The sequence below is a fragment of the Vulpes vulpes genome, chromosome 4 (genome assembly GCF_048418805.1).
Source record: "Vulpes vulpes isolate BD-2025 chromosome 4, VulVul3, whole genome shotgun sequence".
Taxonomy (NCBI): Eukaryota; Metazoa; Chordata; class Mammalia; order Carnivora; family Canidae; genus Vulpes; species Vulpes vulpes.
The window spans coordinates 74,276,758-74,348,846 of record NC_132783.1 but is presented as its reverse complement, the minus strand read 5'-3'; the positions used below and the strand labels follow the sequence as shown (position 1 = coordinate 74,348,846).

At 43.2% G+C, this 72,089-nt stretch overlaps 2 protein-coding genes across 2 annotated transcripts; one reads left to right on the top strand and one right to left on the bottom strand.

The window, feature by feature from the left end:
* The first annotated feature begins 27,985 nt into the window (after nt 1–27,985).
* Nucleotides 27,986–34,618, top strand: EGR2 (early growth response 2). The gene is made up of 3 exons (XM_072756124.1): nt 27,986–28,261; nt 30,685–30,793; nt 32,156–34,618. Exons 1-3 carry the CDS (start codon nt 28,163–28,165, stop codon nt 33,403–33,405), a joined length of 1,458 nt encoding a protein of 485 aa, XP_072612225.1. The 5' UTR covers nt 27,986–28,162; the 3' UTR covers nt 33,406–34,618.
* Nucleotides 34,619–37,368: 2,750 nt separating this feature from the next.
* ADO (2-aminoethanethiol dioxygenase) lies at nt 37,369–42,183 on the bottom strand. The gene has a single exon (XM_026013520.2). It carries the CDS (start codon nt 41,408–41,410, stop codon nt 40,598–40,600), a length of 813 nt encoding a protein of 270 aa, XP_025869305.1. The 5' UTR covers nt 41,411–42,183; the 3' UTR covers nt 37,369–40,597.
* Between the last annotated feature and the right edge of the window lie 29,906 nt (nt 42,184–72,089).

The following is a 72,089-nucleotide window of genomic DNA, read 5'->3' as shown; positions in this document are numbered from 1 at the left end:
TAAGTGGCAGGGGAATGGGGAGAGGTAGGAAGTAGGAGAAAGAAGGTCACGGGGGTTTGGAAGGCTTTACTCTGAGTGATAATGGGAGCCATTGCAGGGTTTTGAACAAAGATGTGACAAAATTTTGCATATGTTTTAAAAGGATTACTTTGTTTTTATTTTCCATTATTTTATTTTACTTATTTTTAAAATTTAAATTCTGTTAGTGAACATACGGTGTAATATTGGTTTCTGGAATAGAATTCAGGGATTCATGGCTTATATACACCCAGTGCTCATCACAACAAGTGTCCTCTTCAACACCCATCACCAACCTGGCCCATCCCTCACCCACATCCCTCCATCAAACCTCAGTTTGTTCTCTATCGTTAAGAGTCACTTATGTCTTGTTTCCCTCTCTCCTTTTTTCTTTTCCCCCTTCCCATATGTTTATCTGTTTTCTCTCTTAAATTCCATATATGAGTGAGATCATATAGTATTTGTCTTTCTCTGATTGAATTATTTCACTTAGTATAGTACTTTTTAGCTATCTACATCATTGCAAATGGCAAGATTTCATTCTTTTTGATGGCTGAGTAATATTCTATCATATATATTTATAATGGCATGTTCCTGATCCATTAATCAGTCCATGGACGTTTGGGGTCTCCATAGTTTGGCTATTGTTGATAATGCTGCTATAAACATCAGGGTGCATATACTCCTTTGAATCTGTATTTCTGTATCCTTTGGGTAAATACCTAGTAGTGTAATTTCTAGATCATAGGGTAGCTCTATTTTTTTAAAAAAGATTTTTAAAATTTATTTATTCGTGATAGACAGAGAGACAAAGAGAGGCAGAGACACAGGCAGAGGGAGAAGCAGGCCCCATGCAGGGAGCCCGACGCGGGACTTTTTCCCAGGACTCCAGGATCGCGCCCTGGGCCAAAGGCAGGCGCCAAACTGCTAAGCCACCCAGGGATCCCCGTAGCTCTATTTTTAAAAAAGATTTTATTTATTTATTTATTTATTTATTTGAGAGAGAGTGAGCATGAGTGGGGGTAGGGACAGAGGGAGAGGGAGAAGCAGACTCCCCACTGAGCAGAGACGGCAGGTGGCAGGACGGGGGCTCGAACCCCAGGACCCTGAGATCATAACCTGAGCTGAAAGAAGATGCTGAACTGACTGAAACACCCAGACTCCCTAGGGTGGTACTATTTTTAGAGGAACTTCTATACTGTTCTCCAGAGTGGCTGCACCAGTTTGCATTCCTACCAACAGTGCAAGAGGGTTCCCTAAAGGGATTACTTTGATCTCAGTGTTGTGAATGGACAATGTTCCAGACAAACCTAGGCTTCATGGCAAATTCAGTCAGGTGAAACCTCATAATAGGACACTTCCCCAAGAAGATTCATAAGATACCACATTCAAAAAAAGCGTTTGGATTCTACTTCCAGAATGTCACTCTGGGAGTGCTGCTATGAGCTTGATTGACTAGCCGTTGTATCCACATTTGTAATAGACAAGACCTTTCCTCCAGGCTCTGTTAGAGTTCATGTTCTTTTTCATCCAGTATATTAAAATTTTAAAAGGTACCATCTTATGCAAAATCCTATGCTAGTCAGAAAGCATGAAAGTCAAGGATACAAAGGTGGACAAGATGTGGTCTCTGTCTTCTCTTCTAATTCCCAAAGAGAAAATTTAGATTCTTGATCTCAAGGTGTTATGTCTCTCTGAAATATGTCAGGTGCTTACTTCTTTTTTCTAAAATATTCTATTTATTTATTAGAGAATGAGAGAGAGGAGGAGGAGCAAAGGGAGAGGGACAAGCAGATTGTGTTCAGTGCGGAGCCGATGTGTGGACCCTGAGATCATGACCTGAACTGAAATCAAGAGTTGGAAATTTAACCAACTGAGCCACCCAGGTGCCCCAGATGCTTACTTGTTTTCTTGAAATAATCAATGGTTTTTTGTTGTTGTTGTTGTTGAGGATCTTTGCTAGGAATAATGTTCTGTTTTCCTGATCTCTGTGCGATGAGCCAATGAATTCTAGTTCTAAATTGTGCTGGATTTCTATAAAGTGCTGGATTCTCAAACCATCATTCTCTAAGAGAGCTGTGCGGCTGTAGGGGACAGGGTAAAAAATGGTGGTATCTAACTAGAAAATTTCAGTTTCTTAATTCATTATCTTTAGACCTTTAGGTCTAAGGTCTTTGAGCAAAGTCAAATCTGAGAGTGATATATAGTACTAGGAGCATTCAAAAGATGCAGCTGGGAATGTGGAGAGCTAAGAATTTTTGTGGGGTTGGTATAACCTACCTTAAAAGAAAGAGATACCTTAAAAGAAAGAGAAACAGATGGTGTATTAATTTGCTAGGCCTGCCATAACAAAGTACCAGAGATTGGGTGGTTAAAACAAGAGAAATGTATTTTCTCACAGTTCTGGAGCCTAGAAGTGCAAGATCAAGGTTGATGGGTTTCACTTCCACAGTTATCTTCTCCCTGTATCCTTCTGGCCTTTCTTCTATGCATACCAATGTCTCTCTGTGTCCAAATGTCCTCTTCTCAAAAGGACACGAGCTAGGTTGGATTGGGGCATACCCTAATGGCTTCTTTTTAACTTAATCACCTCTATCTCCAAATACAGCCACATTCTGAGGGACTGGAGGTGAGGACTTCAACATATGAATTTTGGGGGGGTGGGTTTAAAGACACAATTCAGCTCATAATAGGTGGGATAGTCTTGTTTTTCATGTCTAAGACTGATAATCTGGGGACAGTTAGGCCCTTCTGCAAGGGAAGTATATATGCTTTGGAGTTGACTTTCTTTGCAAAAATATGAAACCCACTATAGGCAGGACCCAGGTCTGAGTTAGGCTTCTAAGAGAAAGAGTGACATTGTGTACCATTTCATTCAAACCCTGTGGGTGCAGAGTGTGCCTATAGCATTCACTTCCATGGGAAACTGAACCAACTGGGGCCTTAGTGGGTTCTCTAATGAACAGACTCAACAAACAAAGGGAAGTAAGAAAACTGATTGAAGGACAGATGGTTCTCTAGTCAGCGTATGGTACATTCTGAAAAGGTCTCACTTGGTAAGCATTTAGTTCTTATTTTCTCATGATGATTCTGAGATGAACTCAGAAACCAGGCAAGAAAAAAAGACATTCCTGATTAGATGTCCTGTGGTTGCTGGTGTGTAGGAATCCTGATTTAGAGTTTGAATGTGGTCTGACAGACCAGGGCTGCGGGAGGGGCATGGATCTGTGCTTAGACTTCCACACTCCCACTCTTTTGTCATTAAGCTGGCTGGACATATTCTTGTGAATATGAGGTAAACACTCTGTCATTCTTTGACCTCAATTCACTCTGCAAGTTGTAAATATCTCTTAAGTCATAGAATCCTCAGTTTGGAGTTCCTTCCAGAGTCATCAGATTATTATATTAAACAGAGATGATGAGTAAGTTATCTGAAGAAGGCTGGTGGTCCAAATGTCTCTACATTACCTTGGTGGATCTGTCAGAGTCCAGGGTTTGGTCTCTAGACCTTAAGGTATCAAAGACACGTAATTTGTCATCATATTGAAAGACAGATGATTTGTTTTAGAGGAAACAATTGCCAATAATTGAATCAATGCAACTTGTGCATAGATCTAGCAAAAAAATACAACTATTAGGAGGACTAGACACTCCTGTCTTCTGAAAAGTCCATTTGGTTTCTGTAACCTCCATGGGAAACTATGTTATAATTGGAAGGTTGCTTGGTGAGTCAGAGACCTAAACAAAAGGAGTTACTTATATGATTCAAATGTTTAAATGCAGGGATGAAAGATAGATTTCATTTCATGAGCAACTCCTATTGATTGTTAAGGGCTGTCTGGAGTGTTGAGAATTATGAGGCCACTTTTAGACCTGGTGGGAAAGCAACAGTTGATTAGCGATGTCTGCCATGGACACAGGATCAGGAGTAAGTGACATGTATGCTCTACTGAGCCATCCCTAGGGTAAAGCCATCACAGATAGCCTTCTAAATTCATAGACACACAGACACATGCACACACACACACACACACACACACACACACATATCACTAGGACTAGGGGCTCAGGAACCTGCACAGTGCTTGGCTGGCAACCACCGACATCCATTTTCAGTGCTTCCATGAGTCATGGGTCTTTCTGACTAACCCATCCTTCCTGTGGATATGTTCAGTCAGGTCAGAGGTAAGTGCTTCAGGTCTGAAAGCAAGCCAGTGTCTTTGAGATGACTGCCTAATCATTTTAGGCTAACTTATCTTTTCACTCCCAGAGGATTATCTTATTGATCAGATTTGGACACCTCTCTACAGCCCCTCTATGAGGAGAAGAATAATCTTCTTTAGCAATTTTCATACTTTAGGTGAAGTCTTTTTTCCCCCCCAAACTAAATCTTATCTGTAACTGGGTTATATCCAACAAATAAGAGCAGCCGGGGACCCAAACCAAAGAATTGAAAGGTTACGTGATTTCCCAAATGCTATTCACCATTTGGGAAATCACGGGTGGGCCTCCAGAAGTCTCAATCGTCACTGTTTGGCAGATACCATTTTTCTGTGTGTAGAAGCCTGGAAACATGGAGTTTTATTTGAAAACCACTTATCTAGGTTAATTTCTTCAGTCCAGAGATGAGAGAATGAAGGCATTGGAAAGTAAAATGGCTTACTCAGGATCGTATACAACAGATGAGGCCATACTGCCCTGAGGATCTCCCATCTCCCATCTGGTGTTCTTTCCACAAGCCCAATACTTATGGGTCTAGGGAAGATTCTGTCAATATTCCAGTGGCCCAGCCTCCTCTGAATCGTATACCTTCAAGGTGAGGAGGTAGCAGGCCTACCTGAGGGGACAGGCTGAGGACCCCATAGAGAAATATGTCTGCTTTGTCTCTCTTCCATTTCACAAGTGAAACCTGACAGCATAGATTAGAAAAATAATAAAAGGCCATCTCATCTGTGTTCCTTATTTATTACACATTATCCAGGTATCTGGTTGCAAAACCTGCACTCCTACTCCTCTCTCATTGTTAACAACGTTTGAAGCAGAACACACTGACCTGCTTCATCAGATAACATCGGCATTTCAGTGAGTGCTCCCTTTCCAGGTGACTTCCACCCTCCCTCTTGGTTGTCCTCTCCTCACTCCCCCCAAAAATTCAGTAGGGAGGAGGGCACTTCAATTAACAGCAAAGCATGCCTTCTTTACTTGATAAGTCTGCTTCCATATGGAGTCAGAGAAAAAAATAAAGGAAAAGTTGCACCCCTTTAAAAGAAAATAGATAGACTACCCAGTAGGGTCAGACAATGGAGTCTGGAGGAATGTGACCCAGTTAACCAAGGGGGTGGATACCTCAGTCCTCCTTCTCTGGTCCTGCTCACTGTCCCCTCCCCAGCCTGTGGAGGACACTATGCTTAGATGAGAAAGCAACTCTTCTTTAGTCTTTGTCAGAGAGAAAGGGACAGCGAGAGAGGAGGAATGTAAGAAGGAAAGGGCTAAGGAGAAGAGAAGAGAAGGGACAGGAAAAGAAGAAGCTGAGGGGGAGAGAACAGGAAGAGGGATGGAGATGAGTGTCAGAAAAAAAGGGGAAGAGCCAGAAAGTGAAACAAGAAGGAGAAAAGGAGAAAAAGATGGAAGAGGAGGAGAGGGAGCTTTGGTTTTATAGTATAGACAGTAAAAACCAAGTCAAGTGGTCCCAGCCTGCGCCACCTCTTGGAGACTCAAGACTGGACACCAGAGGAGAGAGGCGAACCTCCCCACCTACTCTGAATCACCCTGAGCAAGCCTCCTCTCTCCTCTCTGAGCCTCAGTTTCCTCAACATGCAGTGAAAAGGGTCCTTGCAAGGCCCTGAGCGTCTCTACATCCATCTCCACCAACCGCAACCATTGCCCTGGGGCAGTGTTGGGTCTGTGCTGAGGAGACACCAAGAGAACAGAGCCCTTTGTGGCCAGCCGGGGACCGACAACTTGAAAGGCAATGGGGGCAGAAGAATTGAAGCATTTTTGTTGTGGAGGAAAGCGTGGGCTGCAGGCAGGGAGCCAGAAACCACTGACATCACCATAATACTTGGAACAGGGCCTCTGAGAGGTGGGTGGGAGCCTCAGGGAGTGGGCAGAGTTACCTGGTGAAGGGATGGAGGGCCTGAGTCTGGCCCAAGAGCAGCAAGGACACTGGAGAGAAGCCTGGGGGCTCTCAAGGTTTCCGGAGACCGGTGACCGTGAATCCAAAGATAGGAGGAAGGTGAATAGCATTTGGGAAATCACGTAACCTTTCAGTTCTTTGGTTTGGGTCTTGGACCAGAAGGTGGAAGGGGAAGATGAGCATGATCACCTCAAGGCAAAAATCCATTCATCTTTATTTCTGGGCCTTAAGTTGGAAACTCTCGATGCAGCAATGTTGATGTTCACTTTCTCTCTTGGGCCCCCAGAGCCTGCCCAACAGGGAATGGAACTGGAGGCCACCTCTGTGATAGGGCATAGGGGTGCCAGGACTTCCTTTTTTGCTCTCAGCTGCTAAAATGCCACCATGCTTATACTCTCCACTATTATCAAGCCCCTTTTGGATTAAGCATTGCCCTCTTCCCACAGACCTCTTATAAAAGTATTTCCTTCCTCCTCAGGGATTTGCAAGTAGTGACACCTTAGTACAAGCTTATCAACTCTACGGTTCATGCCCCCACCATTCCTTACCAGGGTTAGAATGTTAGGAGAGAGTTGTTCAGGGTACTAGTGAGTGAGGTGCTGGAATAAAGGGAAGGCAGACCAGGAGCTCATTCCTTTGCCCTGAGGAAGCTGTTTATGGGATACCAGGAGATGCCTTACTCTTCAGGATAGCCTTTGCAAAGTCCTTAAAAGTCCACACCCCTCTTCTGCAACCTCCTTGGTGATGGGAACCTCATTACCTCATGAGACAGCTCATTTCATTGTTGAATGACCTAAGTGGTTAGAAAGTGGTCAGCTCACACTAGGTTGAAATCTCTCTGCTTGACAAGTCCACCCATTAGTGCTGGTTCACAGAGCATGTCTGCTTCCTCTTCCCCTGTGTCAGCCTTTCAAGTTGTTTAAGATGGCTATCATGCGTTCCTGGGTTTTCTCTTCTCTAAGCTAAATATATCAGTTTTTGACTCTGCCTCATGTGACAAGGCATTAGAGCCTTCATCATTTTGAGTAACCCCCAGGTTGTCAGTGACTGTTTTATGACCAGTGCTCCAGAGTGAAAAATATATAGTCTGACTTGCACAAGCCTATGGGATAGATACTTATTGAATTGAGTTCATTATTTGATCCTGTGATCTGGAAATTATCCTTCTATTTATGGAACCAAAGACTTGGTTTTTCAAAGATGCTGCTTCACTTTGCCTTGTGTTAAGCTCGTAGTCAGCTCAGACCCTTAGACTGCCTGTACATAAGTTACTACCCATCCCATATTCAACTGATAGGACTTTGTAAAACTGGTTACCACTGTTGCTAAACAGGAATGAGCATTGACTATCCCATTCTGTATGTGGTTCTGTGCCAGGCACAGGACAAGACAGATAAGATATTTGGGGAATTATATTTGAAATTTATTTATTCAACACTTACCTATTGTTAGTACTGACTTTATAGTGGACAATTTGTCAGCATCAAAATTTTACATGTTCTTAGCATTTGTCCAACATTCTATCCTTATTTTCCAGACCAGATTGTTCATATAATGAACATAAAGATATTTACAGAAGGATGTTAATTGCAGCATTTTAGTTATAAAAAAACAAGCAAATTAATTTCAAAGAGAAATGATAAATATAGTATAGTACCTGCAGAAATGGGATATCATGAATCCATTAAAGTGAATGAGTTAGATCTGTCTGTAACAACACAGGAAGATCTTCAAGATATATTGTAGAGTGAAAAATGCAAGTCATAGTAGAGTGGATACACTGTAATCTATGTTTTAACAAACTAAAGTATATTTAGAAAGTATATATATATATATTAAATATAATTAAGAGTGAAATATATACAGTTAACTATTAATGCAAGTTTCTTATTAGCAGGAGTTAGAAAGAGGAGGATAGGCATAGGTGGTATTTGGATTTTTGCAAGCATGTATTCATTTATGACTTGTGTGATTTTTTTTTTAAGTTTTCTAGAAGACAGAGGAAATATATTTCCCAAGCAGATATTAGGGAAGACAAAGAATTCAAAACTGGAGGTGTTATCTCCTTCCCTCAAAACAAGATAAAATCCAGTAGGAGGGATAAGGCAATATACGGATAGTGACAGGATGATGCCATTGAAGGTGTTGAGGAATCCAGATGAAGGAGAGATTCCCTCTGCCTGGAGAGAGGAGAAAAGGTGGAGCCCAGTGGATGGCAGGATTGTGATAGGGGATAGCACTGAGGGACTTTTGTAGGAAGGTAAGAAAGGCTGTACCATCTTTGGATAGGATGTTCAGTCTAGTGTGTTGGAAGTGTAGGGTTTGTTTGAGTCACAGTCAGCAAAAAGTCTAGAAGGGTAAGTTGGGTTAGAGCTCCAATAGCCTTTGATGTGCTTCCTTTGGTAACCTATGGGAAATACCCCTGGGTGATGCCTTAAGTAGATTAATGCAACTATGATAAGGTCAGAAGATTGAAGGACAATGAGACCGGAGGCCCTGGAGAGACCATTTAGGGGAATGAGACCAATAGAGGAAACTATTGCTAGATATCAACATTTTTCCATGCTCTATTCAAAGTTATTAGTGTTTCCCTCATCTACCTCCCTAAATAAGTTTAGTGGCTAAGCAATCTTGGAAAATTTGCCCATTAAATCTTTTCTTGAAGGTCTGCAATACCCTTAACATATTATAGGTCCTGAAAAGTCCTGCAATAAAAATTTATTTAATTTTTATTAACCCAAAATTTCTCAAATTTATTTGATCTCAGATTTGGTTTGTAGCCTGTATTTTTCACAATGGCATTCTGAACAGCAGCAAGCTCTTTGGAAATCTTCTTACAGCAAAATTATAAAAGTCCAAATGGGGGTGGCAGCAGAACAATGGGGAAAACAGGAAGGCTGCAACCATCCTGGAGAAGGAAGTTTTGAAAGGGTTTGCCATGTTGTTTGGATATCGAGAGAGAGAGAAGAGAGAAAGAGAGAGAGAGAGATGTGTCAAAGGCTAAGACTTCCTTACTTTTGCTATATGTCTTCATACCAAAAATTGCAAGCATCAGATCTAATCCTCTGAGTAGTTGGTCACACACACTGAGGCCATTCCTTTTTAGTGGCCCGGCATCAATTGCTAGCCTGAGAAAAAAACTCAGTTCCCCCCCCATGCCACACTCCTCATGAAAATATTCAACTTAAAATGGGATGTAACATAACCGACAGAGTGAAAAGACAACCGATAAAGTGGGAGAACATTATTGCAAATAATATATCTGACAAGCAATTAATACCTAGAATATACAACGAATGCCTACAATTCAACATACACACACAAAAAAAATGAATAAAGGACTAAAATATATTTTTTTCTGAAGGAGAAATGTGACCAATGACCAATAAGCACATGAAAAGATGCTCAACATCATTAATCATTAGGGAAATGTAAATGAAAATCACAGGAGATAAACCTCACACCCATCATGATGACTATTATCAAGAAACCAAAAATAAAAAGTGTTGGTGAATATGTGAAGAAATTAGAAGCCTTGTGCACTGTTGATGGGAATGTAAAAAGGGACAGCCACTCTGGAAAATGGTATGGAAGTTCCTCAAAAAATTAAACATGGAACTACCATATATATATATATATATGATCCAATAACTCTACTTTTGGACACATACCCCAAAGAATTGAAAGTGGGGATTCAGATATTTGAACATCAATGTTCATAACAACATGATTCACAATATCCAAGAGGTAGACACAAACACTTGGGTTATAAATGGATAAACGATGTGGTATACACATACAATGGAATATTATTCAGCCTTAAAAAGGAAGGAAATTCTGACACAGGCTACAACATGGGTAAAGACATCAGAAGACATTGGGCTAAGTGAAATAAGCCAGTCATAAAAAGACAAATAGTATATGAGGTGCCACTTACATGAGGTCCCTACAGTAGTCAAATTCATTGAGACAGGAAGTAGAATGGTGGTTGCCAGGGGTTGGAGGAAAGGGAACAGGGAGTTATTGTTTAATGGATTCAGAGTTTAAAGAAGTTGCAAAAAAATAAAAAGTCTGGAGTTGGCTGGTGGTGCTGGTTGCACAACAATGTCAATTTACTCAATATCACTAAATTGTAGTGATACAATGGTTATCACTACAATGGTTATGATGGTTAATTTATATTATGTATTTATTTTACCACAATTAGAAAACCCCAGCAGGATACAGCATTTTAGTTCCTATAGTCAGAAAGATGCTAAATCTCTTCAACTGACAGTTTTTTCTACAGGTTACTGTCATTGTACAAGCGGTCTGGAGCTTTAAAACCTGCATATACAAAACATTATCACCTGTAGAAAATTTAGAAACTACAAATGCAACACATTATCCACTGTAGAACATACGGAAAATACAAAAGTAAAAAAAGAAAATAACATCACCCACCTCCTATCTGGAGATAACTAATCAAGTTATCTGGAGTAGCATTTTGGTGGATTTCCTTTAAGTCTTTTTTTTTTTTTTTCCCTGGAGTATCTCTGCAAGTTCTCAACCCACCCTCTCTCTCTCTTGCTCTTGCTCAGAGAACTAGGGGCATGACAACCATTGCATAAGATAGCTACTTTTAGCAGGTCTTAGTCCAATCTGTGGCCAAGGTAGCTGGTTATGTCAGCATCGAATAAGAGATTGCTTCTTTCATGAGGTGGATATATGGAGCCCTTACTGATCATCTGAACAGTGCCCTGGCCAGTCTAATATATAAACATAATGGGATTTAGAAGGGATTTGTCATACCAGGAATTAATTAGACTACTGGTTCCCAAGGCACTCTGGAACTTCCTATCTTAGTGCTCGTTAAACTTTATTGTAATGAGTGGTTTGATGTCTATTTCCCACTAGAATATAATGTAGGATCTTTGTTCCCTGTTGTAGCCTATTGTTGACAAGTATCTGGATCATAGAAGTGCTCAATAAATATTGGTTGAATGAATGAATTAATGGATGCTCATAATGACATTCACTTTTGTAGAAAAATAAAGGGGAAGCTGCATAGAGTATTATTCAAGAGCATTGCTTCTGAATTCAGATGACTCACATTTGAATCCAACGCATGTGATGTTGAGCAGATTGCTTAAAGTCTGGAAGCTTTTTCTCATCTGTAAAATGGGGATAAAATTGTACAGTTACTGTGAGAATTGATTGATATAATCCATTATAAATCATTTAGAATAAAACTGCAACATAGTAACCACTGAATAAATATCACTTACCATCACATTTAACTTTCAGTTTGATAGTTTCAAGAGCATTTCCTATGTTATTAAATATTGCTAAATATATGCTAAAAACATGTTTTTAGTGGGTATGTACTATTCTATATTGGAAATTTACCATAATTTATGGACATTTACATCATTTAGATTCTGTTTTAAATAATTCTTGGGTGAGCATTCTTGTAATTGAGTAGTCAGGAGCAGACTTAGTACCAGAGTGCTTGGGTTCATATACTGACTCCTCTCTTACAAGCTCTGTGATCTTGGATAACTAATATCTCTGTGCCTTAGTTTCTTCTTGGTGAGGTGGGGACAATAAAAATTCATGGGAAATTTGGGAGAGATTAAGTAAGCTAATATATGTAGGCTGCGTATAATGTCGGGTAAAATTAAATGCTTTATAGATGTTTGCTATTATATTTTTTTGCTCATCTTTTTTTTTTTTTTTTTTTGAGAGAGAGAGAGGGAGGAGAGAGACGGGGGTAGGGGCAGAGGGAGAGAGAGAAAGAGAATCTCGAGCAGACCCCATGCTGAATGCAGAACCTGATGCAGGGCTCGAACTCACCACTCTGAGATCATGACTTAAGCCAAAATCAAGAGTTGGATGCATAACAGATTGAGCCATCCAACGTGCCTCATTTATTGCTCATTTTTAACTTTCTTAAGTCTTTAGACAACTGAAAACTTGTTGAATTTGCTAGGGAAAACAGCATCTTTTTACTTTTGTTCAACAGGATGAACACTTACTATATTCTAGATAGGAACCACTAACCTAAGTATATCATTTTGTGTTGGAGAAGACAGAGCATCATTAACTGTTAGAGCTTGCGTTAACTGGTGACCCTTCAATAGTTTATTAACTGCATTCAATTGAATATTTTAAAAATGCTTTTAGATCCCTGATTGTTTATAGTTTGAAAAGAGTAGCTAATATTAATTCCTAAATATGATCCTCCATTTCTATTTATCGTCTTATATCTTATACAGTAATTTCTTGGTTGGGGGCAGCACCTGAGTGGTTTAGTGGTTGTGCATCTGCCTTTGGCTCAGGTCGTGATCCTGGGGTCCTGGGATGAAATCCCACATCAGGATCCCCACAGGGAGCCTGCTTCTCCCTCTGCCTATGTCTCTGCCTCTCTCTCTGTGTCTCTCCTGAATAAATCAATAAAATCTTTAAAAAAAAAAATCCCAAAACCAAAAAACACCAAAAATCTCCTGCTTGGATTCCTAAACAATGACTACTTGTTATGTAAATTTATATTTAATTTACTATGAATGCCACCCTAAAGCTATATTTTGCCTTGGATATTAGTAATGATGATTGTACATTTGTGTGATTTATAAGTCAATGACATTTATTTGTAAGGATGACTTACACATTTCTAAATAATAGGAATACTTGATTAAAAAAAAAAAAAAGACTGAAGAGCCCTGATCTAGGTTAAAGCTTAGATCCTTTAGGATGGTGTGAAAGGCCTGACCAGTCCTGCTTTAATTCTCATTTTACTTCATCATCAAGCCCCCACCCTTCACCCTCAGCACCGCCACCATCCCAAACCACCTGCAACCTGTCAGCTGGTGGCTTGGTTAAAGACCTTGTCTTAAGGCTGTTCAATCTTCACACATTTCTTTCTGTTTTTTTTTTTCTCACACATTTCTTTAAGCCATAACCTCAGTCAACAATTTTTTTTAATGCACATGATATAAAATGGTAGTGAAAGGCTTGCCTCTGCCCTTGTTCTGAAGCGCTGAGCCTGTTCCCGTTCCCCAGATTTAATCCTGCTTATTTCCAGCAGCCATTTCACTGTGTTGGCCAGAAAGCCCAATATATTTAGTCTTATGATTTATTTTTATTTCTGCAAAATGATACAAGTTCCTGTTTTGCAGTAGTAATATAAAGTTCTCTTTTAAAATATATCTATTTGTGAAAATAAATCAAATAAAAGTACAAAATGAATAATAGTGCAGAATGCAATAGAAATGGCTGAGATTTGAGAGATCCAACACTGTAGCATGCTGAGATTCCATAACTGAAATGTTACTGGCAAAATGGGGACTAGAAGCTGGATCTTCTAATGGTCCAGGTCCTTATACTGGGCTTTTTCTGGCAGATAGATTTTCCTGTGTAGCTAATGAATGTCTGTCATTGTTTGGCAGCAGGACATAGGTGTCCAGTGATGACATGTCCAGTGATCACGTGTCCAGTAATGCTGAAGTAGAGAACATGGAAGCAGTTGGTTTGAGGGACACGAAAATTAGAGACCTTCCCTGAGGCCTGCTTGCAGTCTCCACCGCAGCTCACACTAGGTGAGGACAGCCACCCCACGTGGTGAGGGGGTCATGGTACTGATGCTTGGTGTTAAGGATGGGGAATCCTGGATCCCCTTCCTGGCACAACGTCTGAGTCTGAGGTTTGGGGATAAATGACTTGACTACTCCAGAGGTGACTCACTGCAATTTGGAAATTCTCAGCTGCAGTCCTCACTTTAAGAAAAATTATTATTATCATCTCTGACTAATAACTAGCAAAGTCAAAGTGAAAAATAACTCATTGGGGATGCAGAGAAAGTTCTTTTTTTAAATCTTTGTATTGAGCTGCCATGTATAATAAGGCAAATGCAGAGAAATGTAGATAACAAATCTTAAAATATTAACTGGGTAATTATGCCAATTAACATTTAATTTTATCTATCTGATCACATTTTATCTGTAATAGCATCATAGGTAACATTTATTGCTGTAGACTTTTGAAAGTTAATTAAAACCACTGAGACAGAACCAACAAAAGACCATTCTTTTTTTTTTTAATTCACTGAAGTTTAAACAATCAATTTTCCATTTTGAAAATTTATTCCAAATGGAAACTGAGAACCAGGGCCAGAGACAGGTGTCTTTCCTTCCTGTCAACTGCCTTAGAATGAGACTCCTGTTGCCAAACTCCCCCTGGCTCTCACTGAGGTGAAGTCTACATAAAAGGCAGTGACTGAGTAGGGACTCGGTTCTTGAGTCCCCCACCTTCCTGGTTTCTGGCCCCTTGGCCTAATGCAAAGGGTCACCTTCTCCCCTGGAAAGAATGGGCTTTCCCCTGGCTCTCCATATTCAGCGGCTGCAGCTCAAGTGAGTTCTCAGTTCCTACTCCGTCCAGGAGCCCTGCAGAAGAACAAGCAGTGGCCGCACGCTAAAATGTGCCATCATGTCCCTCCTGGTTCATTTCTAGCAGGGTCTTTGGATCCCAGGGGAGCTGTCTGCACAGTGCGTGCTGACCAGAGCTGATCAACCGATAGGGTTTGCAACTGTGGAGAGTCCAGGGACCAGGGCATGGGAGAGAGTGGGGGAAAATCTGTCTTTAGGGGACTGCCATGTCCTGGGGGAGGTCCTCGGGACTGCCAGTCCTTTGCACGAGGCTAAAGTTTTGTTTTTTTTTTCTCTCTATTATTCTATTATAAAACCAAGCCTGCAAAATTTGGGGCCCACCTTCTCCCCACACAGAGCCTCATTAACCACTTTTTGTGCACAGGTGTCCGTGCAGTAATTCTCAGAGCGTTCTGATGGGAAAAGAATGTGTAGCTGCTGCTAAATGCAGCCTCCTTAATTTTTGAGTGGGCTGCATGAAAACATATTTTTCCTTTCTTGACTGGGTTCAAGAATCTTTGCCCAGAAAACTAAAGATGATAAATACGTACCTAACTTATGTTTATGAGTCTGCAAATACGGTAGCCAAGCTTTTTATCAATCTTCAAGTTAAGTCCACAGGATCCATTAATTCTACCAATTGGCTGCTACAGCATATGTTTGGAATATGTTTCCTTTGTCTTTTATTATTTATTTATGATTATTTTTTAAATGTTTCAAGTTTTTATTTAAATTCTAGTTAGTTAACATATAGTGTAATATTAGTTTCAGGAGTAGTACTTAGTGATTCATCACTTACATGTAACAAACACCCAGTGCTCATCACAGCAGGTGCACTCTTTAATCCTCATCACCAATCTAGCCCATCCCCCCACCCACCTCCTTTCTAGAAACGCTGTTTGTTCTCTGTAATTAAGGGTCTCTCTTATGGTTTGCAATTGATACATCTGATAAAGGGTTAGTATCCAAAATTTATAAAGAACTTATAAAACTCAATACCAGAAAACAAATAATCCAGCTAAGAAATGGGCAGAAGACATGAATAGACATTTTTCCAAAGAAGACATCCAGATGGCTAACAGACATATGAAACAATGCTCAACGTCACTCATTGTCAGGGAAATGCAAATTGAAACCACAATGAAATACCACCTCACACCTATTAGAATGGCTAAAATTAACAACACAGGAAGCAACAGACGTTGGTGAGGATGCAGAGAAAGGGGAACCCTCTTGCACTGTTGATGGGAATGCAAACTGGTGCAGCCACTGTGGAAAATAGTATCAAAGTTCCTCAGAAAGTTAAAAATAGAACTACCCTACAATCTGGCAATTGTACCACTAGGTATTTACCTAAAGGGTACAAAAATCCTGATTCAAAGGGGCACAGGCACCCTGACATTTACAGCAGAATTTTATATATATATATATATATATATATATATATATATATATGGAATATTATTCATTATTCATATATACTATATATATGCAATGGAATATTATTCAGCCATCAAGAAGAATGAAATCTTGCCATTTGCAATGATGTGGATGGAGCTAGAGTATATTGTGCTAAGTGAAGTCAGTCAGAGAAAAACAAATACCATATGGTTTTACTCACATGTGGAATTTAAAAACAAAACTGATGAACATATGGGAAAGCAAAAAAGGAGAAAGAGAAGCAAACCATAAGAAAGACTCCTTTATCATTTATTAAGAATCAATCAATCAATTAATTTATTTACCAGTATTTATTGCTCATCTGTCACAGTCATGCCACTGTATTAGATGGAGGATAGAGAAGTGTACTGAGTTACGAAGGATATGGTTCTACGTAAACCTGAAAAAAAATGAGTGACCTTCCTGTGTTTTGCTTTATCCAATCGCCACTACCACACCTGTGATTGTCTTCCCCTTCTTGGGACCCTGTACCAATATTTTTGAACATGTTTGATAATACTTACCATGTTCTTCATACATTCAATTTATTTGTGCTTCTTTCCTGGACTACAAGTTCCAAGAGACAGGGACTCTGTCTAATTCCTCTTTTATTCTCTGTAACCTCTGGCACAGGACTTAACATTCCCCAGGTCTCAAAACACTTAGAAGATGATTTCATCAGCAGTGTCCTCTTTCCTCAATTTTGACAGATGACATTTGTTTAACTGTTAAGTATAATTTACACCTGACATTCTTGATTCTTTTGGAACATGATAATGAAAAAATCAACTTCTTTCTTTGAACGTCCATTTTCTCTTTACATCATTTATTGGTGATTTTTGTGTGTGTATTTTAAATAACTATGTCCCAATGAAGCCAACTTATTCTTGATTTTTAAAAAAATTATATAAACTGTAATTTCATTTCTATAGCCCAAATTAAAATACATCACTGAAATTAAAGTAAGCCCACGGGAGTGCCATTAGCGTATTCAAAACCAAATGTTAATAATAATGGTATTTACTAACTGAAATTTAACAGTATTCAATCAAAAAATAACATGCAGCCCTCACTGCTTACACCAAAGAATATGAGTTACTTTAAGTTTCTGTACTCTGATTAGATAGAAAAATCATTTTTCTTCCTCCTGTCTCCTTTTCATTATATCTATATAATTTGAAGCAAAACATCCATTTGAAAGAATTAATGGAATCCTGGGGTCTTACCTGAAGTTTGAAAAAGAATAAATCACCTTTATTTATAAAAGTGAAAAGAGATGCCAGGTATTTACAGACTCAGTCTACCTTCTAAGCATAATCCAAGTATACATCTGAAAATTGATTTGCTTCATCCACTTGCAAATGCCTTGGCACAAGCAAGGCAACAGGATTCAATCAAAACAATTTCACAAAGAACATTTTATATAAGAATTATCTGATCTCTTCATAGGGAAAAACAGACTCTAGTTTTTCCTTTGTAGAGGAAGGGAGGCCTCTTTTACAGACCCAATATGGTTTGCTTTATCATGACTTGAAATGCTGCCTTATGTAGAAAAGCACAACCCAGTTTAGGATGATGTTGAGCCTGAAGCCCTAGCATTCCTCCTAGATCCTCAGGGTCGGTAATAGTAGACTGCCAAAACTGCATGGGGCCTTGGATACTATGCAGACTAATACTTCTAGGTAGCTGGGACCCATGGGGGGAAAGGGACCATACTAAGGCAGTGGATCCCAAACCTGGCTGATCATTAGTCTTTCATTTCATTCATTCAGCAAATGCTTACTTCACACTCTCTGCTAGCACTGCTCTTGGTGTTGAGCATACAGTGGTGGTTGTGACAGCTATGGCTCTTACCATTGTATCTGCCCAGCACCAAGAACACCGCACAGTGATGGACAGGAGATGAGTGACCAGGGAAGAGTGGGGAGGTCTGGGAAGGAAAGGCTTGTGCTGAGATGTGAAGGAAATATCCATTGAGGTTGTTGAAACAGAATACCATAAACTGGGTAGTTGAAAAACAAAAACAAAAGTAATTTATTTCTCACAGTTCTGGAGCCTGGGAAGTCCATGATCAAGGTACCAGCAGATTTTTGTGTCTGGTAAGAATCCACTTTCTAGTTCACAGTTAACTATCTTTTCACTGTAGGACCCGGGAACTCTCTGGAACTCTTATAAGGGCACTAATCTCAATCATGAGGGGCCTACCCTCATAACCTAATCACCCCAAAGGCCCCACCTCTAAATCTCTAAATACCATCACACTGGTGAATAGATTTCAACATACAAATTTTAGGGGTACACGACATTTGGTCTCTAGGACTAGATGTGGGATGATCAAAGAGATGGGGCAGGAGCCATTCCAGACAAGGGGAGTGGTGAGAACACAGGCTCTGAAATGGAAAGGGGTTGGGATGTTTAAGAGGTGGCCCAGCATGGTGAGCATGGGGAAAGAGGAAAGAGCTGTGACTGAAGGGGTAGGACGAGACCAGAACATGTAAAGATTTATAGGTCATGGAAAGGAGCATGGACTTTTAAAACTGGTAACAGGCTGTCAGCTCATCATCAAATTTAACTTTTTAAGAGGGCATTTTCTTTGTTGTTTTTATTGTTTTAACATAGGTTACTGGGGCTAGGCTTCTGATGATTCAGATGTGAAGCTGGACCAACACAGTTATTGGCCAGTTCCTGGGGCTTCAAGTCAGCTACTCCTACTGTATTTTTTTTTAAGATTTTATTAATTTATTTGACAGAGAGAGAGAGACAAAGAGAGAGAGCACCAGTAGGGGGCAGGGGCAGAAGGAGAGGGAGAAGCAGGATCCCTGCTGAGCAGAAAGCCTGATGTGCTGGTGCTCAATCCCAGGACCCAGAGTCGAAGCGAAGGCAGATATTTAACAGACTGAGCCAACCAGGCATCCCTCCTTCCACTGTATTAATGAACCTCTTGCCACCCTCTAGACAAACATGAAAGGGTGGGCCGTGTTACCCATTAGCCAAGGTAAAATTGGCCAAATTTTAGCCACAAACAACAAATTTCACCTAAAATACTATATGATCATATTTGAGCAGACTGTAGCTTAGGCTAGCTAAATTCAGAAAAAAAATGAAATCATCAAGGCCTTTGTCCATGAAGTTGATGATTTTGACCACTCCTCCTGGTCAGGCTGGTCACCCCAGTAGAGTAGACCCAACCACACTTAAGCCACCCCACACAGATGTGTATCTCTTCTGGTTGCACCACAGGCTGATAACCTAGAGGGTGGTAAGCAATGAGTCAGTGCCAACTTCAGAGAAATGGGACAAATGAGGACTACATGGGATGGTCCTGGGGCTGGTGGCCCAAAGTTGCTTTCAGTGACCTAGTGGGCTAGGATCTGGCTGGTCATCAGTTGTTGTTGCTTAGCTTTATGCTATCAGCCTCCCTCATTGGGGGTAAAATGACACGGCGGTATAGAACAGGGTCAGCGCACACCTGGGGAAGGAAACATATGACCTAAATGTTAACTGGCCACCAGCCATCAAGGTGTCGTAGGGATTTCACAAGCATTCAAGGGCCTGGGCCTTCCCAAATAGTAGTTGAGGCTCACATTAGACAGAACTTCAACATCAGCACCAGGAGACCTGACTGGGAATGCCAGCTTCACCTCCTCAATAGCTGTGTGAACTTAGGTGAGGGCCTTGGCCTCTCTGGGTCTCATTTGGCTTCTATGGGCAGTGGGAAAGGTGAACATGGCCTTGCCAACATCACATGGCTGTATTTCAAGTCCCAAGGGAAGTAATGTGTGTGAAAGGGATTTGGGAAGGATAGAGAGCCACATAAAATGTCTGATGAGGCTTTACAAGCTCTGGGAAGTGTGGGAAATCAGGAAGTTCATCAAAGAGTTGATATGGATGCTGAAAGGATCAAAAGGAAAACTTCAGAGGACAGGCTATAGGAACGGAGATTTGTCCATGTTACACAGGAGAGGTCGAGGGCTGTATCCAGCCTGGGACTGGTTCTTACTCAGAACATCATGACTAACTTCTTTCATGTCTCCTGAAGAGAAAACAAAATAAAATACATAATAAAAAAAAAGTGTTTTCTATCTCTGAAGAATGGATGTCTTGCAAGCGTGTTAAATACCAGGATGTGTTACTAAAGCAAGTTTGGTATTTTGTCTCTAATGGACTTACAGGAGACTTGAGTGTAGGGGACTTAAATGTGATTCTGGCTAAAGATAAAGGAAGATATTACACTACAAACAGGGCTTTCCTTTTTTTTGTTTTGTTTTGTTTTGTTTTTGTTCCTGGAATTAAATTCACAAGAATTTCCAAGCTGTAAGCTACACAAAGACAGGAAGTTTTGTTCACTGATGCATCCTAAGCACCTAGCACAGTACCTGGTGTGTAGTAGGTGCTTAATAAATATTCACAGGATGGATTAACAGAACACCATGGCTTGTTCCAGTGTTTGAAAGCAAGACTGGCCTGTCCCTATATATTCACTTGCTCTCTGGTTCACCTACTTAAGTAGGCCCAGTGCCAGCATGTTGAGGGCCCACTTCGTAAATCACAGCAGTGGCTTTCAGACACCAGGGAATTTGCATGGAGTGGAGGGAGTCAAGCCCACTCCAGTTCAACTGTATCACCAAGCTTTGACTTTCTGTATATACTGGGCTTCCAGATATCATTTTCCATGGTTTTGGTTTGGAGCTGCCATCATATGAAAGTGTGTCGTGATGAGAAGCCTGAAGCACAGGAAAATCAAGGAAATAAGTCTTCTGTTAAGGTGTTTTCACTCGAGGATTTCCGAGTAATGGATGAAGGTGCTAACGTGGTCATTTTGGTCATGTCTTTTGTGTTTTTTGTTTCATAAAATCCAGACAGAGAGAAGAAAGGATCTAAATTGTTCCAGCTCTCCTCTTTTTTGAAGTTTCCACGGGCTGTTGCCTAAATAATCTTTTTTTAAGGTTTTATTTATTTGAGAGAGAGAGAGAGAGAGAGAACATGAGTGGAAGGACGGGCAGGAGGAGAGGGAGAAGCAGATTCCCTACTGAGCAGGCTCACCAGGCTCCATCCCAGGATCCTGCGATCATGACCTGAGCTGCAGGCAGGTGCTTAACCCACTGAGCCACCCAGGCACCCCTAAATTATCATATTTTTAAAGAGCAAACTTTCTAAATTCTAAGAGGCTGGGAGTTGGCCAGGTTTCTGGGGAGATTCTGATTGTGTGCTTACAAGGCCATTGACTGAAATTGCTCTGTTACCCAGTGGTGATCACATTGTACCCACAATATTCTCTCAGGCACAATAGCTCCTGAGCAGAAACATACATTCTAGTTAATTATTAGGATAAAAGAAGTAGCGTGACCATGTGTCTAGGCCTGTATTTAACATCAGGGAAGCAGACCCACCAAGGATGCATTCATTCCAAAGGCCTCAAGCCTCAGGGGGACACATTCCCCAAACCCATCTTCAGATGAAAAGGAACACACATATCTGGACCACCTGATATGAAGGTGAAGGAAGAGGCAACAGATCACTTTGAAGGGCTTTAGAACTGGTCAGCAACTGAACGGGTTAGAAGTTCATTTCAGCTGTTGATGGGCCGTCCCTGTCCTGGAATCATAAATGTCGCCTCCTCTCTCACCCCAATCTGTATTCAGCTCCATCACTAAAGGTCCAGCAATCCGCACAATTGCTCTGGGAGATGACGATCGGATTTGCAGTGCATGACCTGCTTTTCAGAATGTGTTCTTAATTCTCTTCCTTTGACTCACTGCAATACCCGGCTGAGGGCAGCTGAGGCAGGTATGCCCAGGCCCATTGCAAAGATGAAGAACCCAAGGCTCAGAGAGGTTAAGTAGCTTGTCTAGTTACACAGGCTGGGGTAGGTCCTGGGAGCGCCTGCTGACAGGTGATGGAGTCACACTGCTTGGGTTTACATCTTGGCACTTCCACTCAATTAGCTCTGTGGCTTGGGTTTTTGTGACTCAGTTTCTTCATCTGTAAAGTGAAAAGAGTAATGATATCTACTTCATGGTGTGGTTGGTAGGCTAAGAGATAAGGCAACATAGTCGGCAGAGTGCTTAGTACACTGTAAATGCTTGCTAAATATTAGCCATTATTATTATCAAGGATACCATTATTGTGGAGAGAAACCATGGAGCCTGATTCCCCATCTAGGGCATTTTCCACTCCACAGTGACACACCTGGCACCAGGTTCTGCCAATCTCCCTCCACCCAATCCTTTCCCTCTGCCCTCACCACCTTCCTCACTCAAGACAGTGAAAACTCAAACTCTCTGTGGCCTTTCTGGTTGCGACTGAAAATTCTGGGCAGGCATGAGGGGACGTGATGTCTTTACATCTTCGTGGCATATGGTTGAGAGTATCATCAGATATGGGAAAAGAATAGCCTATCTCCCAAGGCTGCCACCCGAGGCTTGAGTGATGCGAGTAGAGTGATGCGAGTAGAGGAGGCACTGCTGCTTCCTTCGGCATCAACCACCAACCCAAGATAATGGCACCAGTCTGCGGCAGAGGTAGAACTGGGAAGGGGAATCTTGGGGCTCCTCACCCTGAATTCCTTCCACTCCCCAGCTGCATGCATTGCCTGCATCTATGACCAGTAGATGGAATAGTCGAGGAGGGAGGCTGGCCTGAGAAGGGCTTCTGGGTTGATGTCTCCACAGTGGTCCTCACTCTGGGCTACTGTCACATCAGTGGTACTCACTGTGCTGAGAACAAATGGTGGCAGCTTGGAACTTCCCGATATAAACAAGGCCATTCCTTGCTTAATCCTTTCCCCAGGGATGCCTGGGTGGCTCAGTAGTTAAGCGTCTGCTTTCGGCTCAGGGCGTGATCCTGGAGTCCCGGGATCCAGTCCCACATCAGGCTCCCTGCATGGAGCTTGCTTCTCCCTCTGCCTGTGTCTCTGCCTCTCTATCTCTCTGTGTCTCTCATGAATAAATAAATAAAATCTTCTTAAAAAAATTAAAAGAAAACTTTCCTCAAAGGGCATATCTGAAAAGAAGCCCTTCAGAGGATGTTTTCTAGGGTCCTTGTCCTTGCCCTGAAGTCCAACATCTGGAGAAATCATTAGACATCCCATGCTGTCATCTGGGTAGAATAAATCTGGAGCTCTGTGACCAGATAGCATATGAAAATCTCAGATGGGCCAGGTCTCACCTCTCACTGCTGGGATGGCTCTAGCAAGTTCCTATGCAGAACTCTGCTTGCTGGAGGACAGACAGGGAGCACATTTGGACGTCTCTGCCTTCAGGGACTTTATGGAGTTGAAAAGGGAACAGCACAGAGACTCCGTGAGACAAAGCACAAGGCAAGTCCCAAACACAGGTTACACGCAGTCTAGGAATGTCTCTTCTGGAGCACCGCCCCTAGATTTTGCAGGTCACTCGTTAACCCACTCTTCCTAAATTTTAAGTTTCTATTCTACGCTTTTAAACATCCTTGGAAAAACAACAGTATTATCATCACGCATTTCAATCTTCCTGGGGGAAAAAAACTGTTGTCAGTTAGGTTCTTATAAATGTGGAACTTGGCTTTTGAAGTTTAGATGACGCTTTCCACATGGGCACAGCTTGTTGTAAATTTTGTGTCAACAATCGCTGCTTTCTGGATGAACTTTCCTCCTTATGACCGAAACCCGAAACTCCTCAGCATTACTATCATCATTATTCTTAGAAGCTAGAACTCTGAATTTGGGGATAAATATCAAAAATGCTTTATACATCGGGATTGGAGGTGGAGCTATTCTTTTTGCTCTTATCTGCTGCAGGCTGCTTTCCATCACTTGATGCACTTAGGAGATGTGGGCTCTGGCCACTGAGAAAATAGAGCTCGTATTCTGGCTTGGCAACTTCCCAACGGGTGAATTTGGGTAAGCTCTGTATCTTCCTGAGCCTTAGTCCTCTCATCTGTGAAATGGGAAGAAACAGCCCTGTTCTGCAAGAAGGTTGTGAGGAATAAAGCAACGAACCCAGAAGAACATGGTACACTATCTACAAAGTAGGTGCTCAGTAACAGTAATAACTTAAAAGCTAACAGTGAATACTTACCATGCATACCAAATACCAAAAAGTATGCTAGGTGCTTTTCATCTATCAAAATAATTTAATCCTCAATATACCCTATGAAATATTTATAATCAACTTTTTCCTCTTTATAGAGGAGTAAACTGAGGCACAGATAAGTTATATAAGTTGCTTAAGAACATACAGCTAGGTAGTATCAGAATTAGGATTTTTAAAAAAGATTTTATTTATTTATTCATGAGAGACACAGGGAGAGAGAGAGAGAGAGAGAGAGAGAGGCAGAGACAAAGGAAGAGGGAGAAGCGGGCTCCATGCAGGGAGCCTGACACGGACTCGATCCTGGGTCTCCAGGGTCAGGCCCTGGGCTGAAGGTGGTGCTAAACCGCTGAGCCACCTGGGCTGCCCCAGAATTAGGATTTAAATCTAGGACCTGGGATCTGAATCCAGGCTGTCTGGGCCTCCAGAGCTCAGAATCTTAATCACAAGAAATGGTTAAGATTCTTAAATTGATCTTGTCAAGATTATTGAGTTGAAATATGAAACGTGTGATTTTGGGGAGGGGTTAAATGCTACAAAACAAATCTTCTGACAATTGGATGCACTGACCAGCCCCTTCCTTTTCTCAACATAGAAACAAAAGCTTCTCTGGGCAGTCTGACATTATCTGGAAAAAGGAAAATTGCATTCCATAACCTGGTATTGTAAGCAGGTTAGAGATGTGCGTATAAAAAAAAAATCCAGGAATTCCCTAGTTAGAGTGGACTTCATTTTTCATACATTTAAATGTATAAGCTGAAAGATTTAACATTTAAAGCATAAAAAAAAGGTGATTGGGAATGGAGGTTTGACTTTGAGCCTTTGCCAGCAAACTGACAGACTATCACTTATTAACCTGGCACCCAGGTTGATATGTACCTTGTCTTCAACAATTGTGATAAATGATACATTGATTTACTTTTTACTTCTTGCCAGCAGTGGTAAAGTGATCAGTAGGTTTGACATGATGTGTTTCTACCAGAGAGAGAAAGACTGTACTTCTGCAATCTAGTCATTTTCAACGGGACAAAATTCACTTGGTCTGTCATTTCCTGATTGAGAAATAGACAACGAAGGAATGTTATTTCATTAGGACTGTCACTGAAACACAATACCGATGTCAATAAGCATTTCTGTCGATGTTCTCTCGCTGAAATCTTGTTGGCATATTCTATTCCTTTGCAGAAGTTGAGTGGTAAAAAAAAAAAAAAAAAACCTCAAATGTTAAAATTATAATGCCATTGTCATTAGCCAGGAAAAGATAATGGTGGAGGAAAAGGAGAGACCTTGTAGAGCTTACAATCTTGGCGGTTGGGGGCAGTATGGTTTGGGGAGGGGCTTCCAAGGAGTCTGCTTGCACTGGCTACCCTCAGCCCCAGTGTACCAGGTATGGAAGGTGGCCTGGAGGTTTCCACCCACACTGGACTTTCTCTATTCCATGAATACATTCTCTGCCCTCCCACCTTGGGGCCTTACCACACCTGCTTTTTCTCCTGGGAATGCTCTATCCACTGACCATTCCTTAATCCTTGCTCATCCTTCAGATCTCGGCTTAGAGGAAGACTTCCTCAGCCTTCTAGGCTGAATTTAGTCCTATGTTCTTTTCCTTCATTGGGGTCACACTCTCTCATTGCTTACAATTTTATATTTGTGTGACTAACTATAAGCTCCATGGGGGCAGTAACCAGGCCTGGTTTAAGGCACCACTGTATGTCCAGGCTTTGGCTTAGCACCTGATACACAGTAGATGCTCAAGAAATATCTGTTGACTTCCCAATAGGTGAACTGAGCAACCTCTGCTTAAGCCAGTGCTGCTGCTACAACATGACATCACAGGAGTCTTATTTCCTCCTGTCTGGATGATTTGTGCCAACAAAACACAATTTTGGTTGCACACTGAACTGGTGTGAAGCAATGTTGCTCTCAGGCTTCCCAACAACTCTGATTGGCCTAATCTGTGCTTGTTTTATAGTCTCTGGGATTACTGGATGCCTGGTGAGATGCTGAATGCAGGGAATCATTTATCAGTTTTCTCTGCACATGTGGGCACCTTTAAGAAAGGCTTGGCTGGACGGCAGAGTTGGCAATTAGCCTGGTTTTCACTGAGATGCACATGTCCTATGCCATTCGAGTTTGGATCTGTACTTTCACGTGTGTCCGTAGTTAAGAGCAATTCTGACATCCCTTTGATTCCCACTCCAGTAGCAGTATCAGAATGGGAGTGAGTGAAAAGGACATTACAATAGGAATCGCTTCTAATGATGTTAAAAATGTTTCTTAATAAATCAAAATGCAAATGTTAACATTATTTGTGATATGCCTCATGGCTGATCGTGATTCTAAGTCCACATCATGGGGGAAAGAAAAGCTGGAGACCCCTTACAGAGGAGACTGAGTGCTAGCTGGAAGCCCCCGGCTGCTACGCTTGCTCTTCCCTCCCACCCAATCCCCCAGGCACAGGGGCAAGCCCACCAAATGCTCCTCTCCTTCCTTTCCCCTTCCCTTTTTGGATCTGGAATTCAGGACAAAGCACATCTGAATCTGGCATTAATAATCCTGACACATCTTGGAGTGCTCCATTTACTTGGGCCTTTTGACAACTCTATTTTAAAGAAAGACATTTAATTTGTTCAGGGTTTTTTTTTTTTTTTCAGGGTTTTTTGGGGGGAGTGATTTAAGAATCAATTTATTTGTAAAGGTTGGCTCTTTTAGTTTTTTGATCAGAATAAGTTCAAGTGCCTCAAAGTAGCTGCCCTGGCACATCTCTGTACTAAGTGTCATTCTCTGGCACAGGAGGGGCTCTGTGAACACCTGCAGGGTTCTTCTGGTCTCTACCTCTTTCTTTCCTCACTTACACCCTCCTGGAAGGATCCTGCGCGCCCGACTTCTCCTATTAGAGGGCCTATTAATTTGCTGGCTCTGTGCCAACCTGCTTACTCCATCCGTAACCTAGGTCTAGAGCGCCCGAGAATTCAAATTCTGCCTTCATCCTGGGGAGGAGTGTGTGCCCACGGCGGCCCTGCGGCCCTTGCCCTTTGAGAGCCCTGACCTCAGCTTTCCTCTCCTCAGAAACGCCGAAGAAAAGAGATGAAGTTGGCGAAGGTGACCCATTTCTTCCCTAGTGGGCCGACCCGGGCTCTGCGTCCTGCAAGAGCTGTTCCCTTTCCGGAACCGCGTTTTCCTGCGGGAAGGATGTAGGGACCGGGGCACTGTCCTTGGAATCCGGAGGCCGGCTGCAGGCGGACACCACCACTTACCAGCGGCGTGACTTTAGGCAAGTCGCTTTGGCTTTCCTAGCGCCGATCCCGGAGTGGTTGGCTTGACTTGGTTCCACCACCACTCCTCAGTCAAGAAGAAAAAGAAGAAGGTGCTTACAGGAAGTATCCACAGAGCCGTTTCCAGCGGGGGGGGGGCGGGGGGCGGGGGGCTCCCACCCAGGACTGGCCCCAGGCGCCCTCCCGGGAGCCCGCGGAGCCTCGCCGCCGCCGGGGCTGCCCGCGCCCCAGGCCGCCCCCGGCCCCGCCCCCCGCCCCCCGCCCCCCGCGGGCCCGGCCGGTGCGGCCCCTCAGAGGTGTGAGTTATTAGCGAGCCCGGGATGATTCCAGAGGGTCCGTCACTCCCACTTACTCTAACGCGCTCGTCAGACGGGCCAGGCGAGCCCGCCTCTCCTGGGGGGGCCTTCCGGGCCTCACCCGCCGCCCCAACTCGGCCTCCTCCTCCGGCAAGGGTGCCGCCGAGCGCCGCAGGTGCCCCTCTGCCAGGGCCGCCCCCGCCCGCGCCCCCGCGCGCCCGCGCCCGCGCCCCGGCCTCTGCGCCCTTCCCAGCGCCGCGCGGGCGTCCAGGAGCTCCCCCTCCGGGCGGCGCGGGGCGGCCGCCGACGGGGTTGGCAGCAGCGCCCGGCGCGGGGCGGCCCCGGAGACTCGCCCGCCCATGTGCGTGGAGGGGAGCGAAGCTTCGGCCGCCGCCGCGCCCGCTGCGCGCGTGTGGTGCCTCACCTCGGAGGCCGGCGGGGCCGCAGCCCGAGTCCCGCGGCCGCGACCCGCATTTGCATAACCTGCCCCCCCCCCCCGCCACTTCTGTCGGACTCCAGGCTGGAGATGCGAGTCGGGCTCCCCTCCGAGGCGTCGTCTTGCCGGTGGTCGGCGCGGGGGCCGCGGGGCCGGCCGGAGCGCGGGCGGAGCGGGCTGGCGCACGTGGTAAGCGAGCGGCGTTCTCTTCGTGTTTTCTCCTTTTCTTTTCTTTCTTTTTTTTTTTTTAAGGAATGGGACTTTGCACGTTTACGCCGAGGGTGGGGTCTCTACAAGGGCGCTAACGTCCCCGCGATTTCCTTCCTTTCCCTTTTATTTCTGTCTCCAATGGGGAAAGGGCGCGCGACGCGAGCGATAAACTTTCCCCGACTCCCTTCCTGGGCGTTGGAAGTCGGGCAGGTGGCCGGCCGCCCCACGGGACGGCTTCGCGGCGGGCGGGGGGGACGCGACGCCGGGGCGGAGCAGCAGAAGCCGCCGGCGGCCTCCCCGCGGTCCCGACCCGCGCGCGCTCGGGCCGGGAGGGAGCGGGCTGGCGGCGGCGGCGGCGGCGGCGGCGGCGGCAGGTGAGCGGCGCGAGAGCCGCCTGCAGCGCGCGCTTCCTCCACGGCGTGGCGTCGTGGCTCTCGCCCGCCGGGGTCCGCACGAGGCTGCGGCCGTCCCGGGCCGGGGGGCGGGCGGGGGCCGGGCCGGGCCGCGGGCGCTGCCCCCGCGCTCTGTCCCAGGTGGTGTCGGTTTCGGGGCGGCGCGGAGCCAGGCGGCGGCGGCGGCGGCGGGCTCGGGCCCCGGGACCACCTCCCGCGGGCGTGCTGCGAGCCAGGGCCCGCCGCTGTCTGGGCCCCCTTAAAGTTTTCAAAAATTCCTTCGGGAACTAAACGGGAAGGTCTCCATGCGGGGCAGTGTGGTTGTTTACGTGTTCACTCCAAGAGGGCAGCGCGTGTGGGGTGATGGCGGCCGGGAGCTGGGGTGCGCGGCGCGGGGCGCGGGCTCCCCGGGCCGGCTCTCGGCGGGGCCAGGCGGCGAGGCTCTTCCGAGCGTGCGTGTTGCGGGGTCGGGCCCGGCTGCGGGCCGGCGCGCCCGTCGGGGGCCGGAGGAGGCGGGGCGGGCGCCCGGCGCGCTGTCAACAGGGAGGTGTGTAGCGTAAGGTGTGCGAGTGGGTGTGTGAGAAGGCAGCGGGGGCGGGAGTGTGTAGCGGAAGTGGAGCGCGTGTGCGTGTACGAGTGTGTGTGCGCGTGTGCGTGTGCGTGTGCGCGGCGGGGCAGGGTGAGTGTCCAAGCCTCCATCTGGACGCCCCCACACAGCCGACCGCCCAGACGCGCCGGGAAGGGCGCCCGCTCCGCGCGGCAGCTGAAGGGGGGCGGGGAGCGCGCGGGCAGAGGGAGGGGGTGTCTCCGGCTGAGGACTTCTCTCGAAGCTCGCCGCAGTTACTCTGCTCCTCCTGGGGTCTACCCCCCAGCCCCAAGGTGCCCGAAATACTTAAACAAACAAACAACCCCGACCCCGTTCCGTTTTCGCTCCTGTATAAATAGCACAGACTTTCCAAAAAAGCAATACCGCATTCACTCTTATCACCAGCCACTTCTTTCCACCAAGTAATTCAGAAAAAAACAGTCAGCTTCCGTGAATGCATGCAGCTTTTTTTTTTTTTTTTTTTTTTCTTAGCTGCCTCCTTTTGCTTGCGGTTTTGAGCTGCCAAGAAAGTGAGTAGGGGTTTGACTGTAGTGTCTCGGCTCCGCTCGGTTTCTTTCCGAAGTTTAATTTTCCGGAATGGCTCCCAAACAAGGGCTGGGGGGGCGGGGCCGCCGGCACCGGATCTTCGCCTTTTTTGGAAAGTCCCGGAGAACCGGAATTCCTCCCCGCCCGGGGAGGCCTCGCCGCAGCTAGGACCCGCGAGCTCTTCCCCCCGCGGCCGGAGCCGCCCCCGCGGCGCCCCCGCCCCCCGCTGGGCCCTGCGCCCCGCGCGCGGACTGGGGGTCGGGCCGCGCGCCCCGGACCCCCGCGGGTCCCCGCTGTCCGGGAGCTGGGAGTCGCGAGCCCGGCGGAGCCCGCGCTGCCGAGCCCGTATGCAAATCGGCCATGTGACGGCAAGAAGCCGCCTGGCCCAGCCCTGTTCCTCAGTCCATATATGGGCAGCGACGTCACGGGCATTGAGGCCCTGCCCATAAATACTTACAGCAACACTTTCCGTCTAACCGAGAGAGCAGCAATTGATTAATAGCTCGGCGAGGGGACACACTGACTGTTATAATAACACTACACCAGCAACTCCTGGCTTCCCAGCCGGAGCGCAGGAGAGAGAGTCAGTGGCAAATAGTCGTTTTTCTTCTTTCTTAGGGAAAAAAAAAAACAAAAACCAGCAACTTGTTTGCTAGTTTTATTTGTTGGATTTTTTTTTTTTTTTTTTTGTGGTTGCTTTTAAGCGTGGAGGGCAAAAGGAGACACCAACTTAGACTCAGTCCAAATCCTCTCCAAAACGGCTTCTCTGACGCTCCAGGTAGAGAGGGAGTTGGGTCTCCAGGTTGTGCGAGGAGCAAATGATGACCGCCAAGGCCGTAGACAAAATCCCAGTAACTCTCAGTGGTTTTGTGCACCAGCTGTCTGACAACATCTACCCGGTGGAGGACCTCGCCGCCACGTCGGTGACCATCTTCCCCAATGCCGAACTGGGAGGCCCCTTTGACCAGATGAACGGAGTGGCCGGAGGTAAGCCGCACGTCCCCTCCGCGGGCCGGGCCCCACGCGGCTCGAGGGTGGTGGGTGGGGTGCGGTGCGTGTGCAGGACTTGGAGGAGCGGGTTGGGGCACGAGGCGGGCGCGCGGGGAGCCGGCGGGAGCGAGGGCCGGCTCGCCGGGGCTGGGCGCGCGGGCAGATGCACCGGGTCGTCGGCGAGCGGGCGAGCGTGCGCCGCGGCGCGCCCAGCCCCCGGCGGGCGCGGGGAGGGGAGTAGAGGAGGCGGCCCCCCGGGCTTCGGGCTTGTGCCGGCTGCTGGGCCGGCGGCGGCCGGGCCTCCCCGCTCCCGGGGCAGGGGCAAAGTGATGGGAAAGTTCGGGGCTCCGGAGGAGAGCTGGAGAGCCGGGCGGCGGCGCAGCGCCGGGGGAAAGCGTCCGCCGCTCCCGCCCGGGCAGAGCCGACCCCGGGGAAACCTCCGAGCGCGCTCCGCGAGCGGCCAGAAGGAGCGCCCCCACCTGCGCGCCGCCCGCGAAGTTGAGGGGGTTGGCGAGGCGGGAAGGAGGAGGAGGACGAGGAGGAGGAGGACGAGGAGGAGGAGGACGAGGAGGAGGGCGCACTACGGCGGGAAGCAGCCCCTGGCTGCCGAGGGAGGCCCGCGGGGGCACGGGCGCCGCTGGTTGCCTTGGCGATGCGGTGGAAAGTGGTCTCCCGCGGCCCCCGCTCCTTCCTCGAAGATCCGCCGCGGGCCTGGGGCTGGGGCGTGCGGGTGTGGAGCAAGGCTGCGACGGGGGAAGGGAAGGAAACCTATAGCTTTCTTCCACCGCGGCGCCCCATACCCTCCAGCAGCCGTCAGCTGTAGCGCAGCCGGGGACGGAGGGAGGGAAGGCACCGCGGATCGGTAGCAGCCAGGAAATCACTGATCTCTTTCTCGGGCTCCCCTCTCGGGCGGCACTGGCTGGGATGATCAGTCTCCTGGCTAGTGTCTGCCCTGGAGCCCCGGCCGTGGGACGTCCCCCCCCCCCCCCCCCCCCCCCAGACAAAGGAGAGCGAGAGAAGTTCCAGGCAGATGGGGAATTTTTAATATTGTTGCTATTATTGGGTGTTTTTATTGGGGACGAGAGCCACAGATGGCTGTGTGTGGGGGTTGGGAGTAGCTCATCCTGCTTTCCTGGAGGTAGTTTGAGTCCCAGACTGTCACTGGCTGCCAGTGGGATCCTGGGCTACCCTCTTCTTGCTGTCTCTGGGCTGCAGTCTTCCCACCTGTTGGACTCTGCCCCAGCTCTACTGTGCTAGGATCCTGGGATTTGGGAATGGACCTATGTTTAGAGGGGATGAAAAGGGATTCTTGGCTGCATTCTCATTGCTCCACCTCCATTCTTTCTGTTCCCTCCCCAGATGGCATGATCAACATTGACATGACTGGAGAGAAGAGGTCCTTGGATCTCCCATATCCCAGCAGCTTTGCTCCGGTCTCTGCACCTAGAAACCAGACCTTCACGTACATGGGCAAGTTCTCCATTGACCCCCAGTACCCTGGTGCCAGCTGCTACCCAGAAGGCATCATCAATATTGTGAGTGCAGGCATCCTGCAAGGGGTTACCTCCCCAGCTTCGACCACAGCCTCGTCCAGTGTCACCTCTGCCTCCCCCAACCCACTGGCCACAGGACCCCTGGGGGTGTGCACCATGTCTCAGACCCAGCCTGACCTGGACCACCTCTACTCGCCACCGCCACCGCCTCCTCCTTATTCTGGCTGTACAGGAGACCTCTACCAGGACCCCTCGGCGTTCCTGTCGGCAGCCACCACCTCCACCTCCTCCTCTCTGGCCTACCCACCACCTCCTTCCTACCCCTCCCCTAAGCCAGCCACGGACCCCGGTCTGTTTCCCATGATCCCAGACTACCCCGGATTCTTCCCATCACAGTGCCAGAGAGACCTACATGGTACAGCTGGCCCAGACCGCAAACCCTTTCCCTGCCCTCTGGACTCCTTGCGAGTCCCTCCTCCACTCACTCCACTTTCCACCATTCGCAACTTTACCCTGGGGGGCCCCAGTGCTGGGGCCACAGGGCCAGGGCCCAGTGGAGGCAGTGAGGGACCCCGGCTGCCTGGCAGCAGCTCGGCAGCCGCCGCCGCCGCCTATAACCCACACCACCTGCCTCTGCGGCCCATTCTGAGGCCTCGCAAGTACCCCAACAGGCCTAGCAAGACCCCAGTGCATGAGAGGCCCTACCCGTGCCCAGCAGAAGGCTGTGACCGGCGCTTCTCACGCTCCGATGAGCTGACCCGACACATCCGAATCCACACGGGACACAAGCCCTTCCAGTGTCGGATTTGCATGCGCAACTTCAGCCGCAGTGACCACCTCACTACGCACATTCGCACCCACACTGGCGAGAAGCCCTTTGCCTGTGACTACTGCGGCCGCAAGTTTGCCCGGAGTGATGAGAGGAAGCGCCACACCAAGATCCACCTGAGACAGAAGGAGCGCAAAAGCAGCGCCCCCTCCTCATCCGTGCCAGCTGCCTCTACAGCCTCTTGCCCCGGGGGCTCGCAGGCTGGGGGGCCGCTGTGCAGCAGCAACGGCAGCACCATCGGCGGTGGGTCCCTTGCCCCTTGTTCCTCTCGGACCCGGACACCTTGAGATGAGACTCGGGCTGACACACCAGCTCCTTGAGGCCCCGGAGGCCCCTTGTCCACTGGTCCAGTCGAGCTGCACAACAAACACTACCACCCTTTCCTGTCCCTCTCTTCCTTCCTTGGGCAAAGGGCCCCCTGTCCACTTAGAGGCAGGTCCTTCTTAAAACTCAGCCCACCTTAGTTTCTCTTAGGTGAGTTGACTAGCACCCCAAGGTAATAGGGGAGGCTTAAAAAGGGGTTGGGTGGGGGCCCCTGGCCTAGAGGGCTGAGGCCTGACCCTGCTTTAAAAGGGTTGTTTGACTAGGTTTTGCTTCCCCTTCTCTTGTGTTTTGTCCCAGTACGATTTTTTACTCTGAATGTCAGAGTTGATTTGAGACTTTTTCTACAGTAGGTTGGGAGATGCTGAGCCCTTCAGGTGGGGGCAGCAGGAAGAAGCAAAGCTGATGTGCACTTTATGGCTTGGGACTGATCGGGGAATGGTGTACAGTGAATGAAGCATGGCCTTTATGCTGCATTCTGTGGCCCTAGAACAGTGAATCAAAGCTTGTCTAGTCGTTCCAACCCTCTAAGCAATATGTATTATAAACTCAGAGAATGGAAGTGCAATGTGATGGGAGGGACATAGCAATATCTGCTCCTTTTTGAGTTGTTTGAGAAACTAAAGACTATTTTTTCAGTGTATATCCACTCAGATTTTGTGTATTTTTGATGTGCACTGTTCTCCAAGTTCTGAACCTTTGGGAAAAAAAGTAAAGCATTTATGATCTCTTGAAATGAGTCAGAGGTTAACTTATTTAAAGGGGGATGTACATATATTCTCTGAAACTAGGATGCATGCAGTTGTGTTGGAAGTGTCCTTGGTGCCTTGTGTGATGTAGACAATGTTACAGGGTCTGCATGTAAATGGGTTGCCTTACTATGGAAAAAAAAAAAATCATTCCCTGGGTTAGTATTGCTGTATATTTCTGCCTATTAATATTTGGATTTTTTTTTTAGAAAGTATATTTTTGTATGCTCTGTTTTGTGACTTAAGTGTTACCTTTGTAGTCGAATTGCAGATAAGAATGTAAATAATATTACTGGAGCTGACTTGTTTGGTTATTAGCTCTTAATAGTTGTGGAAATATAAATGATTTATTCTAATGCAAAACCACTAACTGAAGTTCAGATAATGGATGGTTTATGACTATAGTGTAAATAAATACTTTTCAACAATATTTTTGCTGCAGAAATCATTTATGAAAGATTTCCTGGGTGGGAATTCCATAGTCATCCAATGGCTTTTAGTGCTTTGACCAAGCCAGGATCTCCGAGGTTTCTCTGCTGGCCTTTCAACACCAGTCTGTTCACCCCCAAAGCAATCTCCATTCATAATCAAACACTAGTGTTCCGGGGATTTCCCCCGTGCATTAGTGTAAAAGTGGGGAGGCGTTGTTTTGACTCATTGTTCCGTCCTCTATAACAGCCTATAGCTTCTCTTGGCTCCTGAGTGGGCTCCGGAAAATAAATACTTACAAACAAGTGCCCACTCGGAGACTACACATTTGTGGCTGCTTTCAGAACCCTGACCAAGGCCAGGAACTCAGACGAGATGTGGCTTTGTGGAAAGTGTGGTGGCGTGGTCAAGCTGGAAATGACTTTTAGGTTCCAGGATTAGTCTCATGACCACAGAAAACTTTTTGAAAAATGCTATCACCTTTTCAGATCAAAAATGCACTCAGACACCGCTGAAGACAGCATTAATGGGTTGTCAAAGGAATTACCCCAGGACTCATTTCTCTCTCGTCTGCTCTCCCTGATTACCCCTATTTGGAAGGATCACTAATCTGTGATTCGTTTGGTGGGTCCAGAGACTGTCAAAATACCCCGCTCATTAGATAAGATAGGTACACACCAGCCTCAGAAAATCTGAGACATTCTTTGATAGGCAAATTAAATAGGCATATACGGGCTCCGTCATGGTACTGCATAATAGTCTGCAACAGAATATATTATAGGGCTCATTTAACTGCAAGCCTTTTGTAGTGATTTTAAAATATAAATCCAAAGAAAGGTATCTACTGGTCATACAGAGTAAATGGGTTGGATCTCTTGTGAAGTTATTTTACTCTAAAATTGGGCCTCAGTAGCATTTAAGTTCATCCACGGCTTCTGGATCCTGGATCCTCACACAAGTGTAACACATCAGATACCCACTGTTCAGCTGTATCGTCTGAAAACGGTCATGTGTGTCCTTTGCCACTGTCAGCCTCCTTCATATGTGGTTGATAACAGAAGGCCTGAATTTTAGAACAGCAGACAGTGACAAGCTACTTTTTGCCCTTCGGAGCCCTGGAATTTTGAGATCGAACTTGTGGAGGTAAATCAATCCTTCTATTTCCTCTTTCCTATTTCAAAGATACGGAATACCTCTTTTTGTGACTACAAAATAGAAATCCTAAACTTCAGGGCCAGACTTTTCTAGTGACTGGTATTATTCCATTAGATTCATACTTCCTAGTTCATCAGCATATTATTATCCCCACTTGGCTAATTTTGTAAAAATATGTATAAAAAATGCCACATTTTGATAATTGTTTTTGAGTACTACTCCCCTCCTACCAAAATTTCAGTATATTAAAATATAGTACACCTAAGTTTTATAAGATCTAGAATTGGCTTGCCAATTTAAATTTCAGAACACCTTTAATCAAGATAATGTAAACAACTGTGTACAAAGCAGGACTTAAAAACGGCTTTTAAGAAGTCATTTTAAAAAGAGTAAGAATATTTTAATAGTCAAATCTGTTACATAATCATTTTCACCTTGATGTGGGGTTGGTGAAGTGGCATAACATACCATAAGAAACACATCTTGGTGTTTCTTCATAGACAACTTGGCGGCTTTTACTTAACTTTAACATGTTAGGTAAATCTTTAATCAGATTTTACTCTCAGCTTTGAAACATTCAGGGTATTTTAATGCAGATGTCTAATTTTTTACTTTGCTCAAGAAATTAAGCATATAAAGCTAAGTCTGCTCCTTCTTTCATTCAATATGCTTTATCGAATAATATTTCTGATGGTACAGCTGTTACTAGGGATTCTGATTAAACTTCTGGAGAGTAACTGCTTGAAGATGATAATGCAAAAAAACAAAACAAAAAAGATCATAATGCATTTGTGATGGTTCACTGCATATTAAAAATAGGTCTATTAAACCTAAGTAAGGTTTTCACTTATTCATGAATCAGTGTATTTAAAGATCAACTGTTAATGAAATTAAACCTAAGTGTTTGATATATATTAAAAATGGCTGTAGTGATATTTTAACTGTCACACACACACACACACACACATATGAATGAATGGTCAGCATCATCAAGTACCTAAGATGCTGCCAGTCCAAACTGCAATTAAAGTTTACACAAGGGACACCTGGGTGGCTCAGCAGTTGAGCGTTTGCCTTCAGCTCAGGTCCTGATCCCCCAGTCCCAGGATCCAGTCCCACATCCGTCTCCCCGCAGGGAGCCTGCTTCTCTCTCTGCCTATGTCTCTGCCTCTCTCTCTCTCACTCTGTGTCTCTCATGAATAAATAAATAAACTATTAAAAAAAAAGTTTACAGAAACAGTAAAGAGAAGAAACATTTAAGTCCAAAGATTCCTTCCTTCACAGAAAAAATTATTTTTTGCTTTCTTGCACTAGTGTATTTTCCTTGTTAAATATAAAAGGATCTATTTTGTTATAGCAAAATATGATTAGACAGTTGTTTCAGATGTGTTTTCAATCAGATTGTTTCAAAGCTGTCTCAAGGAAATAGACTAAATGTATATTATTACTTGGGCTTTAGAATCTGTAGAAAGCCACCGGTTTTCAGTACGACATAATCCTACTGTATAGACTAAAGCTTTAATAGTAATTAAAATGTAAACATTATAGTAGTATTTTTCTTCATTTTGTAATAATCAAATAAGATTTACATCTAAACAATTTCAAACATGCCTTTATTTTCTGAAAGTACACTGATTTTAATCCAGAAATGTAAACATCTCTGGATCTAAAAATTCAGTATATATATGGGGCTTAACAAACGATTTCCTTGACAGTAGATGCTTCATTACACTGAAAGGATCAGCGGTTCGCTTGTTTGTAACCTGGAGTTCAGAATTCAGAATAGGAGGGTTACTGGAGTGGTACTGCCTCAGGTTAGAGATGAACAGTAATGGGCTGAACCCTTTATTAAAGACATACTGCTTCTTTGCTAAGCAGTAGAATTAGGGCACAAGATACCATCATTGGGATTAGATGAGCAGTAACAGTTTTCCTGGGATGCCAAGGCTGAGGCACCTACAAGAGGACAATGCAAAAGGAGGAATAAAGGGTGTGGATTTCGAGGAATTTAAGGGCTACTGGTCTTAAAAGTTCAGAGGACCCACTCCTGTTGACAAGTATTTCTTTAAAACGGGCCCACAATCTTCATTAATGAACAGCAGTTAGTGTAACTCAATCCATGCAAATCAGTCTTTGTAAAAAAATCAGTTCTCATAAAGTAGTAGGTAGGTATACAATACTCTCCATTAATATAACTGGCTTTTGATATAACCAGAGAATTAAAAAGCTTTAGAAATACTGAGACAAACTTCTCACTCATGAGAGGCAATTATTGCGATTGTTATTCAACAGAAAAGTGGTATCATTGTGCTCATTAGTCTGTGTAGAGGAAGACAAGTTTTTTCCACAGTTGTTACTAAAATATAGTCTACATTGCAGGAATATATGGAAATACAACAGCAGCACATTAAGTCAGTCATGATGAACAGTTTATGCAAAGAGGTGCCAGGTTTGTTGCACCACATTTTGTATTTGTATGAAGAATATTCTTGCCTTAGTGGCTCACTGAAACAAGTTATGTTTTCATCATTAATTTACTCAGAATTTATTAGTGAACCCAAAGTTTCACTGGTCTTATTGAACTAAATTAGAGAGTAGCATATTGCTATTTTGGCCTGTAACAATTCAGCTATTCTTTTGCAAAGCACCTTAGTTTTTTTCATTCAATCTGTTTGTACTTGAGAACTTTAAAGTTTGGAAAAACAATTACTCCTTTTTTACTGTCCTACTGCCAGTATGAGTTTGTCCGTTTAATGTACTCCAGGTTGTATTATATAGCATATACAGCACTATCAACAATCTTTCTAGGTCAATGAACTTTTTGCTATTAATTCAGAGCAGGTAGGCATGTGACTGATAACCATACACATTCATTACTCTGTTATTAAAAAAATTCATTTTGTGAACATTTTTCTAAGAAAATAATCATTTGCATATCTAGGATTCATTTTTAAACCGAATAGCATTAAGATCTGCTTCAAACTGCCCCCCCAGGCATATTAAACTATACCAGAATGTGAAGCTACCATAAAACGTTAATAATCCTAGAAGAAATGGTTGGTATTGTTCCTGTCTCAGGTTTTAGAAGAGTGGCATTTCGCATTGAATAAGCATCTTTCATTTTGTTTTAAAAAAAAATCAAGAATTTGCTTTTTTATTCTATTTAAAAAATTGGGAACAAACATTCCTTCACTCTGGGCCATAGTAACCCAGTGTGCACAAAGAGGCGAAGGCACATACTGTTTCTCTCCAGGGTCAACGCTTTCCGCCAATAGCAAATCTCCCCTTATTGCAGACCTTAGAACTGGATTGCCATTTGGGCAAGTCAATCAAGAGGGCTTAGACAACAGCTGGGCAGATTTTAACGTGTTTATTTCTACAGTTTGTTTTTATTAAAAGTGTTGTGAAAAAGGAATCCTATAAATAGTAAAAAGAGGGAAACAATAGTGCTCCATAGCCTGAAGCAAATGGTGTAAATACATTTGTAAACAAGGTAAAGTTGCTGAGCTTACTAAAAGGACAAAAATAAAACTAATTACAGATAGCACAACTGTTTAAGAGGTTAGGAAGTATTTTGTCCCAAGTTTTGGTGTTCTAAAATGGCCAGCAGTACAGGTAATTCTTTATTCTGTAGCCTTGATCATCTCTGCCTTCTCTCTTCCTATAGAAAACCACACTGGATGAAGCAAACAGTGACTCTACTATTCTGAGGGGTTTTGAGAACACTGCCACCAAAACACAGCTGGAACCACCAGCCTCCTGGAACATTAGAGCTCCTGAGAGAATTTGAAACAGTCATCAACATTTTTCTCTATTTTTGCAGGAAAATACTGGAAGTAAACAGGGGCACGGAATTCAACAGCTGGCTAGGGATGTTTTACATTCAGTGGTTTGGAAGCATAGGATTCAGCTCCTATCAATCTTCTCATCAGAAAACACAGAATTACCCTATCACCTCTTAAAGCACACTAAGACAAAAAGTCATTTGAAGATAATACAATTTTTGCATTAAAGGTCAATCTGCATCAAGAAATCTGTTCAACTCACAGATCTAGAGACTCATGGGGAAGATAATCTGTAAGTGACCACTTGTCACTGAGATATGCAGGTGCTGAATTTCTTAGTAGATGCTGCCAGAGTAAACCAGATGTGGCTACTGGGCAAGAGGAGGAAAGAAATTAAATCTTGTCCTCTACATGCATAGTTTTGTTTTGGGGGTGATGCCCCAACTCTGGAAAAAAGATTTAACTGCCACAGAGAACTAATTCGGCAGGACAGCTCACTTTAAATAGTAGCTCATCTTTTTAAGCCTAGTTTTTACCAATGACTTGAACTAAAAACAATTCAAACCACTGGGTCATGCAGTCAATAAGTTAAAACTATAACAATAAGTAAAAGGGTACAAGGACATAAGTGTAAAACAAAACCTATTTACCCGGGGAAGGGGAGGTGGTGGGGGCATTTAGTGTATTTTGTATAGCATAAGGAAGAGAGAAAAGAATATTTTCATTATGGCTTTAGGATGGAAGCGCTTCAGATAGTCCCCTACCCCTTTTCCCCCAAATCAAAAGCCCGGTGGCAGTGACAGAGCCAGGAAACAACCCAGCCTACCCTCCTTCCCCCGCCCCCTAACCCGGCCCCGTGGCTGCACTCCAGTCGCCCGCGCTTCCCACGGCTCCGGAGGAAGCGGCTATAGCCCATTCCAGTAGATCCAACGCCCAGGCCTGGGGGTAGGGAGAGAGCCCTTATGGTGGGTCGCGGGGCAGCGAGGCCCAGATGTGAATAGGGCACGTCTTCGGCCCAGAACAACCGGGCGCCGGCGGCTTCAAGGGAAGACTTTGGGACCTGGATAGGGCTCCCCCTCGCACCAGAAGTCATCGGCTTGCGGGGTCTCCAGGAGCCACACCTCTCGGGGCAGGTCACAGGCCGAGCTGGAGGCTTCCTTGTCCCTGACGGGCTCCAGCACCCGGTAATAGTGGCAGTCCCTGCCGTCGTCGGGGTCATAGGGCGGGGCCAGAATGTCCAGGAAGGCGGCGGGTCCGTCCACAGCATCGATCTGGTGCAGGTTGTCCTGGTGCGGGGTGAGGACGCAGGGACCGCTGGCCTCGGTGTACTCGGCCCGCGAGCGCAGCACGCCCGGCCGCACGGCGTCCCGCTCGCGGGCCTGCAGCGGCGGCTCGAACTGCTGCTCGGGCGGCAGGGGCCGCGGCTGCTGCCCGCCGCCCGCCTCCAGTTTGTCCATGCAGCTGATGCGCACGGTGCCATAGAGCACCTTGAGCATGCCGTGCATGCCCGGGTGGTCGTGCAACGGGATGGACGTGCCGCTCTTGAGCAGGAACACGCCGAGGCTGAAGCCGTCGGTCTCGTAGATGTGCATGTAGGTGACCGGCGGCAGGTTGGGCGGCAATGGCTGCAGCGTGGCCTTACGCGGGGCGATGTTGAGGTCCTCGGCGCGGACTTGGGTCAGCAGGTTCTTCAGCTTGCTCAGGTTCTCCGGGAAGCCCTGCGGCATCGGGGCCTCGGGGCCCGACGCCGAGCCGAGGTCGGAAGCGCTGCGGCCGCCCCCGCCGCCCCGGAAGGTGAGGCACGCCTGGCGGGCGATCCGTTGGATCAGGGAGGCCATGTTGTCTCGGGGCATGCTCCGCAGTTCCTCCGCGTGCCGAGGCCGGGCCCCGCCGCCCCCGGCTTTCCTCCGCCCCTTGCGGTCCCCGGCGGCCGCCAGGGCTGCCCGCAGCCTGGGGCGAGGCGAGCGGTCCCGCAAGTACGGGTCTTTCCGGCGCGCGGCGGCGCCGCGGCCAAGCTCAGCAGCCTCGCGCCCGCAACGGCCCGGCGCGCCCGCCCCGCGCCTCCGGCGAGCGCGCACGCGCACGACCCACACGCCGCACTCACGCCCGAGGAGCAGGTACCGGCCGCGCGGACCGTGGAAAGCTTCGCATTACGCCCGACGTCCCATTCAAGCGGCCCACACCTACGACGGTGGCCGGGCGCTCCGGCCGTCTTGCAGAGGCATGTCGGGACTTGTAGTCCGACATTGTGGACGAGCTCTGGAAGCGTTTCCTTTGTCAGCTGGAAGAGGAAGGATTGGATTTGTTTCTTATAAAGCGCCCTTCTCTGCGGTTCCAAGGTGTTGACTTCTTTGAAGAGAAGGTGAATTGGGGCACAGAAGAGAAGTAGCCAGTTAACTACAACTCCCGGCACCCCCAGCAGGCGGGAGTGACGCACTTCCGGCAGCTGGCCTGTGGCGTGGTGGAGACTCTTGGCCACCGCTTGCAACAGGGCAAGAGGGTCGTTAACCTTCCGGCGCCGCTGGGTCTTGTTCCGCCAAGCCGACTCGCTCTTTCTCGGTGCTCTACCCTTGGAAAGGAGACTGTTGCGTTCACTTTCTGTCTTCCTGGCCATCTAGGCAGCACTGTCTGCCACGGAGATTCCTGGACGGCATCTTCGAAATCTTCCAAGTTTCTTAGGAGATGAGCGGGTCGAGGCCGTCCCCAGTGACCGCGGGCCCCGGCACAGCCGTCCCCAGCTGTTGTTTGCATCAGGGTGTGATGACGCTGCTCTTCCGGCTGCAGAGCACGATAGCTGTGCTGGGACTCGACAGGCCCTGTGCTGTGGCCAAGGACTGTGTATGCTAAGGATTATCAAACCCTGGTTTTGCCAGGGAAGCACCTGGTTGGGAGGGGGAGGTTGGGAGGAGCTTCTAAGAAATACCGAGTACTGATTGTCATCTTGACACTGATTCACTAGGTGACTCTGAGGCTCCGTATGAGTGAGAAACCGTGAATGGTGTGTGAGAATCAGGCAAGCTCTGGGCCTTCACCTTACCCTGAATTTAGCCCTTTTGGACTTAGCTGAACATGGGCTTTGTGTTCGCTTTGTAATTGGAGTGGCTTTGAAAGTCCCTCCAGCCGAAAACGGCATGCTTTTTCAGTGGGCAGGGTAACCAATCGCATGGGTGCTCAGTATATGCGAGGTACTTTATGCCTAATGAATATTATGCTATTTCATCTTCATGCCAACTCTTTAGAGTTGGCCGCTCTTACGATTCCCAGTTTGCAGATGAAGGAATAAATTGCGCAAGGATAGTAGGAAATGGGCAGGGCCTCAGCAGCAGCGCAGGAAAAAAGTACAGTTTCACAAAACAAAACAAAATTAGCAAATTGATATTAAAAGCACTAAGGGTGGACTCTGGGTATTTTTCCAACCTGTTGTGCTACTTATAAGTTGTAGGTCTTTAGGCAGGTCACACCCTTCTCGGTCCTCAGTTTATGCACTTGTAAGATGCTGGGGTTAGAGTAACAGTCCTTCTGAACCCTACTTACTCATCGGAAGCCCCTGGGGAGCTTTATAAAAATAAAGATTTGGAGGTCATAGGCCAGAGATTCTAATTCAGAAGAACTGCTGTGAAGTCTAGAATTTTTTTTTTTCTAAGTTGCTACCCAAGTGATTATTAATATCAGCCCAGTTTGAGAATCACTTGCTAGGTCTGTAAACTGTGAGCCAGTCTTTAATAATTGGTGATTTTGATTAAGAGGGTGCTTATTTGTTTTAGAAAAGACACTTCATATTTATCTTGCAGAGTTGCCATGTCATTGTTAAGGTATTTAAATTACACTGTCAAAGTTCACCATGTAATGAAATCCCATGCAATCTTTTTCTAAAGCGAGGATTATTTAAAAGGAAGAATCCCCTGTCTTTATTTACAAATCTGGATTTTTTTTTTTATTGGTTTGCTTCTATTGAGGTATAGTTAGTGGGACGTGTAGACTATAGAACACAGACATTAGTAACATATAGATGTGTTTGATTTTCAAATCCGTCACTTCTTAGTGGTTAGCTATACTTACTTACCTGAAGCTCAGCTATGAATTGGAATAATATATGTGTGTAAAAAAAAAAAAGTTAATAAAAAAATACGTTAATAGCGTATGGAGCATAGCTGTCCCATAATAGTAGCTATTATAGTTTTAAGATGGTTAAAAGCTGCCTAGAAATTAGTAAACACCAATGAATTTAAATAATACTCAACAAATATTGCAATGGAATTTGACTTGAGAATCAGCTTATTTAGAGATAGAAAAAAGATAATTTTTATTGGTTAAACCATCCACCTGTTAACACCATCTTTTAGGTCCTTGCTATTATTTGTGACCAAAGACCTGAAAGTTTTCAAAGACTGCATGAATCAATCACCTGGGGGCATTTGTTGAAAGTGCAGTTTCTTAGATCCTTTCTACACCTACTGAATCTTTTGCACATTAAAGATTTTAAGAACGACTGAGTGTCCACAGGGCATGTGGTACTTTTTTTTAGGCCACAGGCGAGCTACTTCCATAATTCCTTTTGATCCTGTCCTTAAGAGCTGCACTAATGGATGAGATCAATCCTAGGGGCTTCTGCTCCTAAGAAACTCCTTGCCCTTCTGCACCACTGCCAATAGCATTGCCTGAGTAGCTTTCTATTACCATTAATGTCCTTCTTTTTATGCTCCTTGTTCTGTTTTCCTTTGTGTTGTAGTAAGCAGAAAGAAGATAAAAAATTTAGAAGAGGGAACAAGGTGAAGTAGTAAACAAGTGCTAGAAATACAAGGCAGACACAAGATTTGGGAAACATTTGGTATAGATGGAATCTATCATTTGGAATCTGTTATTCGACAAGTAGTATCTGCTGGGTTCCAGGCATTGTTCTCAGTTTTGGGGATTCAGCAAGGACTATCTGCTTTCCCAAGGAATTTACCTCTGTATGTGTGTGTATTTTGGGGTGGAGGTTTGTCATATAGTATAAATCAGTGAGCAATACAATTGTAGACAAATTGATGAAGACAAAACAGGATGATAGGATGGTGTGATATTTGTGTGTGCATGTGGTATGTTACTTTAAAACTGGTGATCAGAGGTGACCAGATGATAACATTTGAGCTGTTCCTGAATATTAAGGAATCAGTTATGGAAAAATCTAGGGTCAGAGCATTTCCAGCCTTAAGGTGTTTTTTTTAAGATTCTATTTATTTATTCATCACACACACACACACACACACACACACACACACACAGAGAGAGAGAGAGGCAGAGACACAGGCAAAAGGAGAAGCAGGCTCCATGCAGGGAGCCCAACATGGGACTCGATCCCGGGTCTCCAGGATCAGGTCCTGGGTTGAAGACAGCGCTAAACCACTGAGCCACCTGGGCTGCCCTTAAATGGGACTTTGTGACTGATAGAATAGAATATTGTGACTGATACAGTGGGAAGGAGCTTGGTATAATTGGGGATAAGAATGAAGGTCTATGAAGTTAGATCACAAAGTGACCTTCAGAGTTCCTGGAAGGAGATGAATTTGGGAAGGTAGGCAAGAGCCATATTTGATAGGCCTTATAGGCCATGTAATAGGGGGTTATGGGCAGTTGAGGGCCTTGGTGGGGAGGTGGGTTTTATTACAAGTACAGTGAGAAGCTTTTCGAGAGCTCTGGGCAGGAGAATGACTTATCTGTTTTACATTTCTCAGAGATGGGTGGGGGAAGAGTGCAGCAAAGAAGCTTGACTAGAGGCAATAATCCAGAGGAAAGCCAAGAGAACTAGTGTAAAGGTTAGGAATCTATTTTGTAGGTGAATCTGACAGGGCTTGCTGAAGAACTTGCTTTGACAATCTATTTTTTAAAGTGTATTCTCTCAACAGTTTATTTTTCAAGAGTTGACAGTGATGTAGTGATAGGTAACACGGACAAAGCTTGAATCTCACCTCTTGCCCACATCTAACTATCAAATTTAGGAATGGGCTTAGCATATAGAAGCCTGAGTAAAGCTGTTTTTTTTTTTTTTTTAAATAGTTGCTTAATTAACCAGGAACCAAGAAGAACTGGAGAATCCCCCAAACATGCCCACCCCTCCCCCCCACACACACACACTCACACGCGCACACCCCTTAACTTTACCTCAGTTCTTTGATTTCTTCACTCTTTGGGAATAGGCTTATATTTTGTCTTTCCCTTTTTTCCCCTGGCCCTCCTCTTTGTGAGAACTTACTTTCCTTAATTCACAAGATAGATTGCCTTCTTTTTCCCAAACCTTCTTACAGGATTCATTTTGTCCATCTCCTCTGATCACACTGGGGCCCAGTTAAAAGAGCACAAAAGTATTGACATTCTCAGATGCTCAGAGTTCCTTGCCTGCAGTTACTTGTTTGTTTAGAGGTGGGCAGGATGGTTTCTTTTTTCCCAGTAGCTCTTACCACCTTACTCCTATATCTTATCTGCCTTTTATGTCAGTATAGAACATGGTAACAAAATTGCTAAAAAAATTTTCCTACTTTTAGACCCACTTACTTATACTTAGTTATATTTGAAATATTTTGGGTTCATATTGTGGCTTTCCTTGCAGTTCTTAGAGAATGTTAACATATTTCTCATCTGTTATCATGAATAAATGTCAAGTTGTAAGAAATACTTTCGAAGGCAAAAGAGCTGGTTCTAGGTATGGCTTTCACACATTGAGCAAACCATTTGACTTCACTATATCCTAGTTACTTAGTGGTTCATGGATATATGATCGCTGAGATTCCTCCCAGTAACCTATTAGCTCTGTGTGGATGTTGGAGACAGTTATAAAGACAAATCAGACAAAACCACATGTTTTCTTTCATCTCATTTATCTACAATTATGCCATCACTCTCTTAGCTCTGTACATCTCCACTATTGTCTTAGAAGTAACTCTGCTCTGATGTGTGTGTTTATCTGAAATCAAATCATGTTGGCATATGGACTGTTCAGGTAAATATGGTACACTCAGGGATTTTTAGCGTTGAGGTCAGACATTAGGTGTGCACACAGCACCAATAAATTTTGGAATTTGTGGTGTGTGATATAAGCTGTAGGACATTGTTTTCTGTGTGATTTCTGTAGACTAGTGCATATTGCACTGAGATGGAGAAGAACTTAAAATTGGTTTATTTTTCCTTTTTTCTTGCCAGTGTCTTGTTTCAGGCAATTGGAGACAAGGCAGAAAAATGAAAAATTAGGTGCTTGCAGAGGGAAGTTGGGGGGGTGGGGAAACACGTGGCTTTTGCAATGAAAGAGAATGAATGAAGAGAAGCTCTTGCTTTGTGCGGTCTAAAGCACTGCCAAAGTCCAGGTGTAACTATTTTGGGAGGGGATTTAAGATAACCCTCCCCTATCACTTTCACATGAAAGAGGTTTTCCTTCTCTTCTTTAAGTAGTGCAATTATTATGAGAACCAAAATAGTTCTGAACTGTAAATGAAATCCAAACACCTTTTACCTCTCTTAATTAACCCCCCCCCCAATTTCGTGCTGCTTGTTTTTCTTTCCTTTTTTTCCCCCTCTAAGAAGACATCAGCTGTCTCCACCTCCTCCGCTTCCCCATCTGTCCTTTTCCTCTTGGCTGGAAGAGAGATTTTTACTTTATATTTATTTTAATTAATGGATTTGAATCACAAGTGGTGAAACAGTTGATGTTCATCTTCAAGAGGCAGTAAAAGGGAAAATCATCTTCTCTAACTTGGCAGAAAAGACTTATATGTTCATTGCTGCGGCCTGCCTGAAAAATGACTGCGAAAGGGGAAGGTTCCAGAGTCCTCTGTCCCTGCAGAGAGCAGATGCCACATCGCAGGATCAAGGGAGGTGAAGATGGGAAAAGCTCTTTAGAGTGAGATTGTACTTTCTTCTTTCCTTTTTTTTTTTTTTTTTTTTGGAGAGAGAGAGTGTGCATGGCACCTAAACTGCATGCAAGTGGCGGGGGGGGGGGGGGGGGGGGGGCGGGGAAGGGCAGAGGTAGAGAGACTCTTTTATTTATTTGAGAGAGAGTTCATGTGAGCATGAGTGGGGGCAAGGGCAGGGGAGGGCGAAGCAGGCTCCCCTTGAGTAGGGAGCCCTATGCAGGGCTCCATCCAAGGATTCTGCGATCATGACCTGAGCAGAAATCAAGAGTCAGTCACTTAACTGAGTGAGCCACCCAGGCGCCCAACATTGTTCTTGGGAGATGTCTTTCTCAAAGAATGCTTAGTAAATATTGCCTGATGGTTTATGATCCCAACCAATTAGAGATCAAGGTCCCTAAGAAAAAAATTCATCCCTGGGGCACTGGACTGACTTGTCCGTCATACATGTTTCCTTGGGGGAGTGAAAGGCTGTGAAGCCTTCTTTTGAAAAACCCATCAACAAACACCAAGAACCTTGTCCTACTATTACAACATTTTAGAGAAAGTGTGAAAGATGAAGTATAATTTGAAAGTGGAACAGTAGGAATCGAGGAAGAAAGAACAACGGAGAGGATACCAGTGGATACCAGTTCTGGCACTGGTTCTAACAACCCACTCACTGTGTGATTTTGGGTAAGTCATTTCACTTCTTGGAATCTCAGTTCCCTTATTTCTAAAGTGAAGAATTTAGTTCAGGTGGTTTGCCACTTTTCTTCCAGCTTTTTAGAAAAATCTTTGAATTTTAAAAATTGTAATTATATGACAATAAGTAATATAATTTCCAACTGTGAAATACTGCAGAGCATCACAAAAGACACTTTTAAATGTATTTTTAAAAGCATCAGGTGAAAAGAACACTCAGTAACATGCATACAATGATACTTGATTTCTCTTTTGTGTCTATGTTGTCTCTGCCTGAAGCAGATTATATTGACATTTCTTGAATATAAATCATTGAATAAAGTGAGCAACTCTTGTTTAGAATAATGTTTACCATTATTATTAAGTTTCCATAGTATTTTATAAGGAAAAACTTTTTTAAAATTCTAAACATAAATTATCATGCACCAAGAGTGCCATGCACTGCTGTTGGGAAAAGCAAAACAAGGCTTGAGTTAACTACACATTTCCATGGGACCTGCTGAGGTAATTGACAACCAACATCATAGCGGGAGAAATTCCTCTAAGGCAGCAGAACTCTAGTTTAATTAGATAATTAGCCCTGGTCAGCCTATAATGAATGCACAAGCAATTAGCAATGAATTTGAGCTGCTAAAACCTATTTTTCCTCTTTTGTGTTCCTTCGCTTTCATTAAAAACTCTAACTACCAAACAATTTATATCTTCACCCTAACAATCAACTTTATTATCATCCAACTCTTTGGAAGCGATAAAGCAATGAGACCTGACTGTTGGTTGCACAACATTAAGTGATTATGTTAAATAATGCCATTTATTCACCTAGCTATCCCACTGCTACATTATGTCAAGCAAATAGGGCTTTTAAAAGCAGTGCACACTCCTTGATTTTGATGATTGCTTTATTTGTCAAATCCAAGCAACTAGTAAAAGATGTACCTCAATTTGGAGTTCTTTCTCTGTGGCTTTTCAGTAGACTTGAATAAAAAGGAAACCATTTCATAAATCTCATAAATCCACCTAGAATAAGAGCCCTTTTTTTTTTTTTTTTTTTTTTTTGTGACTTAAAGACTCTTACGTTTGGAAGCCCTTGCAAGTGATTAAGATGCATTTCAGTAGGTGAAAGTCCTGGTTTGGCCATCTTTTCCTATTTGGGGGACAGGCTTCAATCTCATGGATGGCAGAAGGAGCCATTATGGTTTTTCCTCAGATCCCTCTCCTGCAAGTCTTTTTCACCCATCTGACATTTCTTGGGGGAAATGGCAGAGAGAAAAGGAATAGAGAAGAGTGATAAAGTTAGGAGAGAGGGCTTTCAAATATGGAAGAGCAGAAGTTACCAGAATGTGCAGGTCCTAAGAATGAATGTTACTAAAGTGTAAATGTCAGGAAGACATTTGGGATGCTCTGGTTCTGGGCATGTAAATGGAAACATTCATTATATTTCAATCAGAAATGGGCTTTGAAAAATGGCCGTTAAAAATGTCTGCTGGGAAGATTGTACATCTACAAAGAGATATCCTTGCTATATCAGACAGTATATCTGATTACATTTGAATTTAGGGAATCCTTAACATACAGTGTTCTTGTAAGAATTGCTGTTCTACTTATTAATAATTTAAAAAGATTTAGGGGACTAAACCCAATGTTAAAAATTTAGTTAGCCAGTTAATAGCAACTTAGTAACCATTTGAAGAAATACATTGCTTACTTTTAAGCAGAATTAAAAATGTGTAAACAGAAATCTTCTGGTGATTGGAACATGAACATTGGCTTATAATTTCTTATCTTGAGACTTCCCATCTGGCTTGGTCTTGGAAATAATTTTTTCCTTTCTTTCCCCAGCAATAACTAGCAATTAGAGTTTCAGAAATGCCAATTTTAATCAAAACTCTTATTTCCAAAATAGAAAAGCTTACATGAACTATATAAAGCCTCTTCGTTTTATTCAATCGGCTGTTTTGAAAAGTAATTTAAATAATTCAGAGCCAGAATGAAGATGTTCCAGAAATGTTAAGAAAATAGTGTGAATCTTTCCAAATTATGGTCATTTTTACTCATACCACGGGCACAGTAATTTCACTGGCGTCAGTGTTTACATCCTCCAAATATCAACTGTATAGCAGTTAGCTCATACAAAGCAGGTTTTCTCAACTTTAGCCCTATTGACATTTTGGATTGGCTAATTCTCTGTTGTGGGGGCTGTCTTCTGCATTGTAGGATGCTTAGCAACATCCCTGGCCTCTACCCACAAGATGACAGGAGCACCAACTGTCCTCCATTCCCCACCCTGGGATAACCATAAATATCTCCAGATGTTGACAAAAGCCCCCAGGCTCAAGGGCAAAATCACCCCTGGTTGATAATCAGTGATACAGAATAAGACCATGGCAGTTTTTTCCTTTAAAAGCATTTCAGAAAAAAAAGAAAAAAGAAAGAAAGAAAAAAAAAGCATTTCAGCATGAACAAAGTGAAGTATGTTGAATTTGGATATCTAGATAGCCTTTGTAAGTGAGTCTTGATAGAGATAAGACGAATGAGAGCCTTGCTGACCTCCAGTTTGTAGTGGTTTGGAGGGGGCACTGAAAGAACACTCCTGTTCCCATATTCCACTTGACTTTTCCAAATGGCCTGTCATAGTATTAGAAGTTTGCACTCTTATTTGTTCGTTCTGTTAAAAATGTAAATGTTTCCAAGAGGATCATCCTTTATATTAAAACTGAAACTTTAGTTTTGAGCTGAAAACTAGCATGTTATTAACATATAACCCTTATGAAAAGGTCCTTCTAGAAGAGGACACTGAAGAAACTATCCTTGGAAATTGAGAGCTGGTGGGTGAATAGGAGTCAAACACCACGTCTGGGCAGAGGAAGAGTGAAAGGGAGGTGGGAAACACTGAAAAGATCCTTTAGACCTCATTTTTAATGGGTCAGCCTTAGTTACTCTTGCCATGTTTCAGTGTCTGCTTTTTCTACTACTCCTTGCATCTTTAAATCCCACCCCCAACCCCTGCCTTTTTTAAAGCGGCAAAGACTAGTAGATTGTATGATAGTTGTTTTTTAATGTGCTTTCTTTGCCACTTTGTGTTGGGTATCCAAAGTTAATTTTGAAAAATTGAAAAGTCTAGAGCAGGATTGAGTAGACTATCTGCCATGTAAACTCATCCTCCATGCTGATAGAGGACGTCTGGGCCGAATCAAGCCTGCCTGTCCTCCATTGCTGTCCAATAGATCAGTGACTGGCAGTCTCAGGCCTGGAAGGTGGCTGCTTGGACCTTCTAGCACCACCCTGGTTCCCTAGCAGGAACCATAAGGGATGGCGCTGCTGGTATACTTTGCAACCTCTCATAAGTAGATGTTCAGGCTGATGCTCAATTAAAGAAAACACACTCTTTCTAATGATTAAATAATGCTCCACTAAAAGGAGCTTCCTAAAACATGGGAGATATGTGGAGATCTGAAGTCCGCATGCTGAAACTGATTCCAGGGTATTTCCCTCCATGCCTTAGTAGCTCCCTCCACTGAGCTTCCATGTCGCTATAGGATTTAAGTTATTCATGCTGGACATTTGTCTGGTGGCCTGTTTGTATGAAATTACTGTATTGTGGCACTTGGAGCACGACCAAACTTCTAAGTTATAGGTTCTGTTTATTATTGTTTTTCCCATCCAATGTCACTTGCCTCTTCATTTCTTGATTTCTTCCTAAAGTGAGGAGGCTAAAATACATCACAGGTCACAGCTGGATTTAGACAACAGGCATCTCCTTTGCAGGGACTTGCACAGAGCCTGATTTATTTATGTAAACATTTTGCTGCTCACGATGTAAGATTATGGATTCCTTGACTAATTATGGATCTACGTTCTAGTGGTTAATCAACATGTTTTCAAAAGTCCAACTAAATGTCTAAGTAAAAGAAAATATTCTTGTTTATTTCATGAGTTTTTACTTTCATGCTAGATAGCTTAATATTCTGCATTGACCTTGCCATTTTTTATGTTCCTTGTCTCAAACAAGACTAAATGGCCCTCTTTGCTAGTTCTGACTTACACATATTATATAAGCAGTTGTCTTAATGTTATACCTGATACATTTCACATTTGTCCCTTTTGGCCTAAATTTTCCAATCTAGCATTATGTTTTTACTGTTGTTCACTCAACTCAGATTTTCTGGCAAGATTTTACATAAAAATACTGTTTTATTATTGATAATAGTAAGTAGCAAGAGTACTGTAGTACTGATGGCCGTATGAATGTATACCTTTGAGTAGCTTGTGTTAGCCTTTTTTCTCCTTAAAATATAGGAATCTGTGAAAATGATCCTAATCCTGCTTTCAAATACTGAGTTTCCTTGTTCCCTTAAGGTTTGGTTTGCTTGTTTTTTTACAGTATTAGACTATGGTGGCTCCAACTCTAATAGATATGCATGATTTTATAGAGTGGTAGTTACAGACAAGGTGAAACACTGAATAAAAGTTTAAATTGTTCCAAAGAAATAAAATTCTTACTGGACTTTAGGAAATCTAGGACAAAATCCTTAATGATTCTGAATTTATGTTATCTTTGCTTCAGTTATCATTTGTTCTTTATTGTGAGCTATCCTGGCCCTACTTATCCAGGCATTTGTAGACTCCTACCAACAAAGGTGAATAGAAATCTAGGGACTGAATATGAAAGTTGTTGACCAAATTAAGTAAACCCATCTATTTTTTTAAAAAGATTTTATTTATTCATGAGAGACACACAGAGAAAGGCAGAGACACAGGCAGAGGGAGAAGTAGGCTCCCTGCAGGGAGCTTGATGCAGGACTCGATCCCAGGACCTTGGGATCATGACCTGAGCCAAAGGCAGATGCTCAGCCACTGAGCCACCCAAGTGTCCCAAACCCATCTTGACCATGTCCGGGAATCATGCTATACAATTCTTAGATTATATTTTTCTAAACATACTATGTTTAGAGAAAGTTGCTACAGAAATTATCTGGTGGTATTAGCAAACAATCATAAAAAACCATAGACTAGAACAAGTGCTCTGTTACTATCTTGAAGCTCCATAGATTTTGCAGCAATTCCCCAAGTTATATGACTGATAGAAAGTACTTTAATAAGTTGTTGACCAAAGAAGCTTCTTATAAGCATTTCACAAAATAACACTAGACAGAAATATATTTAAGATTTGCACAAACGAACCTGCACAATTTAGTTCCTTGAAAAACTTCTGCCTTAGGTTGCATGTCTTACTGGGGTTAATGAATATGGTCACCAAACCCCTAAGAGGTAAAGTGTCAGAAGCCGCTGTGTTCAGCCAAAGGGTGGGAATCCAAGATGGTGCCGCCTGGGCCATTTCCTCACCGTGGGGGGGCAGGGATGGGAGGGGGAGTTAATGTATCAGGTTTACATTTCTTGAGGTCAAAGACTACATCTAATTAATATATTCTTAGCAGAATTCAGAATGATACTGTGACTATCTTAACACACCTTAGTGACTGTGGGGCTTTTTCTTTTTGTACTCTTTCAAGCAAAGCATATTCTGCAATACACTCCCAGAAGGAATGGTAATTGGGAATTTTCTGGGGGAAGTGAGGACAGCAGTGCAAAGGAGGAAAGAAAATCTGGTGCAGAGATGCTGCTTTAATGTGTAATTTGCCCAAGTGCTAGAGGAATGGATTCTGAATTGCTTTCCTCTTTTCTCTTTCTATGGGGATAGAAAGTTTTAGGTTTTTAAACATCAGTTATGAAGCATTAAAGTGAACTCTCAAATAAGCCAATCTAAGAATTTGTGATTAGGGATGGCACGTCACGTCACTTCCTCTTCCTTCCCTGGTCTGGGGTGCACCGTGGACAGCATGTATGAGCCTGGCTGCAGACATTGACTGAGACGAGAGCACTGTTGCTCCAGGTGTGTTACTGCCAGGGAATAAGCTTTACCTGCCACCTGGAAAGAATCCCCGCAGGAGACTGCCTCTGTCTCACATATTCAGCTGGTCCTTTGGATCCCACAGGGAAGCACTCTCCTGGGTCCTTGTATTGATGAATCAAATGGTCTGGGACAGCTGCTCTGAAAGGCCATCAGTGGACACTGGGAGAACTGAGCCCAGCCATGACAACTTTGGTTTTCTGAGAGACTTTCTCTAATTAGTCCTTATACTACCTTTGAAAGAGAGGGGAAGTGCCAGAAAGTATCACCATGGAAATGAGCATGTTAACTGTTAATCACGGTGGAGACCTTAGAAACTAAGGTTTTAGTTCACATACATCATCAGAGCTGGGTGTGGTTTGGGAGATAGCACCCTAGAGCACATCTGGGGCAGGAGGGCAGCTTAGGGTACACCTGAGCCTAACTAGTTCTTTTGTGCCCCACAGATGAATTTGGCTGTGCTGCACCTCTGTTCTCCCATTCAACTTCCTCCTGCCTCAGTAAGCTCACACCCACCCCCACCCCCCACCCCCATATTCCCCACACCCTCCCAACACCCTCCACACCCACACACATACACACACTATACGCACACACACACACACAGAAATACGTGCTGTCTCTCACCCCTGGCTCAACACTAGGCACATTTCTTCTAGAAACCCTCTTCTCATTTTGGTTTCAGTGCCGCCATTCTCTCCTGACCTTGAGTCTTTGCTCCTCCTGGATCCCCTCAGAGCTTCCTAGCCTCTACTGGGCCCTTAAATGGTGCTGTTTGCTTTCCCTGCCCTTGCCTGGAGAATGTCTGTCTTCTTTACCCTCTTCTTTCTTAGCCAAACAGGTTTAATCTTTAGTCTTCCTCCAGTTATATTGCAGTGTTGTCCAAACTCCAGTTCTTACTCAAGGGCCCCTTGGTTTTCAGGAATGAATCCTGTGAGAATGTAATTTGGTAGGTCACTCTGCCAGCTTTTATTAAATAACTGACTTGTAAGAAGAATACTAAAGTCTTTGGGGGAAGTAGGGGACATCCATCCCTCCTGGTGGGGAGATTATAATCTACCTCAAGATGGGACAGGCAGGGGCTAGAATGAAAACAGCAGGTTCTGGGGATTTGTATAGCATCTGTTACATGTTAGTAAAGGCTGGTAGGGGCTCACAAAATACATCAAAGTCAACCCTAGGCAAGTTGTGTTAGAAAAGGCTTTTCTGAGGATGTGTAGCTTGACCCAGATCTCCACAAAAGAATTGGGAGCAACTGGATGGAAAGGAGAGAACAGGGAACTCCAGTCAGAAAACCTTGGAGCAAAGACTTAGCCCGTATTCTCCCACTTGTCTCTTTGTGGAAGAGTCACACATTTTTCTGTTTGGCCTTGTATGCATGGTGTATCCCAGAGAGGCGGTGAGTCTGGCTCGCTTAACAGAATTCTCTCCAACATTTGGTAATCCTGCCCGAACTATCCCACAAGAGCATCTCCTCTTTTATGGCTTATCCCCCATTACAGTCAGCAGTGTGTGTTCTCTCCCACAAAGGCTTTTGTTCTCCTGTTCGGGGAAGCCCATAGCTCTGCACTGTAGCTGACAGCCAGGGACAGGCAGCAAATCCCTATTTGTCACGTTCTATTTTTCAAATGTACAAAATGGACTTTCGGTAATGGTGCAGTTTTCTTGCTCTACAGCTAAAGCAAAGAGAATTTTCTGCCTAAGTGAACAAGGTTAGTGGAAAACGAATTTTCTATTTAGCCATAGTCTCATTGCATGTTTTTAGTCCATCATAAAGAATGTAGGAAGCCTTGTGGATGCAACTATTTTTATTTTGGTCCTTTGGCATCTGACTTCTAACGATTTCATTCCCAGAGTACACTTCACACCACCGTGTTTCTTTTGTCTGCAAAGACAGATCTTGCTATTTCTTACTAGTTGCAGAATTTTCAATGTAGCAAGTGACTATTTTAGCATGTTAGAATCCCTTTGGTATAGGAAGAGATACTGTTGGTGGGGATAATAGATTTATACAGCACTTGACTTCTAGTGCCTCCAGAGGTAGGATTTGGGACTCTGCTTAGATTTCTCAGAAGGCGTGGAAGTGGGGGGAGAGGAGGCAGGGATGGGTGGGATAATTCAGAAATCATTTCGTATGATGTAGGTGGTGCAAAAGATGCTCAGAGTGCAAAGTAAAGCTCTTGGTATACTTTTAAATGTGACTCATTTTACTCATACCAAGTTGCTTTGAAATAAAAAGGTGGTCCTTACATATAGCAGCTCCCTGGGCATCAGAAGAAAGATGAGGTAATGTTGTATTGGTCAAAAAAAGTAAGTAATAATTTTGTTTTACAATCATGATTCACAGTCTGGTAGTTCTGTCCTCTAATAATAGCATGTACTCAGAAATTTTGTTCTTTAAATTGTTTAGATAATCTTAATGACAAAGGCTTTCTCATTTACATGCTTCATTCACCAGGTATGACTGGGAAATGAAGCTCTCCTCACAAGAACGTTTGTTAGAAAACCCATTAAAAAATAAGAAAATCTACCATGGATTTGATCATGCATTCAACATTTGTGTTTTATCACCCAGTCCAGGTGTTAGGTACCATTGCATGGGTGAGTAGTCAGATGTGGCAAGACAGGCAAGATTCCTGTTTACATGGGACATATATTCTAGAAGGGGAACAGAGACAAAGAAAACAAAGGAACAAGATGATTTCAAAGCACCCTAGGTACTGGGATACAGCTAGCATAGTGACTGTGACTGGATGACTGCCTTAGTCTGGAAACTGAGAAAAATTCTTCTTGGTAAATGTAGCACTTGAGAGGGCTCTAAAGGGCAAGGAGGAGCCAACCATCTTAAGATCTGGATAAAGCATTCCTGGCAGAGGTTCTAAGGTTGGAATAAGCTTGGTAACTTGTGTAGACTTTGGAGTGTACTTTTGTAGTGTATAATGAACAATTTTTTTCTTACATATAATTAATTAACACATAGTGTATTATTAGTTTCATAGATAGAGGTCAGTGATTCATCAGTCTTATATAACACCCAGTGTTCGTCGCGTCACATACCCTCCTTAATGTCCATCATCCAGGGGATCTCTGGGTGGCTCAGCGGTTTAGCGCCTGCCTTTGGCCCAGGGCACGATCCTGGAGTCCCAGGATCGAGTCCCACGTCGGGCTCCCTGCATGGAGCCTGCTTCTCCCTCCTTCTATGTCTCTGCCTCTCTCTCTCTATGTCTATCATGAATAAATAAAAATTTTTTTAAAAATGTCCATTATCCAGTTACCCCATCCCCCCACCCCCTCTCCTCCAGCAATCCTCCATTTGTTTCCTGTGATTAAGAGTTTTTTATGGTTTGTCTCCCTCCCTGATTTCATCTTGTTTTATTTTTTCCTCCCTTACTCTATGATCCTCTGTTTTGTTTCGTTAATTCCACACGAGTGAGATCATATGATAATTGTTTTCCTCTGACTTACTTTGCTTAGCATAATATCTTCTAGTTCCCATTCACATCATTATAAATGGTAAGATTTCATTTATTGATGGCTGAGTAGTGTGTGTGAGTGTGAGTAGTGAGTGTGCGTGAGGATAGATAGATAGATAGATAATTTTTTAAACTAATAATTCAGGGATGCCTGGGTGGCTCAGCAGTTGAGTGTCTGCCTTCAGCTCAGGGCATGATCCTGGAGTCCCGGGATCCAGTCCCTTATGGGGCTCCTTGCATGGAGTCTGCTTCTCCTGTCTCTGCCTCTCTCTTTCTTTGTCTCTCATGAACAAGTAAATAAAATCTTTTAAAAAAGCTAATAATTCATATCTCCTGTCATTTAGACCCTTTGTCTTTTCCTGGTGGTGTTCTTTTTCTGTTGACCATCTCAGTGGGTCATGCTCAGAGAACCCCTCCATCCCTTCTTATTGGTATAGCCTAGGAAGAACCAAAGTACTCCTATATAGACAGATTTGTTGTTATCAGCTGACTCAATTTATACACATATTACAAACAGGGATGAAGCAGCAAAGAGGAAGCTGTGGGTTCTTAGAGTGTTCACTTGTACAGACCCATTCTGTTCTCCTTGGCTGGATTTTAAACTTCAGCATGGAGGTATGGGCCCAGATGTTTGGAGTGAACATTTTCCACCTCCTGTCTTCTCAATCTTTTCATGCCAATTTCTTTAGCCAGGAACTTTTCTTTGTTAGTTTTTAGACAAAGTTACTTACTTCTGGTTCTTCTTCCCAGATGGGTTAATAGTTAAGATGAGTAGACCCATACAAGCTGCTCTGTTTCATTACACCATGCACTTGAACTCTAAGTAGATACGATCTTGAGTACATGTAGATTCTGTCCCAGATTTTAAGGGGCTGTTACCATGAAAATTTTTTTTTTAATTTTTTATTTATTTATGATAGTCACACACACACACAGAGAGGCAGAGACACAGGCAGAGGGAGAAGCAGGCTCCATGCACCGGGAGCCTGACGTGGGATTCGATCCCGGGTCTCCAGGATCGCGCCCTGGGTCAAAGGCAGGCGCCAAACCGCTGCGCCACCCAGGGATCCCGAAAAATTTTTTAAAGGACTTGGTGACTTGAGGAGTGTCAGATTTAAATCTGCAAAAAAGTGAGCAAATTTATTCCAAAATTCACTTGGCATTTTCCAGTGAAATGTTATTGGATGATAGCTATTCAAAAGTTTGTCCAATAGCCACATGCAGAAGAATGAAACTAGATCATTCTCTTATACTATACACAAAGATAAACTCAAAATAGATGAAAGACCTACGTGTGAGACAAGAATCCATCAAAATACTATAGGAGAACATAGGCAACATTTATGAGTTGGCCACAGCAACTTCTTGCAAGACACATCTATGAAAGGCAAGGGTAACAAAAGCGAAAATTAACTATTGGGACTTCATCAAGATAAAAAGCTTCTGCACAGCAAAGGAAATAATCAACAAAACTAAAAGACAACTTACAGAATAGGAGAAGATATTTGCAATTGACACATCAGAGAAAGGTCTAATTTCCAAGATCTATAAAGAATTTTTCAAACTCAACAACCAAGAAACAATCCAATCATGAAATGGGCAGAAGACATGAACAGACATTTCTCCCAAAGAAGATGTGGCCAACAAGCACATGAAAAAATGCTCCACACCACTTGCCATCGGGGAAATACAAATCAAAACCACAATGAGATACCACCTCACACCAGTGAGAATGGCTAAGATTAACAAGACAGGAAATCACAAATTTTGGTAAGGATGTGGAGCAAGGGGAACCCTCTTGTACTGTTGGTGGGAATGCAAGCTGGTACAACCACTGTGGAAAATAGTGTGGAGGTTCCTCAAGAAGTTACAAGTAGAGCTATCCTATGACTCAGCAATTTCACTCCTGGGTATTTACCCCAAAGATACAGATGTAATGAAATGATGGGTCACCTGCACCCCAATGTTCATAGCAGCAATGTCCAAAATAGCCAAACTGTGGAAGGATCCATGATGTCCTTTGACAGATGAATGGATAAAGAAGATGTGGTATGTGTATATATATATATATATATATATATATATATATATATATATACACACACACACAATGGAATAGTACTCAGCTATCAGAAAGGACAAATACCATTTGCTTCAACGTGATGGCACTAGAGGGTATTACGCTGAATGAAATAAGTCAATTGGAGAAAGACAATCATCATATGGTTTAACTCCTATGTGGAATATAGGTAATAGTGAAAGGGAGGGAAATTGAGTGGGGAAAAAATAGAGAGGAAGACAAACCATGAGAGACTCCTAACTCTGGGAAACAAAGGGTTGTTGAAGGGGAGGAGGGTGAGAAGAGGGGGTAACTGGGTGACGGGCACTAAGAGCACTTGATGGGATGAGCTCTGGGTGTTATACAATATATTAGCAAATTGAATTTAAAAATGAAAAATTTAAGATTTTTGATATGTGATAAACATTTAGGTAGTGCCTACAACAAAGATTTCTTCAATATTTTAAAAAGCAATCCCAGGTTTTCTGCTTTGTTCAGGTGCTACTGTACAATGTATAAGTTGTAATGCTAATGCCCTGGACCTGACTCTTCTGACAGTGCTGCCAGAATAATTGGACAGTTGATAAAAGAACCAACTGATCAAGGAGCTGTGTATGTGTGATTCAATGAAGATAAATGATATTTCACTGTGAAAATAGTACCTAGTCACTATTTCATAATTGAAAATCCCCCTCTCTTTCACACCCACTAGTCAAGCTTCTCTTCAATTTAATATTTAAAATAAAATAGTTCAGCTCTCCAGGGGCCACGGGACTTCCCCGGTACCACAGGGTGTGATGTGTCTCTTCACACCTCTAGGCTGGGGAAACCCCACACTGGGCAAAGGGCCAGTTTTAGAACCAGCAGCTCATTAAGAAGATTCGGAATCTAAGGGGCCATGGAGAGACAATTAGAGGAAGGAGACAAATACAGGGAAACAGTACCTGAAGCTGGCACTCTGGCCAAGCTAACCATTATCTCGCCATATTAGAAAGGGGCATGGGATCTTTGAATGAGGCAGTATGGAATTTAGGAAAACACATTATTCTGCACAAGTAAAAGATAATTTCATGGATGGCAGCCCTTGGGAGAAGATAAGGCCATTTATTTTAAGTGACTCAAAGAGATGGCATACGAACTGAGAGAAAGTCCTTCTCAAAACCTCCTAGTCACACCACTTAGGAACAAAAGCCAGCTCAAATGATGGAAGGGGCTCTTGGAAAGCATCTGGTTTATCCTCCGACTCAGGTGCAGGAATATCTTTCAGGGGCTCTTGACTGATGGTCCCCCCGACTTGCATCTGGCCCTAGTGGTGCCGGAGTGCCCATTGCTGAACACACGTGGGTGAGACAGCCACCCCTTGGCTGGACAGTGCAATTGGTAAAAGAGTTCTTCATGTCAAGATGAAATTGCCTTCCTCTAATCTGCAGCCAGAGTTCTTCCTTTGACATACAACACGTCATCTCTCCCTTTCTAACGACTCATTCCAAATATTGAAGACCCTCTTATAAGTTCTAAGTTTTCTCTTCTGCGTGCCAAGCATGTCAGATGTTTCAGTTCTTTTCATGTTTACAGTTCTCACTGTGCTAATCATCCTTTTCTAAATTCATTTAGTTTATGGTGGTCCTTCATGAAAAACAGGGCTGGGAATGGAACATAATCCTCTGATAGGGTCACCTCAGGTTAAGAACTGTTTGCTTTTTTATGGCACAGGATGTGGTTTGTCTTGGTAAATGCACCATGTCAGCTTGAGAAGAATTGTATTTTGCTGTTGTTGGATGAAGTAGTCTATAGATATCTGTTATATCCAGTTGATTGATAGTGTTGTTCAGTTCAACTATGTCTTTAATTGATTTTCTGTCTGCTGGATCTGTCCATTTCTGATAGAGGGGTGTTGAAGTCTTTAACTTCAAGAGTGGGTTCATCTGTTTCTCCTTGCCGTTCTATCAGTTTTTGCCTCATTTAGTTGGATGCTGTATTGTTAGGCACATATATGTTAAAGATTGTTGTTTTCTTGGAGAACTGCCCCTTTGTCATGTGTAATGCCCTTCTTTATCCCTGTTTCCTTTTTAAATTTTCTTTCTTTGAAGTCTGCTCTGTCTAAAATTAACATAGCTACTTCTGCTTTCTTTTGATTAGTGTTAGCATGGTATATTTTTCTCTATGCATTTACTTTCAATCTATATGTGTCTTTATAGTTAAGGCTGGTTACAACATATATTTGGGTCTTATTTTTAAGCCATTCTGACAATATCTGTCTTTTAATTGGTACATTTAGACCATTGATGTTCAAGGTGATTACTGATGTAGTTGGAATAATATCTACCATATTTGTTATGTTTTCTATTTGTTGCCCTTATTCTTTGTTCTTATTTTTGTCTTCTACTTTTTTCCTGCTTTTTGTGGTAAAAATTGAACATTTTTAGAACATTTTATAGAACTCCATTTTATATCCTTTCTTAGCATATCATTTATACTTCTTTTTTTAAAGTAATGCCCTAGAGATTACAATCTGCGTGTATAGCTGCCCAAGCGTACTTTTACATAATGCTATGCCACTTCACAGGTAGTGTGAATACCTTATAATAGTAAAAGAGTCCTAATTCCTCCCTTTCATTCTTTTTTTAGAAAAGATTTTATTTGAGAGAGAGAGAGAGAGAGAGAGAGAGAGAGAATACAAGCGTGAATGGGGTAGGGGTCCAGGCAGAAAGAGCAGGAGAAGCAGACTCCTTGCTGAGCAGGGAGCTGGTGCAGGACTCAATCCTAGGATCTTGGGATCACAACCTGAGCTAAAGGCAGACACTTAACCAAATGAGCCACGTGGGTCTTCCCCCCCCCCATTCTTTATATCATTGCTGTTATAGACAAGCACATATAATTGAGTCTATTGTTGCTAGTAATAATTATTGTTAATATATTGTTATTATTTTGAACAAGCTTACATGTTAGACCAATGAAGAATAAAAAATAAAAGTTTGTATATTACCTTCATATTTCTCTTTTGGTACTCTTCCTTTATGTAGATCTGAGTGACCTATATATTTTCCTTCTCTCTAAAGAACTTTATTTAATATTTCTTGCAAGACAGGACTTATTGGCAACAAATTTCCCCCATTTTCATTTTTTCTGGGAAGATCTTTATTTTTCCTTCACTTTTAAGAGATAATTTAACAAGATATGAGATTCTAGATTGGTCATATTCTCTCTACACTTTAAATATATTACTCTACTCTCTTGTTGCTTGCATGGTTTCTGAGAAGTTGGGTGTAATTCTTTTTTTTTTTTTTTTCTCTATAGGTAACATGCTTTTCCCATCTGGTGGCTGCAGAGGCTTCTTCTTTTTCCTCCTCCTCCTCCTCCTCCTCCTCCTTCTCCTCCTCCTCCTCCTCCTCCTCTTCTTCTACAAGATTTTATTTATTTATTCATAAGAGACACAGAGAGAGGCAGAGACAGGCAGAGGGAGAAGCAGGCTCCCTGAGGGGAACCTGATGTGGGCCTCCATCTCAGGACCCTGGGAACACTACCTGAGCCAAAGGCAGATGCTCAACCACTGAGCCACCCAGGTGTCCATCCCCTTTGGCTTCTTTAACATTTTTTTTCTTTTGTCTTTGATTTTCTGTAGTTTTAAAATGATATGCCTATTTTTTTCCTTTTTCTTTTTTCCCCCCTCTGTTTGGAATTTATCCTGCTTTGTGTTCTTTGAACTTTGTGGATCTGTGGTTTTGTGTCTGACATGAATTTGGGGGAAATTCTGTCATTATTCTTTCAAATATTTTTTCTGTTTCCTTCTTTCTTCTCTTATGGTATTCCCATCACACACTTATTACACCTTCTTAGTTGTCTCACAGTCCTTGGAAATTCTGTCGCCCCCCCCCCCCCCCCAGTTTTGGTGGTTTCTATTAAGATATCCTCAAGCTTAGCAATTCTTCCCTCAGCCACATCCAGTCCACTAATAAGCCCATCAAAGGCGTTCTTCATTTCTGTTACAGTGTTTTTGCTCTAAAGCATTTCTTTTTGGTTCTTAGGATTTCCATCTCTCTGCTTACATTGCCCATCTGTTCTTGCATGCTGTCTACTTTATCCATTATAGCCCTTAGCATATTAATCATGGTTGTTTTAAATTCCTGGTCTGATAATTCCAGCATCCCTGCAAGTCTGGTTCTGATGCTTACTTTATTTCTTCACATTGTGTTTTTTGCCTTTTAGTGCCTTGGAATTTTTTCTTGATAGCTGCACATGGTATACTGAGTAAAAGAAACTACTATAAATAGGCCATAGTAATGTGGTGGTGAGGTGTAGGGAGGGAGAAGTGATCTATAGTCAGTGATTAGGTCTCAGTTTTTCAGTGAGCCATTGCTTCTAGAGTGAACTTCACAAGTCTTTCTCAGTTTTTCCTCCTCCCTTAGGTGGGATAAGATGACTAGAGTAGGCTAGAATTGGGTCCTTTTCCCAGGTCAGTGAAACTTTGATAATAATGCATAAGGTTAGGCTCTGGTTAACTAGTTTCCCCTGAGCACTGGCCTTATTAAGAAGCACAGCTTGCTCTGGTGTATTTCCAAATGGTTCTTTTCCTCTTCCCTCTCCGGTCTTGGGACAGTGGTTTGTTTACCTTGTGTCCTCCCACTTCTTAAGGATCCAAGAAGAGTTGTAGATTTTTCAGTCTGTTTATCTTTTTACTTGATGTTAGGATGCAGTAGAAACTTCTAAGTTCCTTACATGTGGAACCAGAAACTGGAAGTTTATTTGCTTTTTTAGATACCTGTATTGCCCTAGTGGCTTATATTAAACTTGTCACATGAGACTTATTTGCTGCTTTTTAAAATTTGTTTTAATATGACCCATTATAAGTCAGCTTCCTCTCATGCTATATCTGTAATAAAAATTATATATATATGCATGTGTGTGTTCATATTTTATATATACTTACATATATATTTAAATTTGTTCTTCAATACTAGCTCAATTTTCCAATTTCCCTGCCTGCTTAGCATAATGAAATATAGATTCGATAGACATGTTTTTGCTATTTCTACCTCAAGTCATTAATACAGATATGTCAGTGGGAGGAGTGCAGCACACAACAGGTGATACCCAATAGTTACTTCGCTCTGCTGTTAAACCATTCAACTCTTCTATATCCTTTGGGCTATTATTCCCAGCACCCCACCACATTTTTCTATCTTGTCTGCAAGGTTTTCACCATCAGTAGTGTTAAAATGCTTTGCTGGAATGAGGATATACCCCAACTCCATGATGTTTCCTGGTCTAATTGCTTATTAAAGATGAGTTTGTTGTGACTTTGTGAATTCTGTTGGTCTCTTTCTTTTCTTTTATTTTTTTATTTTTTTTAAATTTTTATTTATTTATTTATTTATGATAGTCACACAGAGAGAGAGAGAGAGAGGCAGAGACACAGGTAGAGGGAGAAGCAGGCTCCATGCACCGGGAGCCCGACGTGGGATTCGATTCCGAGTCTCCAGGATCGCGCCCTGGGCCAAAGGCAGGCGCCAAACCGCTGCGCCACCCAGGGATCCGTGTTGGTCTCTTTCTGAACCCAATTTCTTCCTAGTGACCATCACTTTTTTTTTCTTTAAAGATTTTTATTTATTCATTCATGAGAGACAGAGAGACAGAGAGAGAGAGAGAGGCGCAGAGACACAGGCAGAGGGAGACGCAGGCTCCATGCAGGGAGCCCAACGCGGGACTCGATCCTGGGAATCCAGGATCACGACCTGGGCCGAAGGCAGGAGCCAAACCACTGAGCCACCCAGGGATCCCCATCACTTTATTTTTTAAGTGTTCTAAGACACATCAGGACATAACCCAAGTTACTGTCTCATTTCCCTGTTATGCTTAGTTTTATGACTTCAGGCAAGTCAATTTGTCTCTTTTACCCTCTGTTTTTTAAACCTGTAAAATTATGACCTTGATTATTTCTTGAATTTTATAATTTGGGGCCATCTGTTTAACATCCTATTCTTTAATATTTCTAGAAATGATGTGGTTTCTAGATTCTGCTTTTTCCTCTCTTACCCTGTACCTTCCCTTTGAAATCAGAGGCTTTGATCCATCCTCAGTCTTTCTTCTTGATTTCTTAAATGTTACTGACTATGGTGCTCTGATTACATTTGAAATGTTACTTTTCTCTCTCTCTCTCTGTGTGTGTGTGTGTGACACATAGGGTATAATTCTCACTTAACAGTTACTTTCTAATATCTATTTTAAACTTCAGTGCCCTCTTTTTAAAATAAATTTTAAAGTTTTTATTCAAATTCCAATTTATTAACATATAGTATATTAGTATCAGGTGTACAATATAGTAATTCAACACTTCCATATAACACCCAGTGCTCATTACAGTGCACTCCTTCATCTCCATCACCTATTTAACGCATCCCCCATCCACCCTCCTCTAGTTACCATCAGTTTGTTCTCTATAGTTCAGTCTGTTTCATGGTTTGCCTGTCTCTTTTGTTCCCCTTTGCAAGTTTGTTTTGTTGCTCAAATTCCACATATAAGTGAAATCTTATGCTCTTTGTCTTTCTCTGACTGATTTGTTTTGCTTAGTATAATACTCTCCGGCTCCATCCATATTGTGCAAATGGCAAGATTTCATTCTTTTTGGTGGCCAAATAGTATTCCATTGTATATATACCACATCTTCTTTATCCATTCATCTATTGGTGGACACTTTGGCTGTTTCCATAATTTGGCCATTGTAGATAATGCTGCTATAAACATCAGGATGCATGTATCCCTTTGAATTAGTATTTTTGTATTCTTTGGGTAAATACCTATTAGTGTAATTGCTGGATTATAGGATATTTCTATTTTTAACTTTTTGAGGAAACTCTACACTGTTTTCCACAGTGGCTATACCAGTTTGCAGTCCCACCAATGGTGCAAGAAGTTTCCTTTTTTGCCACATCCTTGGCAATACCTATTGTTTCTTGTGTTCTTGATTTTAGCCATTCTGACAGGTGTGAGTAGATACCTCATTGTAGTTATGATTTGTAGTTTCCTGATGATCAGTGATATGCATCTTTTCATATGTCTGTTGGCTATCTGGATGTCTTCTTTGGAAAATGTCTGTTCTTGTCTTCTGCCCATTTTTAATTAGATTTTTATTTTTGGAGGGTGGTGAGTTTAAGAAGTTTAAGTTCTTTATATATTTTATATTATTTTACTTTATATATTTTACTAACCCTTTGTCAGATGTGTCATTTGTAAACATCTCCCATTCCGGAAACTGCCTTTTAATTTTATTCATTGTCTCCTTCACTGTGCAGAAGCTTTGTATTTTGATGTAGTCCTAATAGTTTATTTTTGCTTTTGTTTCCCTTGCCTCAGGAGACACATCTAGTAAGATGTTTCTATGGCCATTGTCCAAAATTCTAGGATTTTTATGGTTTGAAGACATTCAATGCCCTCTTAATGGTAACTACCTTATCTTTTCCCATTTGAAAATTGTTCTTTCTGGTGAATAGGTGACTGTAAAACAGTACTAACCTAATTTGGTAATTACTCTTATTTGCTGGATTATCCCTCAAAAGATTGTTGGCTACTTCAGTCTCCTCATCATTTCCCTTAAACTGTGCCCACCACCAAACAAAAGAGATATTTTGATAAAGTTTCACCACTGCCAAGGATATTCTAAAGAATTTGCTGGAGGCTCTGAAGGAAATGACAAAAGAGTTCTCCATGTTTTAAGCAATAGCAGCATCCTTAGGACAAATGTACCCTTGTCCGAACTATCTACCTAGAACCAATTCTAGGTTGAAAAGTTTTTTATGTTTGTTTAAAAACCAGCGGTGGTGCTTTCCATCGATCTCCCAGATATCCTAAACCACAGATACTGACTGTTCTTTCACTTGGCCTGGAAAACAGCACTTGATTGTTACAATTTCATATCTAGGATTAGGTCTAATTTTCACTGTACTTTTGGTTTAGTCAGTTCTGACTTGAGTTATTCGGATTTGAAGGTATCACTGAACAGACTGGGCCTTAATTAGCTTCCTTGGGAACCTATCCCTTCATAGTTACGTGATTACAGGTATCTTTGATAATCTCATTTGGTTTCAGAAGATTTTGGTCTAAAAAGTAGATTCAAAATGTAAATATATGAAATCATCAGTTTTAGAAGTGTATGGAAAACTATGTTATATAGATATAAATAAAGTGGTTTGCTCCAGCTAGTTGGGAGTGTTGTCCTAAGTCCTTCTGATGCTAAGTCTTGCTAAGGCCCTGAAGGCATTTAAATTTTTTTTTTTTAATTCATGAGGGATACACAGAGAAAAGCAGAGACATAGGCAGAGGGAGAAGCAGGCTTCCTGCAGGCAGCCCGATGTGGGACTTGATCCCAGGACCCTGAGATCACATGAGCTGAAGGCAGATGCTCAACCACTGAGTCATCCAGGTGCCCCGGGACAAAAAATTGCCGTGTACTTTTTCCCCTTACCAAGGTAGGAAATATTTATTCAGAGCCCTTTTAGGATATTGTCCTTATTTAAGAAGGAGTAAGTAACGGAGCATTGTTAAAGTGACTCTGAAATGGGTTTCAGAGAAGGCATGGTCACCGACCATCAGAAGAGAGATTTTTAGCTCTGGGAATCTTGGGTATTAAGAATGCTACATTATTTTCTTTCATAAGATTTTCTTTTTTTAAGGTTTTATTTATTTATTTATTCATGAGAGAAACAGAGAGAGAGAGAGGCAGAGCCACAGGCAGAGAGAGAGGCAGGCTCCATGCAGGGAGCCTGACGTGAGACTCGATCCTGGGTCTCCAGGATCATGCCCTGGGCTGAAGGCAGCGCTAAACCTGAGCTACCCAGGCTGCCCGTCTTTTGTAAGATTTTCTAATATAATAAGCATAGAGCTATGCACCACAACTTTGTTACTGGAAAAAAAATATGTGTGGGTCAGTTGATATTTTAGTTGTTTAATCACATTTAAAATCATTTCTATAAAAAGACAATTTATGATAAACCATTTAATAGAACCAAATACTGTTTTTCTAATTTATAATATCTGTCTGTATCTGGATATATTTTTGTATGTTCACAGCTTTTTCATTTCTCCATAAAATTTGTGCACAAGACATATTATATCTTAGTTATAGGAATAAAAACCTCAAATTGTAGCCACTTTCTTATAGACAAATCTCTTTATTTCTGTCAAACCATCTTACAACTTTCATTGTTCTTCTCCTTTAGGCTTTTGATGCTCCTTTGCCTGTGACTTTAGGAGCAGCATATTGTGGCCCCTCTTACAATTAATGAGGTACCTCATTGTAGGCGGTTGTGGGTGACTGAGGGGAAATAGAGAATCTTTAAGTGGTGAACCTGAAGAGCCTCAAAGCCTTCATTCACCACGAAGGAGGCTGGATTTTCTGATTACGTGTATTTCAGAATATCTGGTTCTGCTCAGGCTGATGTGGCAGCATGGAGTATGACGAGAAATCAGCTGAGCTTATCAAAGAGCTGCACAGTGTCCTACAGATAACTGGGAATTGATAAGAGCTTGATGCTGCTGGTGGTTAAGTAAGCTTATGAATGTAAATTTAGAACCTGGAACATATGCTAATAGGGATAGTACCTTGTCAGTGAGAATGCTTTGGGCTCCCAGAAAACGAACTGTAAGTCTCTTAAATAGGGAGGGATTTATTATCTCACAGAATAAAAAGCCTAGAGGTAGGGCAGTTTTGGGGTTGGTTAATTCAGTGGTTTCAACAATGGTGTATCAAGACCCCAGTTTCTCTTTTGCTATTTTTAACATGTAGGCCTTTTCCTAGGTTTATACCCTCATGGTTGCAAGATGGGTACTCCTGCTGCAGGCATCATATCCTCATCTGTTTTCTTTGAAATGAAGAAAAAGATAGTTTCTCAATTTGTGTCTTATGAAGGAAGAAAACATCTGCAGGGTCCTTAGCAGACTTCCCTTCATGAATCATTGGCCAGAATTATTTTGCATCCTTATTCTCAAACCAATTATTGGGATGCCTGGGGGCTCAGTTGGTTAAGCGTTTGACTCCCAATCTCAGCTCAGGTCTTGATCTCAGGTTCATGAGTTCAAGCCCCACAGTTGGGCTCTGTGCTGGGTGTGGAGCCTACTTAAAAATGAAAAACAAACAAAAAAACCCAAACCAATTACTGATTTAGGAAGTCAAATTATTATGATTGGATTAGATTAAGACTCACTCCTGGTCATTTAAAGGGGTATTTTGTTGAGTATATGATCATATAGAGGGTGAGCAAGATCAGGGCTTAATTAACAAAGGGGAACTGGGGCAAACTGTTGTAGGGTGGGCAACCAATAGTGTCTGTCACAAGTGCTTTCTCTTTGAACAGCATACCTCTTATCTCACGTAATAAAATGAGTCTAGGACATCAAAGTGAAAGGGCGATTCTTTTCATGCCATACCATATTGGAACCAAGTTAGAAGAACTTTGCCTGAAAAATGGAAGTCATACTTCTGCTTCTGTGTAACAGCAAGAAGAAAATCTTCAGGTTTTCATCAAAATAGAAACAAGGGAACACCGAAGACACTATTCATTGACCACTCAGCTGCCATTTTCACCCTCTTTACTTTTTGATCCTTGCTAATGAAACTTAATCTCTTCTGGCAGCATCATACTGACTGTAGGGTTTGCATCATGATTCTCCAGGTTGATCACAGTAATCTTACAACTAGATGCACACAGTTCTAGTTTTCCTCAATGGAGTAGGAGCCATATGATGTAGTTCTGGCCAACAAGTAGAAATCCTCTGAGAATGAGACTTCTGGGAAAGCTTCTGTTTCCTTGGTAAATGGGACAAGTGTTAGAAGAGAGCTTACTGGGGCCTTCAGTCCTCTCTTCTTCCTGCCATGAATGTAAATGTGATGTCAGGTGCTATAGTAGCTCTCTTGACAACATGTGATAATGATCATGGGGAAAAAACTTGCACATTAGCAAATGGTACAACAAAAAGATTTAAAAAAAAATCCTGAGTCACAAGACCAAGCCTGGAACTGCGTACTTTCAAATTTCTGGTTATGTGAAATAACTTCTCATTGTTTAAGTGACTGGAGTTGGGTATCCTATTACTTGCAACTTAATGCATACTGTTACAAAAGCAATGAATGATATCTTCTGTGGTTTCTATCCTATCACCTCTCTCCCCCCAGCTCTCTTCCATTTTAATTTTACTTGGACTCTGGCATCAGAGAGCCTGAATAACTTGCCCACAGCTATACTGCCCTTCAACTCTTCACGCTCAGGTCACTTCATTCTTACATACTCTTAACACTTTAGGATCTACTCTACTTTCTACTTCTTTTCTATACCATTTCATGTTTTCTTTCCCAGTTCCTTCAGAGCAGTGTCTGGGTCTCTTATTCTTCTGGTGTTGATTACTATATTCAGTGTAGAGGGGGTTCTCAGTGACAGGGAAGTGAATGAATACTGTGACTTCCCTTCTTTATCTCAGCCAGCAGGGAGGGGAGTAAGCAAATGATTTATCTTTAGAAGATACAAACTTACCACCTTTTTCATCTCTAAGTAGGAAAACAGCAACCATGGAATATCCTATGGAGACTATTTCAGATTACATCACTAGTCATAGGAAGTGGACATTTTTGAATTTTGGTTACATATCAAAATTTCTATTTCTCTTCTTTATGAACAACTTAGATGTAGGATTAGGTCTGTAACCATCCTTTGATGGTTAGATTGAAACAAAGCATTTTAGGGAAGCACTCTCATGTATTTGAGTTACAGTTGGCAAATGTGGAATAAGGGAACTTCATAGCTTAGGGAAGATCTCCAATGGACATGGTGCCTTTGGGGGTGGTTGGATTGCTACAGCTAAAAAATTCCCTTGCATGAGTTTGTCATTTCAGGGGATTTTGGTCATGATTCAGTGAAGTGGAACTTTTCAGTTGAAATGAGAATCTCATGGTCTCTGAATCTTTGCTCATAGCCAGGGTGACACCTTGTGTGTATTAATGCCCATCACCAGCTTTGCACTTGTCCCTGATTATGGCACCTGGCTCTCACTGTGTCACCTTCTCATCCAAAGCCTCGGCTGCTATTTATTCCTCTATAAGCACAAGTGCTTTTTGTGGTTGGGAGATGTAGCTCCAATACAGTGCTTTATACTGAAGACTGTGGGTTTTCCTTAAGGTAACTGTGGGTGGCCCTTCCATTTATTTTCTTGCTTCCTTTTTGTTTCTGTAAATTCTGCCCTCCACTTTCCCCTGAAGCACATGCTGTTCATGTAATCTGAATGGCCATTTAGAGGAAAGATCAGAAGTTTGTTGTTTCATTACCAACATAAATCAAAACTTTGTGTTCGCACTGCAATCTGAGTGAGCCCAGGAATAGCTTTGGGATTGCTAAGTGTCTGGAGAGCACTGACTACACAGACATGTTTTGAAGCTGGCTATAATAGTTTCTACAGCTGTTAACAGTTCATAGAAGAATGGCAGCATTATATATCAGTGTTTAAAATGTGCATGACTTGCATTGCACAGAAGTCAGATTGGGATAG

Coding starts and splice junctions, on each gene's coding strand:
- EGR2 (XM_072756124.1), top strand. CDS start 28,163: ATGCGAGTCGGGCTCCCCTCCGAGGCGTCGTCTTGCCGGTGGTCGGCG. Junction 28,262..30,684: donor GGAGCGGGCTGGCGCACGTG/GTAAGCGAGCGG, acceptor TTTGTGCACCAG/CTGTCTGACAACATCTACCC. Junction 30,794..32,155: donor GATGAACGGAGTGGCCGGAG/GTAAGCCGCACG, acceptor TTCCCTCCCCAG/ATGGCATGATCAACATTGAC.
- ADO (XM_026013520.2), bottom strand. CDS start 41,410: ATGCCCCGAGACAACATGGCCTCCCTGATCCAACGGATCGCCCGCCAG.